The 72,089-nt window shown below is 41.3% G+C and overlaps 1 protein-coding gene and 1 pseudogene across 1 annotated transcript; both read left to right on the top strand.

Moving 5' to 3' along the window:
• Positions 1-34,277: 34,277 nt before the first annotated feature.
• On the top strand, positions 34,278-36,065 carry LOC122896483 (annotated as a pseudogene).
• A 1,657-nt stretch (positions 36,066-37,722) lies between these two features.
• On the top strand, positions 37,723-70,831 carry F9 (coagulation factor IX). The gene is made up of 8 exons (XM_044234645.1): positions 37,723-38,038; positions 43,623-43,786; positions 43,975-43,999; positions 48,775-48,888; positions 56,375-56,503; positions 58,772-58,968; positions 68,379-68,493; positions 69,146-70,831. The coding sequence occupies exons 1-8, from the start codon at positions 37,951-37,953 to the stop codon at positions 69,691-69,693; spliced, it is 1,380 nt and encodes a 459-aa protein (XP_044090580.1). The 5' UTR covers positions 37,723-37,950; the 3' UTR covers positions 69,694-70,831.
• The last annotated feature ends 1,258 nt before the right edge of the window (positions 70,832-72,089 follow it).

Genomic DNA, 72,089 nt, shown 5'->3' with positions numbered 1-72,089 from the left:
ACCCAAAATAAGCACACCAGACAACATTCCTACCTCCATGCAAGATATAATCAAGTTCAAGAAACAGACATTTGGGGTGCCTGGCTGGCTCAGTTGGTAAAGCATATGACTCTGGATCTTGAGGTTGTGAGTTTACACCCCAAGTAGGGCATAGAGCTTACTTTTAAAGAAAGTGTTCTTAAGTGACTGGCTGGCTCAGTCAGTGGAGCACGTGACTCTTGATCTCAGGGTCACAAGCTCAAGCCCCACATTGAGTGTGGAACCTACTTTAAAAAAAAGGAAACAGATGTTGTAAAATAATCTCACAACTTCTGCTTCCAGGTAGAATACAATAAATCACAGTAAATAAAGATGTTTGCTGTAATAACTAATTAAACACGGATATATTTAAAAATTCATATTTTGAATGCCTGGTTTTAGTGCTTTAAATCATATTTTAAAAGAGCTTTGGGTACAATTGGACTAGGTAATCCTAAAAACATATTTAAAGTATATACAACCATTTCAAGCCCTACACTGAATAAATAAGGGGAGTCCTTGAGACAGAAGAAAAGGATCCCAGAAGGAAATGTGTAAATGTAAGAAGGAATAAAGAACACAAGAATGAACTAATATGTGGGTAAATATAAATAAGTATTGACTTCACAAAGTAATAATAATAGTGCCTTGTAGAATTCACATTGAATATCATTAAGAATATTAACAACATGCTGAAAAGAAATTTTAAAAAAGGAGGGCAAAAAAAAGAATATTAACAACAGAATGACAACAATAACAGAAGTAAATAGAATTTATAGGTTGTAAGGCTCTAAGGTTATAAGGATTACACAAAATAACAATTTGTATTCCAATGAAATAATTCATAAATACATGTTAAATCTTTAGACTAACTAACCACTAAGAGAATAGCAAAAAAAAAAAAGATATAACAAATTATAAGGAAAAAAAGCAATATTTTTTAAAGATTTTTTAACAGAGAAATTATTATTTGTTTAACAGAGAAATTATCATTTATTTATTATTTATTATAATATTCTTATTTATTTTATTATTGTTTATTATAATATTATTATTTATTATATTATAATAATAATAATTATTATTATTATCTTATTTATTTAACAGAGAAATACACAGCGAGAGAAGGAACACAAGCAGGGGGAATGGGAGAGGGAGAAGCAGGCTTCCTGCTGGGCAGGGAGCCTGATGCGAGACTCAATCCCAGAACCCTGGGATTATGACCTGAGCCAAAGGCAGATGCTTAATGACTGAGCCACCCAGGTGCCCCAACACAATATATTTTTATATTAACCCAAAAGAAAGTAAGGGTGATATAAAGAATATAAAACGGATGGGTCAAGAAGGAAATGAATGATAATATGATATATATAAACTCAATCTTATCAGTAATTACAATAAATGTAAAGGGGCTAACTGTATCAATTAAAAGATTAAGTTTATAAAACTGTAACATGCTTACAAAAACTACTTTCTAACAAATATAAAGACACAGAAAGGTCTAAAGTAAAAGGATAAAAAAAATTTCATTCAAAAATTAGCTAAAAGAAGGTTGACATAACTACACTAATATCAGGCAAAGTAAATATAAGGCAATAAGCATTACTAGAGATAAAGTGCAACATTTTGTAGTGTCAAGTCAATAGCTCTTCAATATTGTTATGATGATAAAGATGTTGAAATCATCAGTAAGAAAATATCACTAGCCTAAAATTGTATACACATAATAATGCAGCTTCTAAGTATTATACAAAGTGAAAAAACTGAGGAAACAAGAGAAATAGACTACTCTACAATCATAAAAGAATACTAACCCATCTATTTTAATAGCTGATAGAATAGGCAGACAAAAACATCAGTATACATACAAAAGTTCTGAAAAGCACAATTTACAAACTTGATACAATATTCATTTATAGAGCTCTACATTCAAAAAAGTCAGAATTTACATTTCCTCAAGAGCACATGGAACAGTTACTAAAATCTATATGCTGAGCCCTTTTTAAAATTCAATTAGCCAGCTTTACAGTACATCATTAGTTTCAGATGTAGTGTTCAGTAATTTTTCAGTTGAGGATAACACCCAGTGCTCAACACATCATGTGCCCTCCTTAATGCTCATCACCCAATTACCCCACCCCCTTACCTGCCTTCCCTCCAGCAACCCTCAGTTTGTTTCCTATAGTTTAGAGTCTCTCATGGTCTGTCTCCCTCCCTGATGACTTCCCATTCAGTTTTCCCTCCCTTGCCTTGTGATCTTCTGCCCTATTTCTTATATACCACATATGAGTGAAACCATATGATGTCTTTCTCTGACCAACTTATTTCACTTAGCATAATACCCTCTAGTTCCATCCACATCGATATAAATGGTATGCTGAGCCTTGAAGAAAACCTCAACACATTTTAAAATACTGAAACCATTCAGAATGTTTTCTAATCAGAAGAGAGTGAAAACAGAAATTAATAACAGAAAAGGAACTTAAAAAAATCCTCAACTGAATAAAAATTACACAATACAAACAAAATATAACCATGATCCATGGGAAATTGTGGTTTAAATATCAGATCGAGTCTTTAAGCTTTTACCTTGCTCCTTTGAGTCTATTCTGTACATATGTGGCTCACAGGTCAGCCTAAGACTTCCACGATATTCATACACATGATTAGGTGAGCCCTCACTCCAGCTCTCTCCTCTCTGGGAATTATCCCTCACTCTGTAGTCGAGGGTGCCTGGGTTTACTTCCCTGGTTCTCCTAACCAGAAAATCAGCACCTTTACTGAGCTGAAGCTGCCTTTGCTGTCCTGTTTCAATAACAACTGATGCCTGCCCTTGGGGCAAGGCCACAAAAACAAAAAGCACAAACTCACATCCATGCCCATTGCTTCCCCAAGTTTAGGCTCTCTTCCGCAGTTTTCTTGGTCTACATTTTTTCATCAACTCCTCAGGTGGTTATTTTTGTATTTTGTCAAGTCAAGTCACCAGCAGGAGACTGGTCTATTGAGGTTATACCACCATATCAGAAGTTACAGGTCCCACACAGTGATTTGAATCTGCATTTACCTGATGACAGTGATACGGGATGACCATAGATTTTTTTTTTCACCAGAAAATATGAAGACTATAAGATAGTGCTGTAACATATTGAAAGTGATGAAAGGAAAACAGCCACCCAGAATTCTACATCCAATGAAAATATCCCTCAGGAATAAAGGCAAAATACATTTTCAGCAACAAGAAAATGAAGAAAACACATCATGGTGTTTTTTTGTATTTTTAAAAAGATATTATTTATTTGAGAGAAACAGAATGTGAGTGAGCACGAGCAGGGGGAAGGGCAGAAGGATAGGGACAAACAGACTCCCTGCTGAGCACAGAGCCTGCCTTGGGGTTCAATGTGGGGCTTGATGCATGGCTCCATCCCAGGACTCCAAGATCATGACCTGAGCCCAAGTCAGACACTCAAATAAGTGAGCCACCCAGGTGCCCAACTATGGTGGAGTTTTTTGTTTTTTATTTTTTGTTGGCTTTTTTTTTTAAGATTGAAGGGGAATAGTACAAGAGAGAAGTTTGAATCTCCAAGAAAAATTGAAAAGCATTAGAAATGGTTTACTTCTTAAATTCTTTATGATACATAAAATTGTTCAAAGAAAAAGAGTAACATTTTCTTGTCTGATTTTCAATGTAGGTAGATCTAATACACAGGGCAATTATAAAGGATGAGAGTGGGGATTAAAGGGAAATTATATCATTAAAAACTTTCTACATTTTACATTAGATGGTACAATATTAATTCTAAATATACTAGTAAAGTTTAGGAAAGTGTATTTTAATTGCTGGTGCAACCACAAAAAACTAACACAAACCATTACAGCTAAAAAGTCAACAGATTAAATGGAATACCAAAATATACTCAAATAATCAAAATGAGGGAGAAAACAGGACAGGATCAACAACAACAACAAAAACCCAGAAGAGACAAATAGGAAACAATAAAATGGTAAACCTAAATCCAACCATATGAATAATTTGATTAAACTAATGGTATATGTACTTCAATTAAATGAAACAGATTATCAGAGTAGATAAAAAAGCAAAATTGGGCCATATGCTGCCAACAAGAGACAAACTATGAAAACACTGAAAGGTCAAAAGTAAATGACTACAAAAAGATCTACCCTGTAAACTGTAAGCACTAGATGGCTGGAGCGACAGAGGTATGGTGACCACGTGTATACCGATTTCTTGGAACACTCCTAACTCAGTCTTGTTATCCGCAGCTTACTGCTTAATATCCCCTCCTTCCTCTTTAAAGAGAGTCCTAGCTGGGAGAATAAATTATATAGTCCCCACAGCCAGAATAATGATACAAATTCTATGATTCGAAATGTCCAGGGAATTCCAAGCAGGATAAAGGAAAAGAAGTCCCTGCCTAGATACATTATAATGAAACTGAGCAGAGAGAGAGTTGAGTGGGGGGAGAGAGGAGGTTCTATGTGTATGTGAGAGAGAATCAACCAATCTTAAAAGTAGTCCAGTACATCAAAAACTAATGACGTAAAAAACAAACAAACAAACAAACAAAAAACTAATGATGTACTGTATGGTGACTAACATAACATTGTAAAAAATAATTTAAAAAAAATTTTTTAAAGAGTAGCCCAGAGGGATGTCTGGCTGGCTTGGTAGAGCATGCAACTCTTGATCTTGGGGTTGTGAATTCAAGCCATATGTTGGGCATAGAGCCTACTTATAAAAAAAAAAGTAGCCACACACACACACACACAAAAGGATTATTCCCTTTAGAGGAATGGCCAATAAATAGCTGAGCTCTCACTACTAACGACAGAAGACAGTAGACCATTTCAAAGTGCCAAACAAGAGTAACTGTTAGCCTAGAATTCTATACCCTACAAAAACCCTTTTCAAGAATTCATGCAAAATAGAGGTAATTACAGGCAATGTAATAATAATAACATGATGATTAGTCTAAACTTTTACTTAAAAAGTATAAAGTATTTACTTAAGGCCAAAAGAAAATATACCAGATGGAATATCTGAGGTGTAAAAAGAAATGAAGAATAAAGAAAGGGGTAAAAATCTGGGCAAATATACATGAATATTGACAATAAAACAATAATAATAATGTCTATTGGAATTAAAAAGAGAAGTAAATGACAGACTTTAAATACCAGGCAATAAAATATTTCAGCTTAAGATAGGGAATATGTTCCAAAAATTCTTATAGTACTTAGGAGTAGGATAAAAGCTTTGATTCACTTTAAACTTTGAAAAGTTATTTATGTATGTCATAATGTATAGACAAACAGCTAAATGAATAGAAAGAGTATATAACTTTCTAACTGGTAAAGGGAAAGTAACAAAAAGATTAAAAATAATTAACTGAAAGACAAAGGAGAAAAGGTCCCAAGAACACTACACATTAAAATGAAAAATTTAATCCCAAGTGTATTCGTAAATACATTAAGTATAAGTGGGTTAACTGTTCCAGTTAATAGACAAAGATGATCAGATTGTATTTTTTAAAAGCCCATAGTGTGGTGGCAGCATTATTTTGATGAAACTAAGATTCAAAGAGATTGCTTAATTTGCCCAAGTTCACCTGGCCATTAAATAGCTAGGCTGAGATTTGAACTCAGGTTGTCTAACTCTAAAGCCCATGCCCTTTTCACTATACATACTGCTGCCTCAAACTTTGGCTGTCATCAAATTCATCATCCTTGCTTTTCTAGCCACCAAGTCACAAGCCTATACCTCTTGCTAAGGCAGGAAACTCCACTCTTTATCTTATAAGTGCCAGTCAGTTGGTGGGCAGACTTTTTGGTCACTAGATGGGCTGATACCCTGATGTATTTCTTCACACATGAGAAACAGTTTATAAAGTTCCATTCACTCACAAGGTTCTCTTTTACAGGATAAAGAGCAATTCACAAAACATTTTCACATCCAATCTTTCATTAATCTTCTTCCCAATATCATGACGGGTGTGTGTGTGTGTGTGTATATATATATAATATATTAATAGAAATTAACAGAGGTAATTATATATATATATATATATATATATATATATATATATTCACCATCAGTTTTTATAGATGAGGAAACTAGGCTCCGGTAAAGTGATGAAATTTTCCCAAGGTCCTACACAATAGCAGAGTTGCAACTTGAACCCATATCTGTTGTCCCAACTGTCAGCCCTGAGGTCATGAACACATCCGAACCTATGAGACCTGTCAGTAAACAGTATATAAGAGAAGCTGGTCCAGCTCACACAAAGGTCTTTGAAGAAAAAGACAGTTGCTAACTATAATTAGAAAAATCACTCTTTTCTTGTTATTTCCATGATACTAAAATGCCTCCATCATATCACACAGATGCTCAAGTGTCCATCCATGCACAATGATCTAAAAGCAGTACAAGTTCAGACAGGAGCCATACAGGACCTCTACAGTGAGCTGGCGGAGTGGAGAAGAAATCTGTGAACAGGCAAAGGTCTGCTCTCTGAATAAAGTGGCCAATAGTCCACTATATGTAGCCCAAGGCTCATGGGGAACTAGGACTCTCAAGAGCAGCTGGCTTCCATAGGCCAAGGCGAATGGCAGTGCCCATTAGCACTGCAGAACTGGAAACTGAGCAGCTGAGATTACACTTGATCTTAGCTAAAAGGCTGAGAAGCAATGAGCAGCTGAGACTATAAGGGCCAGTTCCAGGCTCCAGGGAAAGAATGAGTGAAGGAGAATATAGCCTGATGGAAGGTTTACAAGAGGGTGGAGAATTGGTGGGCAAAAAGGTGGAGAAAAATTAGACAACAGACCAGTCATATGGCCTGGTTGGGGGAGGAGGGTTTCACCTCAGGCATAGTGAAAATAAGCCTGGTAGCAGAAGTAGTTGTGGCCTCACCTGATCATAGGGATGGGACTTCTTCTTTTAAAAAAAAAAAAAAAAAGATTTTATTTATTTATTTGACAGACAAGATCACAAGTAGGCAGAGAGGCAGGCAGAGAGAGAGGAGGAAGCAGGCTCCCCACGGAGCAAAGAGCCCGATGCGGGGCTCAATCCCAGGACCCTGGGATCATGAACTGAGCCAAAGGCAGAGGCCTTAACCCACTGAGCCACCCAGGCGCCCCAGGAAGGGACTTCTTAACATCCTTTCTGTTTCAGGCCTTGTTGGGGCTGGGTCCATAGGTTAGAGTCTGGAGAAGGCAGAGGATGAAACCCAGAGCTGTCTCTAGGCAGAGAGAATACTCAGTAGTTTATTGACTAGAAGAAAATAATATGGTTTCCCTGCGGAACTTGATATGTGGAAATTGATCAATTCTATGATCTATTGTTATGCCTTGTAACATAAAATCATCTCTAAAAATCAGTGCAATGATTTCTAGGACATACCTCCATTGTTTCCTATGGCTGTTTCTCTTGGAGAAATGCAGAAGAGTGTTTTAGGGGACACCGACTGAGACATAATGCTGGGGGCTTTCTCTCCCTGAGCTTGGCAAGACCTAGAGAGAATTGAAAAGGATGACATGAAATTATAACAGCAAAGCCCCTGGAGATCATCATTCTTGGCATGAGATACTCTTGCCCAGCTCTGCAAAAGCGGGCTCTCTGGGCTTTTATCTCCAGACTATGCTGCCTTGTCTTGCTAACCAAGAGGTCATTTGACAGCAATAATTGTTTCCTAGATATACCGCAGCATGAGGGTTATTTATCTTGTGGATGGCTAAGCAGATCTGGGAGAAGTCTAACACCATCTCTTCCTAAAAACTCAGTTGTTCCAATACCATTTTCAGTAATTGCTTTTTCAACCTCCAAAATACACAGTACTTTGTTAATTTTAGTATTTTTTGTATATTTAATCACGATTCTCATTCCATACGCTTTGGTGAAGAAAAGTAAACTGTTTCTACCCAAAAACTCTTCTTTATGAACTGATTAGAACTGCTTCCCTTTCACAGGCCTCACTATTCAAGACTCTGAGTTATCTTGACCACGAAAGTGTGATGTGCAAATTTCTCAAGAACACCCTTTGATGTATCCATTTGAACCCTAAGCATACTCTGAGAACTGGGTCTACATTAAATTCTGAACCAGCCTCTGATCCCATTTTGCAGCCACAGAGATCAGAACTGATGACTGACAGGACTTTAATCAGAGCATTTAACACTCCCAGATTTCTTCTAACTGATTATGTCACATTATAGAAAAAACTGAACCAATCAGTTTCTATAGAAGTTATTATAGTCCTTGGAAATCTGTGATCACCACCAAACTTTCTTTAGTGGGATCTTTGAATAAATCCACATAAATCATGGCCTAGTAAGTGGAGGGTATTATTTCTACAGGACAGCATGTGGGTACAGAAATAACCTCGGTAATTTGGTCTTAACAATCACAGAGAGGCACCAAAAGCATAGATTTGGGAATTGGACAAACCTGGAGCCAAGTTCGGATTCTGCCATTTCTTAGGTATAACTTTAAGCAAGTTACCTCATCTCTCTCAGGCTCAGTCTCCCTTCTGTAGAAAGAGCAAAACTACCAAATTTACAATGTTGTCAGGATGAAAAGAGAATTAAGAATGTGAGAAAAGGCTCTGGTATATGGCTCACGTTCAGTGCTCATTGTTGATACATTAAATATATCTTAATGATTCAGACTCTGTAGTGAATTATTCACAGCCTGTATTCCAGCCAGTCTCAACTGCTTGGAAAGCAGAATAGTGGTGGTGGTATTTATAGCAGTTGCCCTTTATTGAGCTATTTGTGTAATTTATCTATGTTACTCTGCTAAGTACCTTAATATTGTCTTACTTAATCCTGACAACTCGAAGAGGTAGGTGTCAAATGGAGTAGCTAACCACAAGGGTTCTGAAATGAGAAAGTTCAGGATTTGATTTGTGGCTCCCCCAATTAACATATGTGTGACTGGGGATGAACTTAGACCCTAACTACAGATTGTCAATTTCACCCATCTGTAACAAAGAGATCATTCCTACATCACAGGGCTGTTGTTACATGTTAGGGTTACTGTATATAAAGATCCTGGTACCAAATGGGTATTCAATGTTAGGCTTCCTTCTTGACTTATAATTTAATAAGGAATGGGCAAAAGAGTGTTTATACTACCTTCTCACTTCTTAGATTTAAAAACTAAATCAAGATTTGTTGAAAGCAATATAGTAGACGGGGGAAAAAAAAGAATGAAAAATCAAGCCATCTTGGAATAAGTCAGGGGGAATGGAAAGAAATCTGAGTTTTAGCTTAGCTTTTTTAGATGGAAAAAAGTGCTATTTTTATTGGAACGTGGTATTATTTCTCAATTTTATTCACTTGACAACAACAACTGCTTCAACAGTTCTTCTCTGGGGTCATGGTTGCTGGAAGAAAGCATAGTGTGCCATTTGAATAGATGATTTTTAGAGGCTCCATTTTGGCCAGAAAGAGACAATGTAGATGTCAGGCAAGTAGAGTCAGACATTAACTTAATGGCTAACTCCATCTTAATGGTAACATGTCACAACTGTCAATTCCCAGAAATTCTTAACTGGCCTTTTCCCAGGAAGAAATAGGGCCCAGCCCTTTATGGTGGTTTAACAAGCTGCCCCTGCCACCACCTGCCACATTCCCAGGGTGCACAGATTCGTTTCCTCGTGCGTCCATTCTCGCTCACTCCATACGTTTTCTTCACGCTACTTTCTTTCATCCACTGGTCCATGACCTTTCCAACTTTAAATCACCCCCTCAGCTAGACAGATAATCTCATCCATCCAAACTTTAAGCTTCAGCTTCCCTCCTGGCCAAATGTTTCTATCCTCTCCCCTTCTGGCATAGGCTGGTAACTTGCAGGGTGGTGCACTTCTTCCATCAGTCTGGCTTCATAGAAAATTCTGCCTGTGCACTGCCCCTGTGCACAGCTTCTCAAACTCCGTTCTACCAGATCTTGTCTACAGCCCTGGACGGACAGGGATGATTAAGAAAGGGGGACCAGCAAACCAAGAATGATCCCTGCAAAAAGCAGGAACTTGAGGGCAAATAAGATTCTCAAGGAATAAACCCTCCTCTTAGGGCCTGTCCATCCCTCTGTTCTCACCCCTCCTCCTTGCACTCTGCCAGTTCTAGTTTCTTTTAAGATCAGTCCCCACTACCACCCTGACTTGACATCTCCTAACTTTTCAGCACCTAGCCATGTGAGTTGGTATTCCCTTAAGCCATGGCAAGTAACTGCCAAGAACGAATGATCTTTCTGACTCACTACTGAACATACCAGTAGCTTTTGTGGGTTCAAATCGTTCAGTACAATATCTACCTTTCCATTTAATAAAAATGTTTGACTTCTATGGGAACAGCTATAATGTTCATTTTGGGACTCCTTCAGCATTGAGACAAATTGTTTAAACTCCTTGTTAAGGATTTAAGTTAGCTTACTATATGAACAGTATGATATACTTTATTTCATGATAAAATAATAAGACAAAAGGTCAGGAAATCAGGGTCAGATTTTTTTAAAAGGTAGAAAACTAAAAAACAAGGCCAGGAGTAAAGGTTCATATACAAAATGCCTACTGAATGTCTGGAAGACTTGTTAACACAAAACTGGAAGAAAAGCAGTTACATGACTTATAGCACCTTCAGAAAATAAGTCAAACAAGAGAAGTACAAGTGTTCTTGGTACTGAGACCAGACACTGCATTGCACCATCTGTAGCAACACATTTCATAGGGCTCTTTCCTACAGGAAGCCTCGCTATAGGCTGATGACTTCAAGCCAAAGCGTGATCCTGCCAAAACATGACTACAGGGAGGCAGAGTGACTCGACTCAGGTAAGCGGATCTACAAAGGTCTCGCTTAGAGAAAGGCTGTAGACTTTCTATAGGATGGGTAGATGACATAATTTGTAGGCAGTTCTCCATAAATATGGTTCCTACAACTGAGATTTGGTTTTTGGCATCAGCAAGTCCTAGGAAATGTTCCCTGACAAATCACTGAAATAGAGCTCTTTCAGACTACCAGTTAAGCACAGAATCATGTGCCTTAGCAGTGAGTCTAGCTATAGTAAATCAAATACTCGTGTCAGTTATTTAGAAAAAATATATATATATGTATATTTATCATAAATTGTCTAGCACAGGAGAGCATAAATTCCTGGTATATAGTTTAAATCATAAAGTGTGATCCCCATAATGCCCTTCTCCTAGTATCCACCTTCTTGTATAATACCTTCTCTCAGAGTGTGGGTGGGACCTGTGACTTGTTTCTAAAAGATACAAATGGCCAAAATGATGGGATGTCACTCCTGTGATTAGGTTACACTGTATAGGCTTCATTGTGTTAGTGGCCTGGCTTTAGAGACTCCCTGCTGACTTGATGAAGTAGGTGGCCATATTGGGAAAACCCACACAGCAAGGGACTGTGGGTAGCCTCTAGGAGTGGTGGGTGGCCTCTAGGACGTGAGAGCAGCTGCCAGTCAACATAAAGCCAGGGGGCCATCTGTTTTCAAAACCCGAAAGGAATGAAATCTGACAATCACCTGAGTGAACATGGAAGCAGACTCTCCCCCGGTCAAGTCTCCATGTGACTGCATAGCCTGGTTGGGATCTTGACTATCACTATCTTCACTATCACTTCGTAAGACCCAGCTAAGGTACACCTAGACTTCTGACACAAAAATATTTGAAATCATAAATGTGTGTTGTTTTAAGCCATTAAGTTTGTGGTAATCTGTCATACAAAAATCAGTACCTAACGTAAGAAAATAGACTTATTCTAAAATGTATGTCAAAACAGCAGTTCATTTGTTAATTATGAGGCCGTTAGATGGTGAGGACCACCTGCCAAAAATAAAAACTTTAGTTTTAGAATAAAATACAGAAGATCTTTCTGGCTACAAATATATAACCGGGCTAGTTGATTAAAGTGTCTCATGATTTCTGCCAATATAACCATTTCATTTTCGATTGGCTGTGTGCTTGCTGGATGCAAAGCACAATTACTGGGTTCTAGGAGAGCAAGAACAGGAATAAAAGCCAAGATACCATGCCCTTAAAAAACTCACAAGATGCTCAGGGACACTAACAATAAAAAATGAAACAACTTAGAAACAAATGCCAAACAATACATCACTGTACTAATACAAATTAACAAAGATGTGGGGAATTTAATCAGAAAAATAACAGGCATTTAAAATTCATTTCCATTCAGCTTTAGGTGTTTGGGTGGCTTACATTTGATTGTGGATATGCCTGCTATTCTGAGAGTTTACCTCAAACAAACAAGAACACTACACTGTGCCCATTATCCCCCAATTCTTCCAATGCACTCTAGGAATGAAGCTGGCTCATTTTATTATATCAATGATGCAAATTGTGTCTTCCCTCACAATTGCTCCCGAGTGGAGGCAATAGGGGAAAAGCTGGTTTTATGGACTCTTCTACTTCCTAAGCACCATTATGTCTGAGTACGCAAGCTTTGGAAGTTCTATTCTTAAGAAAAATACATGCTCATTACAAAAAATTAAACTATAAATAAGTAAAAGGGGAAAATAAAAACATAACCCAGCTCAAGGAAAACACACTTTGAAAACTTTGGAGTAATCCACTTCCAGTGAAGATGGTTGACTAAGAGGATCCTAAGTTCACCTTGTCCCAAGAATACACCTAGACAAACCCACATCAGTGTACATAACCCAGAAAACAACCTAAAGACCAACAGAACAGGCTCTTTACAAGTAAATGTGGAGAAGCAGCCAAAATGAAAAGGGTAGAAAGGGCAGAAATGTGGTTGGAAGCTAAATGAACCCACGGGACAGTCCATGGGAGGGAGAGATATGGCAGGAGCAGAAAGGGGAACGAAACAGACCCTCACACCAGGCACCCCAGGTGTGGGGAACCCACACCAGGAAGATGAATCCCTATAACATCTGGCTTTGAAAACCAGAGGGGCATGATTTCACAAGTTCTTACAATCAGCAGGACTTAACACCTCGAACTTTGAAAATCAGTTGGCTCTGCTCTGGGAGAACCAGGAGGGTAAGAGGATACAGAGTCCCTACCCTTAAAAAAACAGCACAACAAACAGCCCCACTAAGATACAGTATAGAAGCAGCAGTTTGAAAAACACATGGGGTATATCAGAAGAAGATTTATTTACTAATCTCAGAGTATGAGCTGGAGGGGCAAGGATCTTTAGGAGACTTATCCAAGAACAAAGGAGCTGGCAGGTGCCATTTCCCTCCCCATCCCCTCAGCCTGGACACAGGGACACCTGCAGGAACCAGTGCAACACCAACACTCTCCATCTACCTCGTTAACAGCACACCCTGTCCCCATGCTCTCCTGTGGACCTGCCCTCTCCAATATGCTCTTGGCCAGAGGCCATCCAAAAGGGTGCCAAAAGCCTGCCAGTATGCAAGCAGCCCAAGAAGGGACCAGCGCCACTCCAAAGTGACTCCTGCTCCAGGGAAAGGGCAAAATAACTACACACACCATCCAGCTGCAGCCCCAGCAGTGGGCTGAGTGCAGAGATGAGGTCAGACTGCAAGCCCCACTCCCCAATGAAAGATCCGGAGGGGATAACACAGAGAAAACACCCTGCCACTCAGTGCTACTGCATCTCTGGGAAATTCCTAGTCAGACTCAACTCAAGCCCAAGGCAGCCCAGACTGGCCCACTAACAACAGAGGGACCAGACCCAGCCCACAACAGGCAGAGAGCCATTGTGGACAATGGGACCGAAGGAAAACATGGCTCAACCACAACAATAGGGCACATGCAACACACATAAGAAACACCCCCAAAATGCCAGGTTCTGGTGACAGGGGACATTGCACTGCAGGGCACTACAGGACCTCCTCTTCACAAGGCCACCACTTTCAAGAGTGGGAGATAGAGCTAATTTTCCTAACACAAAGAAACAGACATGCAGAAACAGACAAAAATGAGGAGACAGAAGAATATGTCCCAAATGAAAGAACAGGACAAAATCACAGCAAGAAGCTAAATGAAACAGAGATAAGTAGTATGTTTGAGAGAGAATTTAAAGTAATGGTCATAAAGATATTCACTGGTGTTAAGAAAAGAGTGAAGGACTCAGTGAGACCCTCAACAAGGAGACACAAAACAGAAAAAAAAAGAAAAGAACCAATCAGAGGATGAAGAATTCAATAACTGAAATTAAAAATACACTAGATGGGGACACCTGGGTGGCTCAGTTGGTTAATCATCTGACTTGATTTCAGCTCAGGTCATGATCTCAGGGTCATGAAACTGAGCCCTGTGTCAGACACCACACTCAGTGGGGAGTCTGCTTGAGTCTCTCTCTCCCTCTCCCTCTACCTATCCTCCTGCTCACTCTGTCTCTGTCTAAATAAATATTTTTTTAAAAAAAAACACTAGATGGAATAAATGGTAGATTAGAGGAAGCAGAAAAAGGGATCAGCAAACTGGAGGACAGAGTAATGAAAAGCAACCAAGCTAAACAGGTGAGAGAAAAAGATAAAAATGAAAATGGACTTGGGGAACTCAGTGACAACATCAAGCATAATAATACTTGCATTATAGGGATCCCAGGAGGAGAAAAGAGAGAAAAGGGGGCAGAAATTTTACCTGAAGAAATAATAGCTGAAAAACTTCTCAAGTCTGGGGAAGGAAACAGAAATCCAGATCCAGGAGGCACAGAGAGCCCCCAACAAAATCAACCAAAGAAGGTTTACACCAAGGCACATAATAATTAAAATGGCAAAAAGCAGTGACAAAGAGAGAATTTATTTTTTTAAATAAAGCTTTCTCTGATTTTTTTTAGGTTTTATTTATTTATTTGACAGACAGAGATTACAAGTAGGCAGAGAGAGAGAGAGGAAGGGAAGCAGGCTCCCTGCTGAGCAGAGAGCCCAATTCGGGGCTCGATCCCAGGACCCCACATGAGCACCCTCTCTTACACTCAAGTAAATAAATAAATCTTTAAAAAATTATCAAATACAGGGGCGCCTAGGTGGCTCAGTGGGTTAAAGCCTCTGCCTTCGGCTCAGGTCATGATCCCAGGGTCCTGGGATCAAGCCCTGCATTGGGCTCTCTGCTTGGCTGGGAGCCTGCTTCCCTTCCTCTCTCTCTGCCTGTCTCTCTGCCTACTTGTGATCTCTGCCTATTAAATAAATAAATAAATAATTTTTTAAAAAATTATCAAATACATAATTGGCAAATTTTTCTCCTATTCTACAGGTTGTACTTTCATCTCTAATAGTGCCTTCTGATGCATAAAGTTTTAAATTTTGATGAGATTCACTTTGTTAATTTGTGTGTGTGTGTGTGTGTGTGTGTGTGCACTTTAGGTGTTATATCTAAGAAACTGCTTAATCCAAGGTCGTGAAGATTTATGCCTAAGTTTTCTTCTAAGAGTTTTATAGTTTTCATTTTTACATTTAGTTATGTAATCCATCCACTTTTTAGTTAATTTTTATATATAATGTGAAGTAGGAATTCAACTTCATTCTTTTGCATGTGGATATCGAACTGTCCCAGCACCATTTGTTGTAAAGACTATTCTTTGCTCCACTGAATTGTCTTGATAACCCTGTCAAAAATCAATAACCATAAATTTGAGGATTTATGGACTCTCAGTTCTAATCCACTGTTCTGTATGATAGACTGAGTGTGCCCCAAAATATGTCCATATTCTAATCCCCAGAAACTATGAATATGTTACCTTACATAGAAAAAGGGACTTTGCAGAGGTAATTAAGATCTTGAAATGGGAAGATTTTTCAGGATCATCTAGTGGGCCTAATATAATTACAAGGATCCTTATAAGAGAAAGACAATAGGATCATAGTCAGTAGGGCACATGACGATGGAAACAAGAGGCTGAAGTTAACACAAGGAAGGGGCTATGAGCCAGGAAAGCAGGCAGGCTCTAGAAGCTGAAAATGTCAAGGAATTAAATTGTCTTCTCTGAGTTTCCAGAAATAACCAGCCCTGATAACTTTGACTTTTACCCAGTGAGACTGATTTTGAACTTCTGACCTCCAGAAGAATAAGTTAATAAACTTTTTACAGACACTAAGTTTGTGGCAATTTGTTACAGCAGTAATAGGAAGAAAATACAATCCGTTTTTCCTTATGCCAATGCTATGTTTTCTTGATTACTATAGCTTTGTAGTAAGTTTTTAAAACAGAAAGCATAAACCTTACAACTTTGCTCTTCTTATTTCTTTAATTATAAGCATAACAATATACAGTGAACTCTAAGAATTATTCTTCAGGCATAACTAAAACGTCATACCCATTGAATGGCAACTCTCCATTGTTTTGGCTATTCTGACAAACTCTACCATGTTAATAGCTCAATAGTCAATTGTTTATTGGTACCATAATTCTCATATTTGGTTTTTTTTCAGTATTCACGACCATAAAATAATTGCAAAATATTTCCTTTGAGGCAAATAATTTTTGTACATTTATAATTATCTCCTTAATTACTATGTCAAAAATGCATTTTTGAGGCTTTTGATAAGGCCTAAGTAACCTCTAGAATTCTATACTCCCACAAACAGTATATGTGAGTATGCTTTCCTCACATTCTCATCAATCCTGTTTTAGACTTAGATTTTAGATTAGAAGTTTAGATGTAAAAGATAAAGCTATAAAGTTAGTATAAAAATATAAAAGACTATTTTTATAACCTAGGGGCTAGGAAGTACTTTTCAAGACTTAAAAAAGAAACAGATTTGGGCACCTGGGTGGCTCAGGTGGTTAAGCAACTGCCTTCGGCTCAGGTCATGATCCTGGAGTCCCCAGATCGAGTCCCACATCAGGCTCCTGCTCAGTGGGGAGTCTGCTTCTCCCTCTGACCTCTCCCCTCTCATTCTCTCTCTCTCTCTCATATATATAAATAAAATCTTTAAAAAAACAGATTTATAAAACAAAACTGATATAATTAATAAACTCAAATTGAGCACTTCTATTCAACAATATAAGAAAATCACAAAGTTAGTTGATATATGACAGAATGGAAAACATTCTTTGCAATGTCTAAAACTGACAATGGAAAAATATGTAGAACATTCAAGAAAAGCCTTCAATTTTGCAAATCCAGTGCAAAAATGGGCAATGATTATAAGGAAGCAATTTGCCAAAGAGGAAATCCAAAGGTCTGAAAAGCATAAAGAGATATGTTCTAATTCATAGTAATAAGGCAAACATTAATTAAAACAGAAAAATAGCACTTTCTCTTTTAAACTATCGAAAATTATAAAGGATGATAATGCCAAGAATTGGCATGACTGGGCAGTATAGAAATCTATGTGCACTCCTGGTGGGACTGTAGACTGGCACAGCCAATCTGAAAAAACATCTGGCAGCATTTAGACAGATCAGGAATACGAATATCCTAAGAACCACACATTCTGCTCCTGAATACACATTTCAACTAAATTATCACATGATTCCAGAGGGGTACTCATAAGAAGGTACCCACTGGGGGTGCCTGGGTGGCTCAGTGGGTTAAGCCTCTGCCTTCAGCTCAGATCATGATCTCAGGGTCCTGGGAGCCCCACATGGGGCTCTCTGCTCAGCGGGGGAGCCTGCTTCTCCCTCTCTCTCTCTCTCTCTCTCTCTGCCTGATTCTCTGCCTACTTGTGATCTCTCTGTGTCAAATAAATAAAATCTTTAAAAAAAAAAAAAAGAAGGTACCCATTGCCCGTTGTGTGTGTGTGTGTTTTTTTTTTAAGATTTTATTTATTTGTCAGAGAGAGGGAGAGAGAGCGCGAGCACAGGCAGACAGAGAGGCAGGCAGAGGCAGAGGGAGAAGCAGGCTCCCTGCCGAGCAAGGAGCCCGATGTGGGACTCGATCCCAGGACGCTGGGATCATGACCTGAGCGAAGGCAGCTGCTTAACCAACTGAGCCACCGAGGCGTCCCCCTGTTGTGTGTTTTAAGGAATCTAGACGTCAATAACTGGGAGCGTTGTTAGGGAGAAATGTGGTCTATGCACAGCAGGCAGCAGTTAGAAGCATTAGACTAGGTAAGTGTGTGGCAATAAAAATGAATCTTAATATGAAGACACTGAATTCAAAAGTTTAAGAAACACAATGAGATATGTCATACACACCCATCCAAATAAATTCAAATATATGCAAACAGAATAGAGAGTTCAATAATAAACTCATATGTACAGAGTCCACTGATTTTGGACAAAGATAGCAAGGTAACATGAGGGGGGAAAGATCATCTTATCCATCAACAGTACTGGAAAAAATACATATTTGTAAAGAACAAAAAATTAACTTTAAATATTAACTTCACTTCATACACAAAATTTATTCAAGATGTATTATAGGGGCACCTGGCTGGTTCAGTCGGTAGAGCATGTGACTCTTAATCTCGGGGTTGTGAGCTCAAGCCCCACCTAGGGTGTGCAGATTACTTAAAAATAAAAACTTTAGGGAAAAAAAGATATGAACTTCATCAAAATAAAAAGCTTCTGCACAGCAAAGGAAACAGTCAACAAAACAAAGAGACAACCCATAGAATGCGAGAAGACATTTGCAAATGGCACTACAGATAGACAGCTGGTATCCAAGATCTATAAAGAACTTCTCAAACTCAACACCCCCCAAAAAAAATAATAATCAAGACAAAAAATGGGCAGAAGATACGAAGACACTTCTGTGTTCATATGTCATAGAAGACATATGAATGGCTAACAGACACATAAAAAATGCTCAACATCATTAGCCATCAGGAAAATTCAAATCAAAACCACATTGATATATCGCCTAACACCAGTTAGAATGGCAAAAATTGACAAGGCAAGAAACAACAAATGTTGGAGAGGTTGTGGAGAAAGGGGAACCCTCTTATACTATTGGTGGGAATGCAAGCTGGTGCAGCCACTTTGGAAAACAGTGTGGAGATTCCTCAAAAAGTTAAAAACAGAGATACCCTATGACCCACCAATTACACTACTGGGTATTTAGATCAAAGATACAGATGTTGTGAAAAGAAGGGCCATATGCACCCCAAAGTTCATAGCAGCAGTAATATCCCCAATAGCCAAACTGTGGAAGGAGCCAAGACGCCCTTCAACAGACGAATGGATAAAGAAGATGTGGTCCATATATACAATGGAATATTACTCAGCCATCGGAAAGGATGAATACCCAACATGTGCATCAACATGGATGGAACTGGAGGAGATTATGCTGAGTGAAGTAAACCAAACAGAGATAGACAATTATCATATGGTTTCACTTATATGTGGAACATAAGGAATAGCATGAAAGACATTAGGAGAAGGAAAGGGAAAAGGAAGGGGGGGACACAGAAGAGGAGATGAACCATGAAAGACTATGGACTCCAGTAATCAAACTGAGGGTTTTGGTGAGGGGTAGGGATGGGTGAGCCCAGTGATGGGTATTAAGGAGGGCATATATTTCATGGAGTACTGTGTATTATATGCAAACAATGATTCATGGAACCCTACATCAAAAACCAATGATGTACTGTATGGTGACTAAGACAATTAAAAAATTATCAAAAAAGAAGAAGAAAAAGATGTATCATAGACTTTAAAAATAAGCTAAAACTATAAAGCTTTTATAAACTCAAATTAATGTTCTTAAAATGAAACATTTACCCTCCCAGGGTACCAACATTTCAAATAGAACTTCAGGAGAAAGCAATGTTTATCACAAATGAAGCACCAATAGCGGAGTGTTAGATTTCTGTCATCATAAAACAAGCTGCCATAAACTTAGTGGCTTAAAATAATATATCTTTATTATATCACAGTTCAGTAAACAGAAGTGCAAGCCATCTCAAGTCTCACATGGCCAAAGTCAAGGTGTCAGCCAACTAGGCTCCTATCTGGAGACTCTAGGGAATAATCCACTCTCAGACTCATTAAGTTTGTAGACAGAATTAAATTTCATTTGGCTATAGGGCTGAAATCTCTGATTTCTTGCTGGCTCTCAGCCATAAATGGCTCTTGGCTCCTAGAGAACATTCTTTAGTCTTTCCACATGCCCTCCCCACCTAACCCCAAATCTTCAAAGCTACCAATGCTTCACTGAATCTGTCATGTACTTTGAATCTGACTTCTCCTTTTGCTGGCAAACGGAGAAAACTCTGCTTTTAAAGGACATACCTGATCGGGTCAGGCCCACCCAGATAATCTCCATTTCATAGCATCAACTGACTTGAAATTTTAATTACCAAAATACTACTACAAAGGATTTGAAAGCTAAATTGCCATTGGAATCACAGCCCAGAAAAATTAGCCAAAACATGTGTGCTAGGCCTAACATAAGAGATAAAAAGTCGGGGAAACAACTGAAAACCATTCATTACACAAAGAACTCGGAAAATCATAACTTGAATAAGAAAAGACAATCAAGTGACACCAACACTGAAACGAATCAAATGCTGAAATTTCTGCCATCATAAAAACATTTCAACAATTACAGATTAGCTAAAAAAATTTTTTGAAAAAGTAGAAAATCTCAGCAAAAGTTTACAGGTTATATAAAAAAAAGAAGAAAACAAATTATAAAGCTGGGAATAAAACAATAAACTTAAGAAAAAGAATACACCTCTCTAGATGGGTTCAAAAGCAGAGTGGAGATGACAGAGGATAGACTCAGCAAACTTAAAGAAAATGCAAGAGAACTCACCAGTGAACAGAATTACCTGATAAGAGAGAAAATACAGACTAGTGAGAAGAGACTCAGAAACCTGCATGACAATAAAATAGATGGAACATTCATGTCATCAGAATCCCAGATGCAGAGGACAAAGAAAGTGGCACCAAAGATATAATAGCTAAAAATATCAAAAATTTCAATTTTAGCAAAAGAAACTTACAGAATCAAAACGTCGAATGAACCCAAACAATATAAAACCAAAGGAATCCACGGCAAAATACATCATAACTAAACTTTCAAAAACTAAAGACAAAGGCAAAAATCTTGATAGCTGCCAGATATACTTGATACATTACTTATAGAAGAGAGCAATGTTTCTGAATGACAGTAGACTTCTCATCTGAAACCATGGAGGCCAGAAGAAAATGGCACATTCTTCAAGTCCTAGAAAAAAAAAGTCAACCACAAATTCTGTATCTATATCTACAGTGTTTATTCTAGGTAGTGAAACTATCGTTTAGGAAAGGAGAAATAAAGGAATTTTCAGACAAAGGAGAATGGAAAGACTTGGCTCTCAGGAGACCTATCCTTACACTACATACACTATATTATTTGTTTCAGGGACAGAGTTATGTGATTCATCAGCCTTACAAAATTCACAGCTCTCACCATAGCACATACCCTCCCCAATGTCCATCACCCAGCCACCCCATCATGTCCACCCCCCTTCTACTCCAGCAACCCTCAGTTTGTGTCCTGAGATTAAGAGTCTCTAATGGTTTGTCTCCATCTCTGGTTTCATCTTGTTTCATTTTTCCCTCCCTTCCCCCGTGATCCTCTACCTTGTTTTTCAAACTCTTCATATCAATGATCATATGAAAATTGTCTTTCTCTGATTGACTTGTTTTGCTTAGCATAATACCCTCTAGTCCCATCCTCATCATTGCAAATGGCAAAATTTCAATTTTTTGATAGCTGCGTAATAGTCCATTGTGTGTGTGTGTGTACCACATCTTCTTTATCCATTCATCTGTTGATGGTATCTGTGCTCTTTGCATAATATGACTATTGTGGGTATTGTTGCTATAAACATTGGGGTGCACATACACCTTCAAATCACTACATTTGTATCTTTGGGATAAATACCCAGTAGTGCAATTGCTAGGTCACAGGGTAGCAGTATTTTCAACTTTTTGAGGAACGTCCATCCTGTTTTCCAGAGTGGCTGAAGCAGCTTTCATTCCCACCAACAGTGGAAGAGGGTTCCCCTTTCTCCACATCCTCACCAACATCTGTTGTTTCCTAAATGTTTAATTTTAGCCATTCTTACTGGTGTGAGGTGGTATCTCACTGTGGTTCTGATTTGTATTTCCCTGATGCTGAGTGATATTGAACACTTTTTCATGTGTCTGTTGGCCATCTGGATGTCTTCTTTGCAGAGATATCTGTTCATGTCTTCTGCCCATTTCTGGATTGGATTCTTTGCTCTTTGGGTGTTGAGTTTGATAAGTTCTTTATACAGTTTGGATACTAGCCCTTTAACTATGTCATATGCAAATATTTTCTTCCATTCTGTCCGTTCTCTTTTGGTTTTGTGAACTGTTTCCTTTGCTGTGCAAAAGCTTTTGATCTTGAAGTCTCAATAGTTCATTTTTACCCTTGCCTTTGGTGATGTTTCTAGGAAGAGGTTCCTGTGGCTGAGGTCAGAGAGGATGCTGCCTGTGTTCTCCTCAAGGATTTTGATGGATTCCTGTCTCACATTGAGGTCTTTCATCCATTTTGAGTCTATTTTTGTGTGTGGTGTAAGGAAATGGTCCAGTTTCACTCTTCTGCATGTGACTGCCCAATTTTCCCAACACCATTTGTTGAAGAGACTGTCTTTTTTCCATTGGACATTCTTTCCTGCTTTGTCGAAGGTTAGTTGACTATAGAGATGAGGGTTCATTTCTGGGCTCTCTATTCTGTTTCACTAATCTATGTGTCTATTTTGTGCCAGTACCATACTGTCTTGATGCTTACAGCTTCGTAATACAGCTTGAAGTCTAGAATTGTGATGTCGCCAACTTTGGTTTTCTTTTTCAACATTCTTATTGCCATTCAGGGTCTTTTCTGATTCCATACAAATTTTAGGATTACTTTTTCAATTTCTTTGAAAAAAGTTGATGGTATTTTGATAGGGATTGCATTAAATGTGTAGACTGCTCTAGGTAGCATAGATATTTTCACAATATTTGTTCTTCTAGTCCATGAGGATGGAACGTTTTTCCATTTCTTTGTGTCTTCCTCAATTTCTTTCATGGGTACTTTATAGTTTTCTGAGTATAGAGTCTTTGCCTCTTTGGTTAGATTTATTCCTAGGTATCTTATGGTTTGGGGCACAATTATAAATGGGATTGACTCCTTACTTTCTCCTTCTTCTCTCTCACTGTTGGTGTATAGAAATGCAACTGATTTTTGTGCGTTGATTTTATATCCTGACACTTCACTCAATTCCTGTATGTGTTCTAGCAGTTTTGGGGTGGAATTGTCTGGGTTTTTCACATAAAGTATCATATCATCTGCAAAGAGTGAGAGTTTGACTTCTTCTTTGCCAATTCAGATGCCTTTTATTTCTTTTTGTTGTATGATTGCTGAAGCTAGGACTTCTAGTATTATAGTGAACAGCAATGGTGATAGTGGACAGCCCTACAGTGGTCCTGACCTTAGGGTAAAAGCTCTCAATTTTTCTTCATTGAGAATAATATTTACAGTGGGTTTTTCATAGATGGTTTTTATGATATCGAGTTATGTACCTTCTATCCCTACACTGAAGAGTTTTGATCAAGAAAGGATTTTCTCTATGAGAGTATCATATGATTCTTGTTCTTTCATTAATGTATTGTATTGCACTGATTGATTTGGGGATGTTGAACCAACCTCACAGCCCAGGAATAAATCCAACTTGGTCATGGTGAATAATCCTTTTAATATACTATTCAATCCTATTGGCTAGTATCTTGTTATGAATTTTTGAATCCATGTTCATCAGGGATATTGGTCTATAATTTTCCTTTTTGATGGGGTCTTTGTCTCACTCTGGAACAAGGTAATGCTGACCTCATAAAATGAGTTGGGAAGTTTTCTTTCCATTTCCATTTTTTTTAAAACATTTTCAGGAGAATAGGTATTAATTCTTCTTTAAATTGTTTGGTAAAATTTCCCTGAGAAGCCTTCTGGCCCCAGGCTCTTATCTGTTGGGAGATTTTTGATTACTGGGTCTGTTCAGGTTTTCTATTTCTTCCTGGTTTAGTTTTGGTAGTTAATACATCTCTAAGAATGCATCCATTTTTTCCAGATTTTCTAATTTGCTGGCATATAGTTGCTCATAATATGTTCTTATAATTGTTTGTATTTTGGGGGCACCTGGGTGGCTCAGCAGGCTAAGCTGCTGCCTTCGGCTCAGGTCATGATCCCACGGTCCTGGGATCAAGTCCCACATCGGGCTCCTTACTCAGAAGGGAGCCTGCTTCTTTGCCTCTCCCTGCCACTCTGCCTGCTTGTGTGTGCTCACACTCTCTCTCTCTCTCTCTCTCTCTCTCTCTCTGACAAATAAATAAATAAAATCTTTTTAAAAAATTAAAAAATAATTGTTTGTATTTCTTTGGTGTTGGTTGTGATCTCTCCTCTTTTATTCATGATTTTTAAAATGTGGGCTCTCTTTTCTTTTTGATAAGTCTGGCCAGGGGGTTATCAATCTTATTAATTCTTTCAAAGAACCAGCTCCTAGTTTTGTTTATTTGTTCTACTGTTCTTCTGGTTTCTATTTCACTGATTTCTGCTCTGATCTTTACTGTATCTCTTCTCCTGGAGGGTTTAGGCTTTATTTGCTATTCTTTCTCCAGTTCCTTTAGGTATAGGGTTAGGTTGTATATTTGAGACCATTCTTGCATCTTGAGAAAGGCTTGTACTGCTATATATTTTCCTCTCAGGACTGCCTTTGCCGCATCCCAAAGATTTTGAACAGTTGTGTTTTCATTTTCATTTGTTTCCATGAAATTTTTCAATTCTTCTTTAATCTCCTGGTTGATCCATTCATTCTTTAGAAGGGTGATGTTTAGTCTCCATGTATTTGAGTTCTTTCCAACTTTCCTCTTGTGACTGAGTTCTACGTTCAAAGCACTGTGGTCTGAAAATAGGCAAGGGATGATACCAATCTTTTGGTGCTAGTTGAGACCTAATTTGTTACCCAGAATGTGATCTATTCCAGAGAATGTTCCATGTGCACTAGAGAAGAATGTGTATTCTGCTGCTTTGGGATGGAATGTTCTGAATATAACTGTGATGTCCATCTGGTCCAGTGTGTCATTTAAAACCTTTGTTTCCTCGTTGATCTTTTGCTTAGATGATCTGTCCATTTCAGCAAGGGGGGCATTAAAGCCCCCGACTATTATTGTATTATTGTCGACGTGTTTCTTTGATTTTGTTATTAATTGGCTTATATAATTGGCTGCTCCCATGTTAGGGGCATAGATATTTAAAATTGTTAGATCCTCCTGTTGGACAGACCCTTTAACTATGATGTAATGCCTTTCCTCATCTCTTATTATGGTCTTTAGATTAAAATCTATTTTGTCTGATAGAAGGATTGCCACCCCAGCTTTCTTTTGATGTCCATTAGCATGGTAAATTGTTTTCCACCCCCTCACTTTAAATCTGGAGGTGTCTCTTGGTCTAAAATGAGTCTCTTGCAGACAGCATATCAATAGGTCTTGTTTTTAATCCATTCTGATACCCTGTGTCTTTTGATTGGGGCATTTAGCCCATTTACATTCAAGGTAACTATTGAAAGATATGAATTCAGGGTCATTGTACTGCCGGTAAGGTGACTATCACTGTATATTGTCTCTGTTCCTTTCTGGTCTATGTTATTTTTAGGCTCTCTCTTTGCTTAGAGGACCCCTTTCAATAGTTCCTATAGGGCTCATTGGTTTGCAAATTCTTTTAGTTTTTGTTTATCTTGGAAGCTTTTTATCTCTCCTTCTATCTTTAATGACAGCCTAGCTGGATATAGTATTCTTGGCTGCATATTTTTCTCATTTAGTGCTCTAAATACATCATGCCAGTCCTTTCTGGCCTGCCAGGTCTCTGTGGATAGGTCTTCTGCCAATCTAATAGTTCTACCATCATAGGTTACAGACTTCTTGTCCCGAGCTGCTTCCAGGATCTTCTCTTTGTCTCTGAGACTTGTAATACGTTTTACTATTAGATGATGGGGTACTAACCAATTTTTGTTTTTGAGGGCGGTTCTCTGTGCCTCCTGGACTCTGATGCCTGTTTCCTTCCCCAAATTAGGGAAGTTCTCCACTATAATTTGCTCCAATACACCTTCTTCCCCTCTCTTTCTTCTTCTGGGATCCCAATTATTCCAGTATTGTTTTGTCTTATGATATCACTTATCTCTTGAATTCTCCCCTCATGATCCAGAGGTTGTTTTTCTCTCTTTTTCTCAGCTTCTTTATTCTCCCTTATTTGGTCTTCTATAACACTAATTCTCTCTTCTGCCTCATTTATCCTAGCAGAAAGAGCCTCCATTTTTTATTGTGCCTCATTAGTAGCCTATTTTATTTTGACTTGGTTAGATTTGTTATTTTATTTCTCCAAAAAGGGATTCTCTAGTATCTTCTATGCTTTTTTAAAGCCCAGCTATTATCTTTATAATTGTCATTCTGAACTCTAGTTCTGACACTTTACTAATGTCCATATTGATAAGGTCCCTGGCAGTCATTACTGCTTCTCCTTCTTTTTCTTTAGGTGCATTTTTCCATTTTGTCCAGAGAAGAGTGGTGAATGAGAGAACAAAATGCTAAAAACAAAATGCTAAATGCTAAAACAAAATGCTGAAATCCCAGAAAAATATACACTAAACAAATCAGAAGAGACCCAAAACTGGGGAGAAAAGAAAGGGAGGAAAATATGATCAGGCAGGTGAATAGAACAGAGCCACACACTGGATTGTGGGTGTCTTTTGGTCTGTTAGAAGAAACTACTTCCCAACATTTTAGAGAAAGAAAAACATATATATATATATATATATATATATATATATATATATATGTTTATATATATATATAAATAAGGGTAAATATGAGCAAGGAATGGAATATGGCTGTAAAGATGAAAATTTTAAAAAGATTTTTAAAAAGGAATTGATAAGAAATTGAAAAAAAATGAAAAAAAAATTTTTTTTAAAAAGGAGAGAATGTGATCAGGTAGGAGACTAGAACAAAGCCATACACTAGATTTAGGGTATATTTTGGTCTGTTAGAAGAAACTGTATCCCAAAATTTTCAAGAAAGAAAAACATATATATACAAAAAATAAGGTTAAATACAATTAAGGGTTAGAATATGACTGTAACAGTGAAAATTAATAAATATTTTTAAAAAGAATTGATAAGATGGCTAAAATAGGAAAGAAGAAAAATTCCAAAAAATAAAGAAATTTTTTAAAAATTAACTTTGGAAGACTAAAGAATCATGGGGGGAAAGCCATGAATTCTCCCCACTGTATTCTGCTAGCTCTGGAGTTCTACAGGTATTGATCTGTGAACTTGGTCTTGCCTGGATTTCTTGCTGATCTTCTGGGGTAGGGGCCTGTCGCAATGATTCTCAAATGTCTTTGCCCAAGACGGAATTACACCACCCTTGCCAGGGGCCAGGCTAAGTAATCTGCTTGGGTTCACTCTGAGTAGCTTTTGTTCCCTGAATGCTTTCTGTAAAGCCCTGGAGGACGGGAACAAAGATGGCGGCCTCCCAGTCTCTGGCCTGGAGGAGCTGAGAGCTCGGGGCCCCACTCCACAGTGCACCCTCAGAGAAAAGCAGTCAATCCCTCCCATCTCCCTGGTCTCTGGCTACACTCTGAGCTCACTCAGCCTGTGCCCAAGCATCTCTGTCTCTGGCACAAGGTCCCATTTGGTATCTCCAAACCCAGATTCCTGCAGTGTGCTCCTGCGCCACTCCTCCTGGGGGAGGAAGGAGGAGGACCCCCCCAAATATGCTGCTTGTGGGGTTCCTGCTCAAAGAGCAGTGGTCCAACCGTGCCTCCAATCAGAGATTAAGGTAACCCCAAGCTGAGAGCCCACTCCTCGGCTCCGTCTCTGTAGCCGGCTTCCCTACTCTAATCCTGAGAGCTCTTCCAGACTCAGACATGCCCAGCCTTTCTGTGACCCTGCAGATCCTGAGACCACACTATCCCCATGAGGGCTCTACCTGTTCCTTAGCCTCTGGAGCAACATCCCTCAGCAGAGCAAACTTCTAAAAATCCCAATTTTGTCCCCTGCTGCTCTCTCCCTTGCTGGGACCCAGCCCACGAAGGCTCCCTCCCTCCGTGGTCTATCTGCCCAAATATTGCCTTGGATTCACTTCTCCACATATCCTACCTTCCAGAAAGTGTTGCTTTCCCATTCATAGAATTGTTGCTATTCTTCTCTTTGATCTCCTGTTGCATATGTAGGTGTTCAGAATGGTTTGATATCTAGCCAAACTCATGGGACCAGACAAACTTTAGGTCTCCTACTCCTCCACCACCTTGCTCCTCCTACTTAAAGGAAGTTTTTATTTTTTTTAAAGATTTAATTTTTATTTCTTTGACAGACAGAGATGACAAGTAGGCAGAGAGGCAAGCAGAGAGAGGAGAAAGCAGGCTCCCCACTGAGCAGAGAGCCCAATGTGGGGCTCGATCCCAGGACCCTGAGATCATGACCTGAGCTGAAGTCAGAGACTTTAACCCACTGAGCCTCCAGGTGCCCCTTAAAGGAAGTTTTTAAAAGAGATGCAAATGATAAAAGAAAGAACTGGATAGGAAGAAATAAATGGATGAAGCAATGGAAAAAAAATATATTTTTTTCATGAGTTTCATAAATCATATTTGATAATTAAAACCAAAAAAACACCATCTGATTATCAAGACAATGACATTTAAAAGTGAGGAAGGTTAAGGAACCAAAATCAAGGTAACGCTCCATACTTCACTTTAAGTATTAAAACACTGATGCCAATAGACTGTGATAAGTCACATACATACATCGTAAAAACCCAGACCAAGAGCTACAAAAATGACACAAGGTACACTTAAAAATTATAAATAAATCAAGACAGAATTCTAAAAATTTTTCAAGTAACCCACAAAAAGGCATGTAAAGAAAATTAAGGAATGTCAACAGGGGCAGGGAGAATGCAAATAACAAAATGACAGACTTAAGCACTAACATATCAATAATAATATTTAGTACAAATGGTCTAAGTATACCAAAAGACAGAAATTGGCAGAGTGGTTAAAAAAAACCATAACCCAACTAGATGCTATTTATAAGACACTTCAAATTCAACAACATGAGTAAGATGAAAGTAAAAGGATAGGGGAAACATACTTCGTGCAATTGTTAATAGTAAAAACAAGAGAGTGGCTACAATAATATCAAAGTAATCACCAGGGGCACCTAGCTGGCTCAGTTGGTACAGTATGTGACTCTTGATCTCAGGGTTATGAGCTCAAGCCTCACAATGGGGGCAGAATTTACTTTAAAAAAATCAGGGGTGCCTGGGTAGCTCAGTGGGTTAAGCCTCTGCCTTTGGCTCAGGTCATGATCCCGGGGTCCTGGGATTGAGCCCCACATCAGGCTCTCTGCTCAGCAGGGAGCCTGCTTCCCTTACTCTCTCTCTGCCTGCCTCTCTGCCTACTTATGATCTCTCTCTGTCAAATAAATAAATAAAAATCTTTTAAAAAATAAAATAAATAAATAAACATCAGAGCAAAGAACAAAACTGATAATGAAGAGAGACATAGAATGCTAAAAAGATTAATCTACCAGGAAATCTTAAAGATTCCAACTGTGTTGGGGCACCTGGGTGGCTCAGTGGGTTAAAGCCTCTGCCTTCAGCTCAGGTCATGATCCCAGGGTCCTGAGATCAAGCCCCACGTCAGGCTCTCTACTCAGCAGGGAGCCTGCTTCTTCCTCTCTCTTTCTGCCTGCCTCTCTGCCTACTTGTGATCTCTCTCTGTCAAATAAATAAATAAAATCTTTAAAAAAAAAAGATTCCAACTGTGGAGCACCTGGGTGGCTCAGTGGGTTAAAGCCTCTGCCTTTAGCTCAGGTCATGATCTCAGGGTCCTGGGATCAAGCCCCGCGTCGGGCTTTCTGCTCAGCAGGGAGCCTGATTTCCCCTCTCTGCCTGCCTCTCTGCCTACTTATGATCTCTGTCTGTCAAATAAATAGGTGAAATCTTTAAAAAAAAAAGGTGCTAACTGTGTACACCAAAAAGCAGAACCTCAAATCACATGCTAAAACTGATCAAGCTGGAAAGATTAATAGATAAATCTCAAATTATAGTTGAGGACTTCAACACCCCTCTCTCAGCAACTGACAGAATTGCTAGACAAAAAATTAGCAACACACATCATGTGAACAACACAATCAACACTCCACCCAATAGCAGAATACCATCTTTTTTTAAGAGCCATGGAATATTTATAAATATAGACCATATTCTGGGTCATAAGACAGATATAAAAAATTGAAATTATACAGTGTATTATCTGACAATAATGGAATCAAACTAGAAGTCAATAATAGAAAGACAAAAGGAAAATATCTAATCATATGAAAATCAAACAAGCACCTTTTAAATAAGACATGTGTCAAAGAGGAAGTCTCGAGGGAAATCCAAAAATACATCAAACTGAATAAAATTATAACACATCAATTTTGGGGGAATGCAGCTGAAGCAGTGCCAAGAAAGAAATGTATAGCAATAATGATTACATTAGAATGAAAAAAGATTTCAAATAAACAATCCACATTCTTAACTCAAGAAAACACAAGGAAAAAAAAGCAAGCGGGAGGAAGAAAATACTAAATATAAGAGCAGAAACCAATGAAATTAATAACAAAACAATAGGGAAAAATAATTACATAAAAACGTGTTTCTTTTGGAAAAAATCAACAAAATTGATAAACCTCTGGCAACACTGACAAGAAAAAAAGAGAAGAAACAAACCACCAATATCAGGAATAAAATAGAGACTATTACTATAGAACCTGCAACCATCAAAATGTAATAAGGGAATACAAAACTACAAACAACTTTATGCTCATAAATTCAACAACTTAGAAGAAATAGACAAATTCCTTGAAGACAACAAACCAGCAAAGCTCAAACAAGATGAATAAGTTGAATAGCACTACAACCATGAAAGAAGCTGAATTTAAAATTTAAAAATTCCCCAAAAAGAAATCTCCAGAACTATACTGTTTCACTGAGGAATTCTACCAAACATACAAAGAATTAACTTCGACTTTACATAAACTGTTCCAGAACACAAAAATGAGGGAGAATTTCCCAACTCATTTTAGGAGACCATTATTACCATCTATAAAACCAGACAAAGTACAAAAAAGAAAAAAAGATCAATATCACTAATGAAATTACATGCAAAAATCCTCAACAATAGGCAACTAAATCTGACAATATACAAATATATATACCATGACCAAGTGGGATTTTCTAGGTATGCAAGGCTGTTTCAGCATTTGAGAGTCAACCACTATATTCCACATTATCAAGAAGCTAAAAAGGGAAAATGCTATGACCCTATCAATTGACAGAGAAAAAGCATGACAAAATCCAGTATCCATCCATGATTTTTAAAAAAATTCTTGGCTCAGGAAAGAGGAATATTACCCTCAACTCAATAAAGAACATCTACGAAGCGCCTACATCTAACATCGTATGTATTGTAGAAAGACTGAATACTTTCCCCACTAAGATCAGGAACAAGTCAAGGAATTTTTATTAAGTTTTTCATTTTAATTCCAGTAGAGTTAACACAGAGTGTTATATTAGATTCAGGTGTACAATATAGCGATTCAAGAATTCTATACATTACTCAGTGCTCATCATGATAAGTGTACTTTATAATCCCCATCACCTAGTCCACCCATCCCCCATCCTCATCCCCTCTGGTATCCATCAGTTTGTTTTCTGTATTTAAGAATCTGTTTCTTGGTTTAAGACAAGGATTTTTTTGTTTCACCACTGTGATTCAACATAGTACTGAGAGTTCTAACAATTACAGTTAGATATATATACATATGTGTATATATATACATATTATATATATATATAAAGGCATATAGATTGAAAATGAAGAAATAAACTATACCTATTTGCAAATAATATGAAATTACAGATTTCATCATAGAAAACCTCAAGCAATCTACAAAAAGAAAAATAAACTTCTAGAACTAGGAGTGATTTCATCAAGGTCAGAAGATACAAAATCAATGTGCAAAAATCAACTGCATTCCAATGTGTATGGGGAAACAAATTAAAAACACAGTAGTATTTAAAGTTACTCCAAAGAAAATGAAATATGTAGATATACATCCACTAAAACATGTACAGTTGACCCCTGACAACAGGGGGCTTAGGGATGCCAAACCCCACATAGTTGAAAATCCCTGTATACCTTTTCAGACCCCCAAAACTTAACAACCAATAGCTTACTGTTGACTGAAGCATTACCAACAACATAAACAGTTGATTAACATGTATTTTATAGGTTATATTTATTTTATACTGTATTCTTATAATAAAATAAGCTAAAGAAAATATTAATAAGAAAATCATAAGAAAAATACATTTACAGGACTGTAAGGAATCCATGTATGTAATAACAAAGTAGCAGAAAGAGAAAGTAACAGCAACATTTACAACTGGACCAAAAAGAATAAAATACTTAGGAGTAAACTTAACCAAAGAAGTGAAAGACCTATACTCTGAAACGATAAAGCAGTGATGAAAGAAACTGAAGATGACACAAATAAGTGGAAGGATGTTCCATCACGGATTGGAAGAATACTGTTGATTGTTAAAATGTCCACATTACCAAAACCAGTCTACAGTCAGTGCAATCACTATCAAAATATCAAGAACATTTTTCACAAGCCTAGAACAAACAATACCAAAATTTGTATGGAACTAAAAAAGACCTTAAATAGCCAAAGCAATCTTGTGAAAGACAAACAAGGCTGGAAGTATTACAATCCCAGATTTCAAGACATACTACAAAGCCACAGTAATCAAAACAGTATGGCACTGGAAAAAAAAATAGACACAAAGATCAGTGGAAAAGAATAAAGAGCCCAAAAATAAACCCACAATTATATGGTCAATTAATCTATGACAGAAGAGGCAAGAATATACAATGGGGAAAGGACAGTCTCTTCACTACATGGTGCTGGGAGAACTGGACAGCAACATGTAAAAGAATGAAACTGGACCACTTTCCCACACCATATACAAAAATAAACTCAAAATGGATTAAAGCCTAAATGTGAGATCTGAAACAGTAAGAATCCCACAAGAGAACAGAGAGTAATTTCTCTGCCACTGGCCATAGCAACATCTTTCTAGATGTGCCTCCTGAGGCAAGGAGAACAAAAGCAAAAAGTAATTTTGGGGACTACTTCAAAATAAAAGCTTCTGTACAGCAAAGGAAACCATCAAGAAAACAAAAAGACAACCTATCCATTGGGAGAGGATATTTGCAAATGATATATCTGACAAGGGGTTAATATCTATAATATATAATGAACTTCTACAACTCAACACCAAAAAACCAATCTGATTTAAAAATGGGCAGGATACTTGAACAGACATTTTCCTAAGATGATGACATCCAGATGGCCAAGAGATGTGAAAAGATGCTCAACATCACTCATCATCAGGAAAATGCAAATCAAAGCCACAATGAGATACTTTATACCTCACAGAATGGCTGAAATCAAAAAGACAAGAAATAAGTGTTGTCAAGGATGTGAAGAAAAAGGAACTGTTGATGGGAATGTAAATTAATACAGTCACTGTGAAAAAAAGTATGGAGTCCTCAAAAAATTAAAAACAAATACTACATGAACCAATAGTTCCTCTATTAGGTATTTACCCAAAGAAGATGAAAACACTGGGACACCTGGGTGGCTCAGCTGGTTAAGTGGCTGCCTTCGGCTCAGGTCATGAACCCAGCAGGCTGGGATCAAGTCCCACATCGGGCTCCTTGCTCAGCAGGGAGCCTGCTTCTCCCTCTGCCTCTGCCTACCACTCTGTCTGTTTGTGCTCACCCTCGCTCCTCTCTCTTGCTCTCTGACAAATAAATAAATAAAATCTTTAAAAAAAAAAAAAGAAGATGAAAACACTAATTTGAAAAGATATATGTACCCCTATGTTTACTGAAGCATTATTTACAATACTGAAGTGTCCTTCAGTAAACAAATGGGTAAGGAAGATGTGATACACACACACACACACACACACACACACACACACACATATATGATGGAATATTATGCAACCATAAAAAATGATGAGGTAGTGTCATTTGAAACAACATGGATGGACCTAGAGGGTATCATGCTAAGTAAAATAAGTCAGACTGAGAAAGACAAATACCATAGGATTTTCACTCATTAGAAGAATCTAAAAAAAAAGGATAAACAGAAAGCAAAACTGACCTATAAATACAGAGAACAAACTGATGGTTGCCAGAGAGAAAGACGGTTGGGCTTGGGCAAAATGGGCAAAGGAGAGTGGGAGATACAGGCTATCAGTTACAGAATAAGTAAGTCATGGGAATAAAAGTCACAGCATAAGGAATACAGTCAATGATACTGTGATAGTGATGTATCAGGACAAATGGCAGCTTCACTTGCAATGAATATAGCGTAATGTATAAGTTTATCAAATCACTATGCTGTATACAGGGAACTAATGTAACACTATGTGTCAACTATACTCAAAAGAAAGAAAGAAAGAAAAAAAGAAAGAAAGAAAGAAAGAAAGAAAGAAAGAAAGAAAGAAAGAAAAGGAAAGGATCCCCAGGGGCGCATGGGTGGGTCAGTCAGTTAAGCTTCTGACTACATCTCAGGTCATGATCTCAGGATCCTGGGATCAAGCCCTGGGTTAGCTCCCTGCTCAGCAGGAGTCTGGTTGTCTCTCTCCCTCCCATTCTGCTCCTTCCCCACTCAAGCTCATGCTCTGTCTCAAATAAAATCTTTTTAAAAATCTGCATGTAAGTGGACCTGTGCAGTTCAAACCTGTCTTGTTCAAGGGTCAACTATATAAAATCTATATGCTAAAAATCAAAAAATGCTGGGGCGCCTGGGTGGCTCAGTGGGTTAAGCTGCTGCCTTCAGCTCAGGTCATGGTCTCAGGGTCCTGGGATCGAGTCCCTCATCGGGCTCTCTGCTCAGCAGGGAGCCTGCTTCCCTCTCTTTCTCTGCCTGCCTCTCCGACTACTTGTGATTTCTCTCTGTCAAATAAATAAATAAAATCTTTTTAAAAAAAAATAAATAAAATTAAAAAAAATCAAAATCAAAAAATGCTGATGAAAAAAATCAAAGACCTAAAGAAATGGAAATACATGTCCAGACCACACCCATCAACTGGAAAACTCAACACAATGAAGATGTCAGTTCCTCCAAATTTACATACAGGTTTAATGAAATCCCTCTCAAAACTCCAGCAAAGGTTTTTGTACTACAGATAAGATTATTTTTAAGCTTATATAAAATGTTACAGGACCAAGAATAATTAAAGCAATCTTGCCACAGAATATCGAGTCTCCACCGAGAGTCACTGAAGTTTCCTACTTCAACAGTGCTTGGACAGAACCCAGCACTTGTCCCCCACCCTGGTGGCTGCTCAGAGTCAACCCTCTGCCAGCTCCTCACAGTGCCCACAGACCGTCCCAAGGCCCCCATTGCCACTGCGGCGCCATGCAGCCACTGCCACTTGACACTGCCTCTCCTCGGTGGCTGCCATGACGACTACATCCCTCTCACAGTTGCACCAGAACTACCACCAGGACTCAGAGGCCGCCCTCAATCATCAGACCCACGTGGAGTCTATACCTATGTCTCCCCATCTGTGTCTAACTACTTTGACCACAAAGATGTGACTTCGAAGAACTTTGCCAAATATTTCCTTCACCGATCGTAGGAGGAGATGGTGAGCTGAGAAACTGAGGAAGCTGCAGGACCAACATGGTAGCCAAATCTTCCTTCAGGATATCAAGGAACTGGACCATGATTACTGGGAAAATGGACCGAATGCAATGCGGTGTGCATTACACTTGGGAAAGAGCGTCAGTCAGTCACCACTGGAACTGGACAAACTGGTCACTGAAAAAAATGATGCCATTTGTGGGCCTTCACTGAGAGTCATTACCTGAGTCTGGTGAAATCCATCAAAGAACTGGGTGACCATGTAACCAACCTGAGCAAGATGGGGGCTCCCTAACCTGGCATGGCAGAGTATCTTTCTGACAAGCACACCCTGGGAAACAGTGATAATGAGAGCTAAGCCTTAGGCTGTCTTCCCATAGCCTCAAGGGTGACCTCCCTGGTCACCAAGGCAATGCATGCATGTTGGGTTACATTTGTACTATTTCTGTAAGTTATACCAAAACATCTATTTAACTTCTTTCATTTGTAATATTCCTTCAAAATAAATTTATGTGATAACCCCCCCAAATAATCTTGCCACAAAATATTTAAGTGGGAGAAATCACTGTACCTGATATAAAAGCTTACAGCAATCAAGGCAGTGTGGGGTTGGCAGAGGGTAAACACATGCAGCAATGGAACAGAAGAGGAAACCTGGAAATATACCCAAACCAATATACTCAACTGATTTGTGGGGGGAAAAAAACTGCACAAGCAATTCAACAGAGCAAGGATTATCTTTTTAATAAATTGTGCTAGAGGAATCAGACATCTACAGGTCAAAAAGAAAATCAATCTAAATCTCATACCTTATAAAAATTAACTCAAAATGGCACACCAGAATAAATCTAAAGTGTGAAACTATAAAATATTTTTTAGATGGGAAAAAGCTTCTGGATTAGCGTTAGTAGAAGAGTTCTAAATATGAACATTAAGGCATGATCTATTAAAAAATGATAAACTGAGGGGCACTTTGGGTGGCTCAGTTGATTAAGTGCCTGACTCTTGATTTAGGCTCAGGTCATGATCTTGGGGCCATGAGTTCAAGCCCCATGACAGGCTCAGCACTCAGTGTGTTGTCTGCTTGAGATTCTCTCTGTCGCCCTTTGCTCCACCCCCAGTTCACATGCATGCTAAATAAACAAATAAAAGTTTTTATAAAAGGATAAATTGAACTGCATCCAAATCTAAAACTTTTGCCATGTGACTCAGTTACGAGGATGAAAATACAAGCTACGGTCTTGGAGACAGTATTTGCAAACCCTGTACCTGAGAAAGGATTCATAGCCATAATATTTTTTTAAAAAGCTCTAAAATCGGATGGTAAAATATGAGTCTTATTGGAAAATAGACAACATGAACATACATTTCACTCAAGAGGATATACAGAGAGTCAGTCAACTATAAGGTATTCAACATCATTAGCTGTTGGGGAAATACAAATTAAAACACAACGAGTTATGACAGCACACATACATACATACATACATACATATGTACCGAGACAGGGTCCTCACATTTCACTCTATGGGTAAGTGGCACCAGAAAGTTTATAAGCTCCTTCTGAGGAGAAACATGAAGGATCCACCAGGTGATTAAATGTAGGTAAGCACGGGGAATGTTTTAAGGTAGAACCAAATGACTTTGTTCTGTCTCTTTACTTTTTTGTTAAAAGATTTATTTATTTATTTATTTATTTATTTATTTCAGAAAGAATGCTAGTGGAGGGAGGGGTACAGGGAGAGGGAGAGAGAATCTCAAGCAGACTCTGTGCTGAGCGTGGAGCCCAACATGGGGCTCCACCCCACAACCCTGAGATCGCGACCTGAGTCAAAACCAAGAGTTGGAGACTTAATCGACTGAACCACCCAGGAACCCTTGGCTCTTTACTGTTAAACTATACGACTTTAGTGCTCCCTGACAAAGTTAAAAATGGATCCCACTGAAGAATTCTGCTGCCACAGCAGTTGCCATTATACGCCTCCCCCCCGAGCCTGTTCTGATGATGTGTCACTTCCTGCTTCAGCCTCTAATCAGCCAGTGACTGAAGCCCATGGAATGAGAGGTGAAGTTTTAAAGACGAACACTGCCTATACTCTTCACTTCACCCAAGAGGCCACTGGAAATAGCCCAAAGACCCACTGAGGGAGATGCACATTGTTTCCCAGAAGTAAATACAGCTCAGCTTGTACTTTGGAACAATCGGTCAACCTTGCTACTTGCACAATTCGTCAGCAAAGGTTATGCAGTGCCTGAACAGGATCATGGCAGAATCACCGGGCCTCATCACCATCTGCCTTTTAGGATGTCTACTCAGTGCTGAATGTACAGGTTTGTTTCCTTTTTAAAGATACATTGAGCATGCTTGTCTTTTAGATACAGAAATGTCTGGCACTATCTTCTCCACTAAGTAACGATTACAGGATTTGACAGCAACGTTTAAGATTCTAGTTGTCAGCATGTGGGTTGGCAAATACTGGCTTTCTGGTAGCTGTGTCTTCTTAACTGTTAAAACTAAATAGATCTACAATGCTTAGGGTACTTTTTTTTAATGGACACTGTTAGGCTTGTGATTTGACAACATAGTTCTGCTTAGGAAACAGTCGCCTCCTTGGGTAAAGAAAAGTAAGAGTGGGAAAAATGTTTCAACCAGGAAACAGCAGACTATGAAGAAGACATTAACTCTGTCATTTTGGGTTTGTTTGTTTGTTTGTTTGTTTAACTCACCACTTTGAAATCAAAATGGGATCCATCACACTAAAGCCACAAATGATGGCCTTATTTACACACAAAGTTTGATTTTAAGGTATCTGACGTGTTTCAAAATTTTACAACTATGTAATGAGGCAAGCCTCTAATTTTAAATATCCCTAAAATCATATACCTATGATTTTAAGTTTTATTTACAACAAACTTTTCATTACTAAGTTGTTACTTATCCCTAAAGTTTTTCATGAATTAGGAAAAATTATTTTGTTTCGGATTCTAAACATAGCAGAGTTAATACATGGGGAAATCCAATACTCACTTGAGCAAAACAAACCCAAGAATCGACGTAAGAAGTAGGAACTTAGTTAATGCAAAGTGTATCATTTGGTTTTTTCACAACTTCAGTGACTTTATGCATTTCCCAAAGGCAGGCACACAGGGAGGAAATTACCCCATTTAGGCAAACAGTGTGTTCTCACAGGAAGCATTTATCACCCTTACTTGTCAACCTACTATAATCAAATCTAGTGGCTGACAGCACCAGGATCAGGGGTGCCAACCCTAAGGGTCCCCGGAAAACAGACTGGCCCCGTGTTTCCCATTCCAGACATGATGTCAGACTGAAATGCAGAAATGATGATCTGAGAACGCAAAGGTTAAATCAAACTAGCCAAGTGGGTAGAGTGGAGAAATAAAGAAATTCAGCTGGAAATTTCACAAAATAGGACATAAAGCTAAGTCTTTACACATATCTCATCCATGTGAGACCTAGGAGGACAAAAGATGCAAGCCCTTCCTTCAGGATAAGTGGTGAGATAATGGACGTTTCAAGAGGGCTGCTGCTCCCTTGAAGACCTCAGATGTTGGGAAAAAGGAAAGATATGGTGGGGGTAGGGGGAGAGAGTCAAGGATTTCAGTGCTGGGGAAATAATGGCTAGAAGAGATAAACCCGAAGAGAGGCTAAATCTATGACCCTCAGACAATACTGAGGAGAAAGGCAGTGTCATTGTGGAGTCATTGTGGTCAGAGATAACGGGCCATTGTGGAGAGGGCCCGGGGAATTTCCGTCAGGAGGGCAGCTCCGCTCCTCAACCGTCACTGGCTTCTAAAAGCAGTTTCTATGAATGCCTTTCAGAGATGCTGCATTTTCATGACTGCGGCTCTCAGGTATTATTTGCATCCATTTAGGATTTTAAAATCAAAACTGTCTGTGAAACCATTCAGTTTTATAAGGTGTATGGGCTGAGCTGTCTTTTGTTCCGAATGAAGGCATGAAATGAATGAATGAAAGATAACTTCGGTCCATACACTTTACAGAACTTGACAAAACTGAGCAACTACTATGGGGCCAGGTGCTGGGGTGAGGTATCCGGGTACAGGAATAAGCCAGACTCCTTCTCTGACCTAAAGCACCACAAAGTCAGGGGAGAGATTTCAAGGTACAGTGACAAAATGTGTGCCAGGTGCTAAAAGACCACAGAGGAAGGAATATGTTAACTGGGAAAACACTTGACAGACAGTATCTTGGGTTGGGTCCTAAAAGATGAGTAGGTCCCCCTCCCTAACTGTCTGATCTAGGGCATTACACACAGAGAGAATCACATGTGTACTAAGATCCAGATCCAGGGGCTCCTGGATAACATCTACCATTGGCTCAGGTCATGATCCTGGGTCCTGGGATTGAGCCCTGCCTTGGGCTTCCTTCTCCATGCGGAGCGTGTTTCTCCTTCTCCCACTCCCCCTGCTTGTGTTCCCTCTCTCGCTCTCTGTCAAATAAATAAATAAAATCTTTTTGAAAAAATCCAGACCCACAAAGAATGTGAGGTCTTTCAGGAACGCAGTAGGTTTTGAATATTAAATATGACAAGTGAGGTAGGATAGCAAGACAGGGTCAGGTCATCAGATAATGAAGTTCCGCAGTGAAGGAGCTTGGACAGCAGAACCCAATTACTGGGTCATCAGAAGCGTAAACGTGAATAGCACCGATGGCTGATTGAGAATGCTCAGTTTGGCAACATTCTTTTTTTTTTCTTATTAGGTTTTTTATTTCAATTCCAGTATGGGTAGCATACTGTGTTATATTAGTTTTGGGGGGTACAACATAGTGAGCGACTCAACGATGGGATACATTACTCAGTGCTCATCCTGGTACGAGTACACTTTAGTCCCTGTCATCCCCCTCCACTGACACCATCTGGGTGTGGAAGGGGAACAGGTTCAGAGAAGCGTGGAGGGTGCGAACTGGGCATCTGACGTGATTACAGGACACAGCATCGTACCTCTGAGCACGGGCTGTGCAGTCTGACCACCAACGTCGAAATCCTGGCTCTGCCACTTCAGTGTGTTACCTGGGCCACGGGACTTCACCTCTCCGAAGCTCCATTCCTCTGGCTTACAATGAGATGACAGTCCCTATCTCGTGGGACTGCTGTGAGGACGGAATGAAATAATGACCCCAAAGCACTGAGCACAGGGTCCAGCCCTTCGGAGGCATTAGAGAAACATCAGCTCTGATTCGTCACAGGACAGTGCGCAGTGGGGGAGCTGAAAACAGGGTCTGGAATTCAGAAGAGAGATCTGGCCAGAGGTGGACATTTGGAACCCACTGTTGTAGGAAGGGCAGCTCCCATGGTGTGCGTGAGGGTCCCGGAAGTGAGCACGGAGAACATGGCGGCTGGCACAGGCCCGGCTGTAGCGAGTCCTCAGAAACCAGCGTCGAGAGAGTCAGGGCCGGCCTAGGGGGAGACAAGCAGGTCCCTAGAGTGTAACTGTATTTGCTTGCACTCACTGAGACGCAGGGTCTCCTCACGTTTTGTTCCCTTGATGCCTTGTCTACCTCACCCTGGTCAAGACTATGGCGCGACCGGGCTGAGGCAGGAAGCTGAGGGAACTCTGAACACTGAAGGGGCAGGCAAAGGGGAAGGCACTGGTTCAAGTGATGAATAAATAATAAGAGGGCAGGGAGGAGCCAGTAGAGTGACTTCATGGAAAGAGTACCACGGAGGGGCAGGGGGAGATCAAGCAGTGGAAATGTTTCAGAGCCGTGACCAAGTACGCAAACTCCCAATGATCTTTAGGAAGTCATCGCTGATCCTGACTGACAATAGTCATTTCATTATGTAAAGAAGGGAAAGAGTAAAGAAGGGAAAGAGCCGCAGGAAAAGCACCAAAATGGAGTATGAAGGCACCAGTATGAAGGCGTTAGAGGGAATTGAGAAACAGGCAGTCAGGCCAGCATGAGAGGGGCAGGGAGAGAGAGAGAGAAGCAGCGTACACCATTACCATGTACATGTATTATCTCACCGACCCTGTTGAGAACACTTATTATATGCCACTGTTAGGCCCATTTTGCGTTTGACCAAGTTAAGCTCCAGAGATTTTGTCACTTGCCTGACATCTCACAGCCAACAGGTGGCAAATGTGTTATTCAAACCCAGGTGTGTCTGATCTGACTACAAACCCTTGTTTCTCCACTCCGTCACACTGTAACTGGGGTTACAGGTGTAGGTGCCATCGTCGGGCTGCCCAGGGCCAAGCAGAGAGGAGGGCCTGGCAGGGCGGCCTCACTGTGTGACGGTATCCCTGCGCAGCTTGGTGGTTTTCTCCCACAGTGCTCAGCGGCAGATGGCCGCACTGACCCAGCGGTTGGCACTGTGGGTACTGCAGCACGGAGGATGGTGTGAAAGGAATGGAGAAAGCTGTCAAGAATTGGAGAGAAAAAGTCTAAAAAGTCTAAACTAAATTCCAAAAAAAAAAAAGAAAGAGTGAAGTCCAAGGGGACTCGCAGAGCAAGGGTGAAGCGAGGTTGTCAAGGGACTCAAAGCCCCTCCATAAAGGGAACAGCTGCAATGGAAAGAAGGGAATACAGTCCCCCTCCCCCTCCTTCTTCCTTTCTCTTCCTCTTCCCCTTTTCCTTTCCCCTTCCCCTCCTTCTTCTTCTCCTTCCTCTTCTTCTTCCTCCTTTTCCTCTTCTTCCTCTTCCTCTCCTTCTTTTTTTTTGAATTCATGAGAAAGCAGTCCCAAAATGCCTGGAAACTTCATCTTCTAAGCACCTGGTCCTGTTGAGATCATACCAGATAGTCCCCTGATGAAAGGAACAACTCCAGCAACTTCCTGAGTTCCTGTTATTAATTATAGAGATAGATACGTTTTCAATAGCTACCTAGATAGATAGATATCTATAGATATGTACATATCTCGATAAACATCTATAGATAGATATCTATATCTATATATCTATATATCTATCGATATCTATCTACAGATATCTATCTATAGATAGATGTATATCTGTATAGATATTGATAGATATAGATATACGTCTAGATATCGTATAGATATACATCTATATATACATATCTATAGATATATAATTATCTATAGATATATACATATCTATAGATATAGATATAGATAGATATAGACAGATAGATATCTGTCTATATCTATCTATATCTATATCTATCTATCTCTAGAGAGAGAGAGAGAGAGAGTGTGTGTGTGTGTGTGTGTGTCTGTGTGTGTCTTAGATTTGAATGTGGGGAGAGAGGGAAGGAAGGAGAGAATCAGGAGCGTCCCTGAAGGCTAGGCAGACACAGTTCGAGTCAGTCACATCCTAAATCCCAGAGAAAGACTTTGGTCACCGGCATTCCCTTAACACATGCCAACCGAAGGTGTTGTGAGTCTGAAGATAAACAAATTAATGCAGTGGTTTTTCTCTAACATCTAGGGACAGACACTGAGGTTGTGTTTGCAGCTGGACCGCCATTATTAGGCTTCTGTTCTTCCAAGAGAAATTTGTTGGGAAGTTATTTGGGCAACCGCGTCCTGAGAACACAGCTCAGCTGGGGTCATGGGTCACCCTGCAAGGATCTGCAATTAGCTATTTGCAAATGATGACAAAATGTAAAGTTAACTGCTTATTTGAGAACTTTCTTTCTCATCCAAAGTAAATTCAAATAGGACTGAGAATCTGACCTTTCATTACTGGAACTCTCTTGACTAAAAGCCAAATTGGATTTTAATTCCTAAATCTCTGTGTGTATACAGTACCAGGAGGACATCACAGATTTTGGCTCCGTGCCCCAAAGATAAATTGGTTTGGGGATTACTTGGATTAAAAACAAAGCCTTTCTTGAGAGATGTATTTAGCTTTCATGATGTTTTCTTTTTCCCAAACCTAAAGAATCGTTCTTTGGAATTTCAGTTTTTCTTGACCACGAAAATGCCACCAAAATTCTGAATCGGCCAAAGAGGTATAATTCAGGTAAACTGGAAGAGTTCGTGCAAGGGAACCTTGAGAGAGAATGTATAGAAGAAAAGTGTAGTTTTGAAGAAGCTCGAGAAGTTTTTGAAAACACTGAAAAAACCGTGAGTATTTCCACATAATATTCTTCAGACGCAGAGGCAAGTACAGAGAACTAAAGAAAAAAAGAAACTTCTCTTTGGAATTTTAAAATATCTAACCACATATATGTATGAAAAATGTTATAAAGGGAAGGAATCGAATCCAAAATATTTTGAGTACTACCACTAACTTGTCCTCTTTTTCTTTATAGACTGAATTTTGGAAGCAATATGTTGGTAAGCAATTAATTTTTTTCCTCTAGCTGGTATAGGAAACATTTGGGAATTATGTATTGTTTCTCTGCATAAACAGACAATAGATTAAACTCTGTGAAAAACGGTCTGACTCCTTTACCCAAGACTGAATGGTGATATGGGACAGGTTAATGGCGGCGCCCGCAGCTATCAGCTGGCAGATAGGCTTCCTCCTCCCGGGGGCTTCAAGAAGACATTGTCGCACCCTCCGCAGCTGGAAGGAGGGAACTGAGATGAGTGCACCTGGAGACTGAGTTTGAGAATTTTCAGTCTTTAGTAGAGAACGTGAAAATGCTGACTGACTTAAATGTTTACTGCTTCAAAGTCCTCCCCCTTATGATGGCCTACGAGGCCCTCCACGGTTGTTTTGGCCCTTCTTTTCCACTGGCCCTCAGACTCTCTCCTCCTGTTCTCCTCCTCACATGCAGGGTTGGGGCAGGGAGGGAGGCTGCGGGGGGAGGACAGGGGGCAGCCATCTTGGCCTCTCTGCTGCTCCCGGCACACTCCAGGCCTGCTTCCGCTTTGGTCTCTGACCTGACTGTTCCTTGAACTTGGAATGCTCCTCTTCCAAGTTCGCCTATGCTCGCTCCCTCCCCTCCTTCAGCTCTTCACCCAAATGTCACCATCTCAATGAAGCCTAGCTTGCTTACCTTATAGTACTTCAACCCACCTCCCCATAACTGCATCACCGAGGTACCACAACCTCCTCCTATTTTTCACAGCACTTTTCACCAGTGGAGGTAACATGTAATAAACCTTACTTCCACAATTTATTATCTATTTTCCCCACTTCATTAGAATTCAAGCTTCACACTGGCAGGGGTGTTCAAGTGTTTTACTGATGTAAACAGTACCTCGAACACTACCTGATCCAGAAGCACTGAGTAAATATTTGTTGAATGAATTGATCAAAAGGAGGAAAAGTAAAAACTTCCATGACAGCTGAGCTTGGAAACTAATGTAAAATCCAGCAGCAGGATATTGAGGAGCAGCCGTTCCAGACGTTGGCTTATGCGAGACCATCCACATGGACAGAACCTAGATGGCAAATTCACTGAGTTCCAGCAATTGGAGATCCAGTGCTAGGTTCCACTCACTATTCTGGAACTTGTTCATGCTCCAGTAACTCAATTTCTCCACTTCTGTTTTTAACTCCTGAGGAAGGATGAAGTTCACTCCATTACATTTACTTTCTGGGCCTTTCCTTACTTTTAGTAATGCAGGCTACCAGGCCAATGCTCTCCTCAGGTAGTCCCCTGCAGTTAGTCCAAATGAGTCTCTTTAGTCCTTATTTCCATTACATTTAAAACCTTAAATCTTGTGATTTTTAAATATTTTCTTTTTAAGTAATCTCTACCCCCAACACGGGGCTTGAACCCACAGCCCCAAGATCGGAAGTCACACATGCCACCGACTTGAGCCAGTCAGGTGCCCCTTGTGATAGATTTTTTTAAAAGATTTTATTTATTTATTTGCCAGAGAGAGAGAGAGCACAAACAGAGGAAATGAAAGGCAGAGGGAGAGAAAGAAGCAGGCTCTTGTTGAGCAGAGAGCCCAATGTGGGACTCGATCCCAGGACCCTGAGACCATGACCTGAGCTGAAGGCAGAGGCTTAACCCTCTGTGCCCCCCCACCTTGTGATAGATTTTTAAAGCAAATCAATTTCTACTTCCCCACCTGCCTCCACAAACTACGGGCTGTATTTAAATTCCCATGACCTGTTCATTGCCCACCCCACTCCCCAGCAGGGGTTGGTCAGAACCCCCTAAGCACTCTATTTTGAAGCTGAGCCCCTGCCTTCTGGGTCAAAGTCCATGTTGTTTACCGCATCCAGGGTAAAGAGATCTCAGAAACCTCAGGGGCATGATTCGGTCACTACTGCTTCATCCTCCAAAAACCAGAACAAAGAAGCAAAAAGAAAATAGCTCCCCGCCTCTTTTCAGTTGCAGTCAAGTTTCCTAACCACGCCAAAAGAGCTGGTGGTGTTTCACATACTGCCAGGTGCATGCCCCTCACACTATCCTCTTATCAACGGCCTTGTCCTCTACTATCCACGGCCTGGTTGAAGAAAGAAAGATCGTCCAGGCACAGGAGCCAGCGGCCGCCAAGCTCTTGGCGGTTCACAGCGCGCCTGCCCTGTTTCACCCGCACACCAGCCCAGCGAGCGGAGCATCATCAACCTCAGTTTACAAGGGCCACGCAGCCTTAGGGAGGCTCAAAGACATGCCAAAGGTCACCCAGTTGGGGAGTCACGGAGCCCAGAAGGGAACCCAAGTTCTCGAAAGAGCGAGCCCTTGCTCTCACCATCACCCCTCCCAGCCTTCAGATCCGGGGGCTGTTACTCATTAAACAACAACCGGAAGCTCTCACTTGACAAGGCCTTGTCCCGTGTTGTCTTTGACCCCTACTGTCGGTGGCTTCGCCTGAGCCCAAAGTACACACACACAAGCACCCAAAGGAGGACTAAATGCGGGATAAAATGACACTCGTTTTAAAGCTGTGTCTCAGCAAATGAGTTGCTGTGTAGCTGGCTGCAAGCCCAGACCCTTTCAGTGAAACATCCTAAATAATTCAGATCCGCTGGTCTATAATATAAAGTGCAAATGTAGCTCGTTTTTTAGACCAGTTTGAACATCAATAATAATAAACCAGAGATAACGTATTTTGTTTTCATAGAATTGGAACAAATTGAACTATCTGGGCAAAAGCACAGTGGGTCAAGGGGTTCGAGGGGACAGGGTCTAGTCTTTATGGCAAGCAGATTTTCCAGGGAGGGACTATTTCTGAGAAAGGGATAGGAGCCCTCAGTCAAGAGGAGCTAGACGCGTCCTGCTGACCGAGGGTGACAGGTGAGCCGCACCTCCCCCTCCTACGAGCAACCTCCCCGCTAGAAGGGGGAAGGGGAAGGGGAAGGTTTGCTCCAAAGTAGGACCGAGAATTAGAAATTTCTCTTTCATTTCCCCTTTTCTCTTTCTTTCATTGCTGGGCCATCTTGACCTCTTACTCTTGCTGTCCTAGCTCTTATTTCGTCTTCAGGGCTGTTTCTTTTAGCTCCGAGTGTGTACCCGGCGCCCTTCTGGTTCGATTCATCCCTTTCTCCAACAGCTTCCTTAGAAGTATGGATGGAAAAAAAAAAAAAGAAGAAGAAGAAGTATAGATGGAGCAGGAGCTTTCAGAAACCAGACTCAAAGCTTCCCTTCTCATCCTGACCCTTCCCCTCTTGCCTGTTCCTTCCTCATGGTTTCCTACCACAGGTGTCTTCTAAGGCTCTCAAGAACTCTGTGAGTATAGAAACTTCAGGAAAGGCAGAGAGGAAATACAGCCAATTTACACATAAATAAAGCAGAACTTCAGAACCTTTTCCTTTTCAATTGTTTGTGGGAAAAGTGGTTTCTCACCTGAAACTAATATAACAGTGTTTTGTCAACTGACAGGAATTAAAATTAAAACTTTTTTAAAAATTTTTAAATAAAATAAATTTTAAAAACTACAACTTTAAAAACATTTTTATTAACATGTAATGTATTATTTGGCAAATAAAATATAAAAATAAAATTTTAAAAATTACTTTAGAAACAATTTTTATTAACATATAATGTATTATTTTGCAAATAAAATATAAAAATAAAATTTTTTAAAACAAAATTTTAAAAAACAATTGTTAAAAAACAATTTTTATTAACATATGTTAATAACATATGTATTAACATATGTTTATACATTATATATGTATTATTTTGCAGATTAAATATAAATATAAAAAATAAATATAAAAGTAAAATTTTAAAAAAAAAATGTTAAAAATTACAACTTTAAAAACAATTTTTTATTAACATATAATGTATTATTTCGCCCCAGGGGCACAGGTGTGTGAACCGTCAGGCTTACACATTTCACAGCACTCACCATAGCACATCCCTCCCCAATGTCCACCACCCAGCCAAAAAATTTTTTTAACAAAAAGAAAAGCTGCTTCTCACTTTACCTAGACCATCTGGGACCTAAGTCAGAGAGAGCAGAGTCTCTCTTTTAGCAGGGAGAGACGCTTCTGGCGGCTCTTCCATTGTCTCGAACCATGACTGCATACTATAAAAAAAGTTAATGATACCAGAAGGAAGTAGAGGCATTTGCTCCGAGCTGAGGCTGCCAGTTCTCTGAGGGGAAGTACCATGCGCTCCCCAGCTCGCATGTTCTGCAAGACCTACCGTAGTGGGCCCTGCGTGACACAGAGTTACCAACCGATGAAGTGCTGGGATTTGGTTTAGAACCAACTTGTCATCGTTCTGGAAGAAAGGAATACAAACCCTTTTCCCCCAGGCACATATAGTCCATGTCTAACCTCGGACTTTCCTCTCCCTCTTCCTCTTCCCTTGGTTGCATAAACTGCCTTCCTCAGAGCAACTTCCTAGGACAGTAGTAGCCTAAGAACCTTTGTTTGGGTTGTTCTTGGAAATTCAGGAAGATGGGGGCAACCCCTAAACAGCAGCGTCAGCAGCTCTGACCCGAAAATCAGGCTCTGCTCCCCAGGAGTCTGTGCACAGAGGCATTCAAAGCACCTGATTTGCTAATTCAACTTTCTTTTTTTTTTTTTCCCCAATTTATTTATTTTCAGAAAAACAGTATTCATTATTTTTTCACCACACCCAGTGCTCCATGCAAGCTGTGCCCTCTATAATACCCACCACCTGGTACCCCAACCTCCCACCCCCCCCCCGCCACTTCAAACGCTAATTCAACTTTCTTAACCTATCTCAAAGATGGAGATCAATGTGAGTCCAATCCATGTTTAAATGGCGGCGTATGCAAAGATGACATCAATTCCTATGAGTGCTGGTGTCAAGTTGGATTTGAAGGAAAGAACTGTGAAGTAGGTAAGTAACCACTTTCTGATTACTCGTGGTTCCACATTTTCCTGTGGAACCAGATGAAACTGTAAAGTGCAATATTTATGTATCATAATTTTCTCTTAAAAACATTCTTATTGTGGTAAAGGACACTTAACAGGAGATCTATACTCTTTTTTTAAGATTTTATTTACTTGAGAGACAGAGGGAGACACGAGCAAGGGGAGAGGCAGAGGGGAAGGGAGAAGGTGACTCCCTGCTGAGCAGGGAGGGAGTCCCACAAAGGGCTGGATCCCAAGACACCCTGGGTTTGGGATCAGGACCTGAGCCAAAGGCAGACACTTAGCTTACTGAGCCACCCAGGTGCCCCAGGAGATCTGTACTTGTAACAAATTTTGAAGCTTACGGTACAGCACCTCTCTAGAAGGCCTACATCTTGCATAACTTGAAGTTTATACCGGCTAAACAGCGGCTTCCCCATTTCTCTTTCCCGCGGCCCCTGGCAAGCACAACCGTGTTCTCTGTTTCTATGTGTCTGCCTATTTTTGACACCACAAATAAGTAGAATCATGCAGTGTTTGTCCTTCTGTGACAGGCTTGTTTCCTTTAGTGTAATGTACTCCAAGTTCATCCGTGCTGTTGCACAGGACAGGGTTTCTTTTTTTCAAAAGGCTGAATATTGAACCATGTAAAGCATATACTTTCCAAGCTTATGAACATTCATTTGATCTGTAGTCCTAGTTTCTTGGATGAGTTTAAGAAACCACAGTAAGAGCAATAGTAATTAATATATGGCAGCTAATATTAAGGGATAATGACGCTCCCCTCATGTATTAATCCTCAGTATAACCGTAGGCCCTCAGTGCCATTATTGTCTCCATTCTGTGCAGATGAAGAAATTATATAGCTCAGATAGCTCAAAATCACAGAGGCTATCTTTGGTTGAGCCTGAACCTGAACTTTAGTTGGTCTGACCAAAACCCACACTTCTATCTACAAAATGCAAAGAAAACCAAACCCATAAAATTGTTTGAACTCAGGACTAAATCGTTGTCAACATAAGCAGTGGAAATCAGTGAAATGTAGAACTGAGAAATGGCGAGGCCAATTCTCCATCAAACAGGCACTTCTCTGCACACAGTAACCACTTCCCATGTTAAATTTGTTGACAAAAATCGGAGCTCACTCCTGCATTTCACTATGTGGATTACACTGAAAAGGTTACACGGCGAATTTAGGAGCACGATGCCTCTTTCCTCCTCATAGCCTAGAATATTCTCCCCCCTTGGGATTTTGGCAATTGCAGCAGTAAATCCCCAAGTCCTTTTCCTACTTGCTTATTATTTCTGGATGCAAGATTACTGGTATTATGGTTGTGAAAGGCACACCATGCTAATGACAGAGTCTCCCTCTCTCTCCTGAAACTCCAGATGAATGGAGATGCTATTCTAGGGAAAGAATTTAACAGCACAGGCTACCTGACTAAGGGCGAAGAGTAGGAAACTGGCAGGACTCTATATGTTAAGACTTTCCAACAATGCACCCGACACAGATGAAAGAGGCGTAAAACAAAATGAAACTCAGCAGCGGCAGCTGTCCTACAGGGAAAGGAAAAAAGTCACCTGTAATGTTGTTCAGAAATCTTTTGGGGACTAAAGAGGACCCCATTGATCATCTCCCTTTGAGAGCTAAAAGACAAAAAGAGAATAGAAGATAACAAAAGGAAAAGGTGGCAGCGTAATAACATTTAAAAAGAAAGAAAAGAATGGATCCAGGTGGGTGAACCGGTACCCCCCCCACCCGCTCGGACCCCCACACCCTCAGATTTCCCAGCATGGGGGCAAACCAGCGCATCTGTTGCCTTTCCTGTGGGTGTGGTAACTCGTGCAAGATCTCTGCAGTGCTACTTCCATCTGGAAGGCTCCAATTTCAAATTCAGATTTCTGTAGATAAATCTGATCCTGCTATTAAGGAAACCGAGGGGATCTTTGGAGTCCTTACTCATTATCAGCTTAAATAACATAGCCATTGGAGCTGAGGGAATGAATTACCTCAATTAGTCTCAGTTCAAAACCAAGGGCACAGTGTAGTAGAGCGTAAATGAAAATAGTGTTTAGCGAGGCGCCTGGCGGCCTCAGTGGGTAGAGTGTTGTGAGTTCAAGCCCCACGGTGAATGCAGAACTTACTATTAAAAAAATAAACAAAATGAAATAAAATTAGGAGCAATTGTTTAAAAATCGTGTTGAGCCTTAAATATTTCTAAATGTCTTTAGTTTAAATGAAGACACTCTAATGGAGGAGAATTGCCCTAAGGAATGTAATATAAGCAGAGAATTTCTATATCAGGGTTTGCTTCCCGTGCGAGGCTGCGGGGCACACAGCGGAAGTAAATCTACAGCGGCCTCAGGTTCCACACACTTGGGTCTGGGAAGGGCTCTGCTGATGCCCTTGCTTTGACCACCGTATCTGGCCTCTAGGGAGCCTTGCTCTCCCCCAGCCTCCCTGATCCAGGTTGAGAAAAATCCTCTTGGTGCAGTTGGTTCAGAGACAGAGCGGGAATTCTCCCAAAAAATCTTTTATCTCAGACAAGGGGAAAGCAGAAGCGTGTACAAAATCCCATGTAAGCTGTTGCTTCAAACTGATCAGCAGACTGACCTCAAAGGCTGCTAGATGACACAGTTTACAGAGCGTCGATGCCTCAAATTTCTTGCCTCACCCTTGTCTTGGGGAAAAAAAGTGGGGGCCACGGAGATTTCCATTGTTAAGAACTTGTTATTTGCCTTTCCCCTTGTTCGTCAGCCTCCTCTCTGGGAGAAGGAGATACAAACACTCAAGGCCTGTTCTCTAGTTAAAAGAATAACAATGGATTGGCCACTGCGTCCCGGTGGTTAGAATAATGACCACTGTGGGTCCCCATTTACACATCAGGTCTGAGACCTTGCCAGACAGATCAAGGTCTGTAAGAACTTGGGTCATTCCTGTCCCGTCTAAAGAGCACAAGAGGCATTTTCCACAGGAAAAATCACAAGCCCATAAACACTTTTTACACTTTGCTGACATATTGTTGTAGACATCACACTTACTTACTGAGTATTGCTGTGGGCTGGAGAAAAGAAAGTATCTTGAGTTTAGCTAATTACCAGCATATTCTATGGTAAGCTGGTCAAATAGAACATCTTTTGTCTGAGCTTTGGTGTTCACATGACGGAATATATAAGGGAAGATGAGGGCAGAGTCAAAGAAAGCAGAACAGGATAGCTTTGGTAGTAGGCCTGAGAAGAATTAGAAAGAGGTGTTTGGGCTAACATGAAGGGAAAAAAGAGCAGATGCTTTGAGAGGCTCGACAGATATTCCAGGCACAGAGACCGGCCTTGAGACCAGGGAGAACCCACACCCAACACAATGCCAGACATTTAAATGCTCAATAAAACACTGAAGAATGAGTCCCATAGTGACTGTTCCTTAGATCCTAGGTTACAAACCTCCCCCGTGAAACTCCGTGTGCTACTATTCTACTTCCAGAATCTTGAGTCCTTTCTCTGAGAGCAAAAGACTGCTAATTGGACAGCAATATTTTGCACTGCACACACAACCCAAACCAGGAAGAAAAATGACGAATGAGGAAAATGACAGACAGGTCTCGTAACTTAGCCAAGGATAAAAATCAGAATTGGGCAAACCACCCTGAGTTTATTCATTCCCACGGCACGTGCCCTGAACCCCGGCGGGCTGCACCTACCACCTACCTCTGGTAACTGACCACAATCTCATATCGACTGAACACCTTCTACAGGTGGTATCTGATCCGGCTGAACACTTTAGTATTGCTTTGTAACAACAAAGTGGTAGCCAATAACATGAAAAGAGCCAGGGATGTAATCACCATGAGTAAGGAGAAAGGTCTTTCAAAAATAAATACGAAGGACCAAGTGCCAACTTTTTGGATCACGCCCTTAGTAGATTATTGGCAGCACAGGTTAAAGCTTAGGGAGGTTCCTTTGCCTACCTGGCAACAGTTGATTTGCCTCCCCTTAATTCCTGAAGTAATAGTAAGGAACATGAGCAAATTATTACATTAACCAATGCTAGCCCATATAAAATAGCATTTGAAAATTGAGATCTGACACTCAAAAATCCATAATATACTCCAAAACCATGTAGTCACTCTGTTAGCCTGGATTCCCCCGGGGAGGGAAAAAAGAGTCTGTGACTCGAACTTATTTACGAGGTTGTGCAATCCTAGGGAGCAAGAGTAAGGGACAGGGGTGTGAGGCAGTGAGGAGATGAGAACTGATCATAGAAGTCATCTCTCCTTGTGTGCAGCTGATCGCTCCATCTCCTGAGACTGTTTCCCAAGGAGTCACAGGAACTGGCCTCAGGACATTCCCTCTGGGAGGGGAGAGAGTGAGAGAATTTGTGTCTCCCAGTAGTCAGAAGTTTAGCCCAGGGGCCGTTAACTCCCCCCACCACCACATCTCCAAGCTGTACTCGTGGGGGCTTATGCACCAGGGACGCGACATCCCGTGCTTCGGCATCAACAGGGAAGCACCAAGGTCAGAGAGGAGAGGCACACAGTGCAGATAGGAGCTGAGGCAACCCAAGGCTGCACCTGTTTGAGTCAGAAGTCAGATGCAGTTCACTGTTGGTGGGAATGCAAGTTGGTGCAGCCTCCTTGGTGGGAATGCAAGTTGGTGCAGCCTCCTTGGAGAACAGTGTGGAGATTCCTCAAGAAATTAAAAATAGAGCTTCCCTATGACCCTGCCATTGCACTCCTGGGTATTTACCCCAAAGATAGAGATGGCGTGAAAAGAAGGGCCATCTGTACCCCAATGTTTATAGCAGCAATGGCCACGGTCACCAAACTGTGGAAAGAACCAAGATGCCCTTCAATGGACGACTGGATAAGGAAGATATGGACGATATACCCTATGGAGTATTATGCCTCCATCAGAAAGGACGAATACCCAACTTTTGTAGCAACATGGACGGGACTGGAAGAGATTATGCTGAGTGAAATAAGTCAAGCAGAGAGAGTCAATTATCATATGGTTTCACTTATTTGTGGAGCATAACAAATAACATGGAGGACATGGGGAGTTAGAGAGGAGAAGGGAGTTGAGGGAAATTGGAAGGGGAGGTGAACCATGAGAGACTATGGACTCTGAAAAACAATCTGAGGGTTTTGAAGGGGCGGGGAGTGGGAGGTCGGGGTACCAGGTGGTGGGTATTATAGAGGGCATGGATTGCATGGAGTACTGGGTGTGGTGAAAAAAAACAATGAATTCTGTTATGCTGAAAATAAATAAAAAATAAATTTAAAAAATTAAAAAAAAAAAAAAGAAGTCAGATGCAGAGCAGATGGCCACATCGCCAGCAAAGACACTGTGTGGCTGGGAGGAACTGAGGAACTAAGGAACACAGCAGGCGTCTAATATAGAGTCATGCTTTTTCTCGAAGGTTTTTCAAACCTTCCATGTCCTCACTACACTGACAAGTGAGCGTTTCTCTTCAAAGTGGTACTGCTGTTGAACAGCTAGGTGAGGGGGACGGCATCTCCTATCCATGGTGTCCCTGTGCTGCTCTAGAGACAGAAACAGGCCCAAGGGCAGACAGAGCCCTGTTTCTCTTAACTCAGCAGGTCTCTGCTGGCCAGCCCTGAACCATGCTACCTCCTGTTATCGAGACCGCACATGAGAAACAAAGGGAAAACACAGTCATTAAAAAATACAAAATAAGATGGCAGGAATAAACCAAATAGATCAGAAGTCAGAGTTAATGTGAACCGGGGTTAATGGCAATTTTCAGTCTGGAGGTAAAAATCTAACTGTATGCTGTTGACAAAAGAGGTACCTAGAATAAAATTACACCAGGAGTCTAAAATAAAGGGATGTAAAAAGATCTTCAGGTAAATGGTAACAAAAAGAAACTGGTGAAGCGATCTTAACATCAGGCAAAATAGAATCCAAGACAAAAAGGATCACAAGAGACAAAGAACACCACTTTGTGTTAATAAGGGAGATCATACCAGAAAGTAAAGAAAATGTGGGCAAATGGAATGTTCATCAGTGCCCAAACATAATGTGTTTGGCATTTAGCCCCCTTAAGGGACCTGATTTCATTCTCTAATGTTGATATAAACCTACCGCAGCCAGCTTCAAGTGTGCTTTGATAAATTGGCTTATATTAAAGCCATGAACTTCAGTGGGGTGCCTGGGTGGCTCAAGCAGTTAACTCTTGATTTCCACTCAGGTCATGATCTCAGGGTCACGAGATCAAGCCCAGTACTGGCTCCACACTCAGGAGGAAGTCTACCCGAGATTTTTTCTCTCCTCCTCTAAAATAAATCTAAAAAAAAATTGTGGGGGTGCCTGGGTGGCTCAGTCAGTTCAGCATCTATCTGCCTTCAGCTCAGGTCATGATCCCGGGGTCCTGGGATTGAGCCCTGCATCGGGCTCCCTGCTCAGCAGGAAGCCTGCTTCTCCCTCTCCCTCTGCCCCCCTTCTTCTCTGCTCTTTCTCTCTCTCTCTCTCTCTCTCTAATCAATCTATAAAACATTAAAAAACCTACAAACTTCTATTCAGCAAAATACACTATTTTAGGACAAAAAAGGCAAGTCAGAGTGGGAGAAGAAACCAGCAAAAAATATGTCCAAGAACTGGAACCCTCAGGCACTGATGGTGGGAATTTAAATTTGTACAAGTATTTCAGAAAACTGCTTGGCAGTATCTACTAAACCTGAACATACGACCCAGTAATTGCACTCACAAGTATATACCCAGGACTCACGCGTATATTATCAAAAGATCTGTATTAAGAATGTTCATTTATAGCATTACACCTAAGAGCCAAAAACTAGAAACTCAACTCAAATATTCATCAACAGTAAAATGGATAAAAACAGAAATATTTACACCATGGAATACTACCCAGCATGCAAATGAACCACTGCTGTACAAAAACCATGGATAAAACTCACAAAGCATTCAATGAAAGACACCGAGGAGTGCATATGGCAAGCTTCTATTTATATAAGGTTCATGAACAGGCAAAATTTACTCTTAGAATCTGTTAACGGATGGTAACTTTGGAAAGGAGGACCAGTATGGGGCTGGAAGGGGGCATGGGGAGAACTTCTGGGATGGGGATAATGGCCCATCCATTGATTAGTTTAAACAGGCGCACACACTTGGCGAAAATTCACCCTGAAGTTTTGAGGGACATCCCTGAATACATATTATCCTTTCACAAACAGCTTCTTAAAATTGCAGTTCAAGATTTAGTGAAAGTAGAACACCCAAACCTTCAGTTTAAGCCAAATCAAATATATTGCTGCCATTTTTATGCCTTATTAAGAATTTTATCTTTCCTTCCACTCTTAGCTCGAGGCTCCCAAGCTTCTCTCCATGAATGCCCCGTGCTTATGTGTGACCTATATGTGAGTCAGCGGCTTCTGGCACTCTTGAGAAATGCACGTGGAAATGATGCTACTTCTGTTTATTTTGCTCTCTTTCAGATGTAACGTGCAACATTAAGAACGGCAGATGCAACCAGTTTTGTAAACTGGGCCCCGATAACAAGGTGGTTTGCTCCTGTACCACGGGGTACAAACTTGCGGAAGACAGGAGGTCCTGTGAACCAGCAGGTCAAAATCTAAATCAGTTGTTTTTTGTTTGTTTGTTTTTTAAGCCTGGGGAGATCCATCCTCCAAATCTATATTTGAAACTGGAGGGCATTCTAGCTAGCCTACCGACTTTTATAACCCCTATTCGTGTCTACTTCCTTTTGAGATCACTGAAAAGATCAGTAGCTTGAACTGGATAACTTTCCAAATGGCATCGCCATTTTAAATAGAAACTCTGTAACTGTCCTCAGTCTGAAATCTTTTCTGGGTCCATTTTGTTTTCTGGCTTTTAGATCACGAAGCAATCAATTTGCATGATTTCTGTTTATCTGTAATTCATCAAGTCAAATTACGGTAGTAATCCCAGGCCATAAAAGATACATAAAGGATTGACTGATAGGCTTCTAATACAAGGGATGGTGAATGTTAAGCCTCATTCTGCTGGGGTGTGGCTGGCTTACTCTGAGAAGGTTATTTCCAATCCTTGGGTCTCAGCCTGAGTTTACACGGGGCTGAGTTTACACACTTGGCATCCAAATAGTTCCGACAGCCATCTATTTCAGGTTGTGCCAGGCTGACCAACACAGTCTGTACAGCCGTGGACAAAACAGTGTTTCCCAGTCATGTCAACCAGGCCACCATGTTGACAGCTGACTGGGGCATTCCGAACATCTCCACTCCACACGCATATTGCTTGTCTCGGAAATGAAAGCAATAGAAACTTTGATAAAACACACATACACACACACACACACACACACACACACACAGAACAGTAGGTTCCGCAAGATCAATTACATTTGATAAATGAGGGGCCTTTTTGAAGCAAACTAGATATAATTTCTTTTGCATTTGCAAAGCCTGGTATTAAATTGGTACATTAAATCATGCATCATTCCTCTGTAACTGGGTTCGATACCTATCTCACCAAAGCACCTGGCAGAGGAAATTAAAGAAAGGACCAGAAGCCACGAGTGTACATGCCACTGCAGCTAAAAGAGTCTAATGCTTCAGGGACCTACCCACCCTGTCCTTCTGCCTGCTTCTTCACGTGAATCGTTTCACAGCCAGCCCAGCTCCGGAGAAGAAGATCTATATGTTTTAACCTTCAAAATCTAACTTCCAGTGTAGACAGATGGCACAGTAGCTAAGCTCTTATAAGCCCTTCTATGTTAGAAAAAAAAAAAAGGATTGCGAACCATCTCGAACTATTAAGTGTTATATTTGAATATAGCCTTATTCTTAGCATAGTAAGTAGGCCAAACCTAAAATAAGCTTTCCTGCCTTTCAATAGTAATGGTCCCTTTCCTCTGGCATTGTTGATGATATATATTTATACATAAGTATTTTGAACTAATTTCCTGTTTTCCCAGCCACATGCTGTCTTCATGATACTTTGCTGCAGCTGGTTGTTATAGAAATGTCTGTTATAAGGAATGTGGCTAGAAGCAAAGTGAGAAATGAAAATGAAACGTAAGGTGACTTTGCTTGACTACAAATTTCCGTTCAGGTTCGCCCAAACATAGCAGGAGATGATTTCTTGCTTTTAGGAAATGAACTGACCCAAGGTAAAAAGGTGGCCAGTTCCCAGGAGGATGTGGCTGTGATAATCACATTAATAATTTCCTTGGTTAACGGTTTGTGGGTTTTTTTAAGTTTAAGTCACACCCAACGTGGGACTCAAACTCACGACCCAAACACCAAGAGCTGCGTGCTCTTCCAACTGAACCAGCCAGGCGCCCCCCCCCTTCATTTATTCAGTTGATACTTAACCGAATTAAATAGTTAAATCATGATTTCTTCCCAGCGTATCCCTAAATCCACCTTAGAGACTAGATGGTATTCTAGTCTACGAAAAAAAAGCCTGGTTCCCAATAAAGCAACAGAAACCCCATTTACCTAACTGTAAAGTTAAAGTTATGGGGCACCAATCATCAGAATCCCATTTAAGGACAGTACTTGGGAGTAAGACTTTTTAGTAAAGAAAAAAAATCATTAGACTTTATAAAACTTACAAAATTTGATTCTGGAACACCTATTCTATTTCCGTAAAGATGATGGATTCCTGAGCCAAATGTTCTTTTCATGAAGGGTTTGAAAACTTTCCATGAAAATAATGCAATTAACCTTTGAGTTTGAGACTATATTCATTGATTAGATTTTTAAAATATTGATGGGCCTGCTTCTCAGAAGTGACAAGGACAGGCCTCATTCTCGATTTCTGTAAAACATGCTCTGCTTGCCAATGAAGAATATTAGAATGCTAAATTTCCTTTCCCATGTTTCTAGTGCCGTTTCCATGTGGAAGAGTTTCTGTCCCACACATTTCGACGACACGCACCCGTGCTGAAACTTTTTTTTCCAATATGGACTATGAAAATTTCACTGAAGCGGAAAAAACTTCCGAGAACCTTACCCAACCGCTCAACGACCTCACTCGAGTTGTTGGTGGGAAAGATGCCAAACCAGGTCAATTCCCTTGGCAGGTACTCTCTATTAATGGTGTGTCAAAACTGGAGCCCAGAGGGCAAGGGACAAGCCAGGCGGGGGCTGAGACGTGGGCACTAGACAGGCCTGTTGGGGTGGGGGAAGCATTTAGGTAAGTTTCAATACTAAGCACTACGAAGAAGCCGTCAGTGGTGGGGAGCTAGTGAGAGAGAAGTCCAAGGACAGCAACCATACAAGGTCAAGGAGAGCCTAACACCAAGGAAAGCAGAGCAGGATTCCAGGCATGCAACTGGGAGGCCCCGAAGTGAGGTCACAGACACTGGGGTTCAGGGCACTACCTCAGCTCATGGGAGACCTGGTGAGAGAAAGTCTCTAGGTCCAGAGAAATTGGATTATTTTGAAAGGATTTTTTTTTTACTTATTTATTTGAGAAAGAGGGAGAGAGAGAGATTATGAGCATGGGGGAAGGGTAGAGGGAGAAGTAGGTGCCCCGCTGAGCAGGGAGCCCGATGTGGGACTGGATCCCAGGACCCTGGGATCATGACCTGAGCTGAAGGTAAATGCTTAACCCACTGAGCCACCCAGGCGCCCTTGAAGGGATGTTTAAACAGAGTTACGTAGGAAGGAGTAGAGCAAGAACTGGGTCACTGGAACTAGGGTCTGAAATAGGGGCTTCATCCAAGGCTCAAAGTGGGCTAGCCATCAGAATCACGTGAAAACTTGTTTGCAATGCAGATTTTCGTGCCGTAGCCCAATGACCTACTGAGGCACCATCTCTGGGGTGGGGGGGGTGCAGCAACTCGTGTGCTAGTTACCAAGCCCTTTGGGTGATTTTGATGCATATACTACAAATTGGAACCAAAGGAACCAAACACCAAACAGTAAACTCATGGTACCCACATTTCTAGTTGTACATCTTCTCCAGGTGTGATCTGCAAACAACCCACATGCGAATCACCTGTGCACATTTCTGAGGCAACAACCAAGAGCTAGATTTGTAGCAAAACTTATCCTTAACCTACAGCTGAAGTCTGAGCATTTCTATCTGAGAGAAGAAGTGGGCCCCAGAGCCCAGGAGCCAGGCTGGTCCTTATATAAAGTGGTTCTGTCCAATCACGTAACTGCTAACCACACGTAGATACTTAAATCTAAACAACTGCCATTAAGTAAAATTAAAAACTCATCTCAGGCACACCTGCCACATTTCAAGTGCACAACAGCCACATATGGCCCGGGGCCATGGTACTGGACAGCATAGGCACAGAACACTGCCATCATTGCAGGAAGTTCTATTGGATGGTGCTTGTAATGGGTTAGTCTAACTCAAAACTCCCTAGTAGCCATGGTCCTATGATTTTGTGGCAATTCAAGATGCTTGAATTATCTCCAAAATATTATCTCTACGGAGGTCTGAATTTTTGCCATCAGGGACCAGTAGCATCAAGGACTTTTCAGTCATCAAACCAGTAATAATTTAAGCCAGGATTTGGTAAATGTCCCAGGTTTAACACCACTGGAATTCTCTGAAACTATGTATCTATTCAGGATTCTTCAGAATGCTTGACTTTTTCCAACATAATGGGTCTTAAGATATTGAACATTTGCCTAGGAGGTACGGATTCGCACAGACATTGTAAAGAATGGTGAAGGGTGGTAGGCCATCACAAACAAGACTACTATTTTCTGTTCTTTTACCTTGGCCTTGCCTTTTTTAAAGATTTCACTTATTTGAAAGGGAGAGAGACAGACAGACAGACACAAGTGGGAGGGCAAGGCAGAGGAAGAGGGAGAAGCAGACTCCCTGCTGAGCAGGAAGCCCGATGTGGGACTTGATCCCAGAACCCTGGGATCAAGACCCGAGCTGAAGGCAGACACTTAACAACTGAGCCACCCATGTGCCCCACCTTGGATTTGCTTTTAAGAATATTTGTCAGATGGCACCTGTGTGGCTCAGTCTATTAAGCGTCTGTCTTCGGCTCAGGTCATGATCCCAAGGTCCTGGGATCAAGTCCCACATCAGGCTCTCTGCTCAGCAGAGAGTCTGCTTTTCCCTCTGACCCTCTCATGCGCTCTCTCTCTCTCTCTCTCTCTCTCTCTAATAAATAAATAAAATCTTTTTTAAAAAAGAATATTTGCTGGACTTGATCTTACAGCCACCAAAATACACTGTGTGTTCCTTGATACCCCCTCTATCCTGTATCCAGGCATCCCACCAGCACTGCCCCCCTCACCCACCATGACTTCTTCCTTCACTCATCCACATCTCTGTTCTCCTTCATGACTCTCTGTAAAAATGATCTTCCCCATTGACCTTTCCTTGAACAATCACTACTGGATTCAGCCACTCTATGCTTTCATTCTATTTAACATCCATGTATCTAATTCTATCTAATTTTACTATTTGTGTTCTTGCACATTCTTATTCATTATGTATCCAACTTCCAGGGATAGGTGGTTGGAACAAAAGATCCTACTTTATAATAATTATCTTCCTTGGGATTGTGGGACATAAAGCAGTCCCTAGAGCAGGAAGGATCCGCAAAGCCAGGGGTGTTTTATTACCTAAAAGATGACTTCTCTTTAAAAAAAGAAACAAAAGAAACAAACAAAGAAAAACCCAGGATTGAAAAAATATCCCAGGATGCTCCCACAGTGGGCTTAGCTTTGTCCCCTTGTCAACCCAGAAATGAAATTGGCAAACACACTCAAATAATAGCTAAAGGGGGGGGGGGGAATAAAGTCTCAATTTAGTCATATAATCTCTCCATTTTCCACCCACCCCCTTTAAGCTAGATGCTTACCAATGTTTTAAGAAATCAAGTCTTTCCGAATAGAAATTTTAGTAACTCTAGCAAGCTGTGGTTTTTTTTTTTCTTTTAAGTAAAAGAAACTGTTAGATGACGGTTGCAGGTGTACTGGTAAGGAAGAAGATATAAAAGATACATGTTTCAAATCTTTTCATGTCATCTTCATTGCACACTTACATAGTACACCGATTAACCCTTTCCCATCATGCCTAGCTAAGACCATTTGGAATGTTCAAGACCACTCATGCACATCGTTCTGCAGTTTCCTTCTCACCCCAGGGCTGTCTCTCCACACCCACCTCCACCCACTGTCTCACCAAAGGTTACTAGTTTTCAAAAACAGGAGATAAACTAAGTGTACAAAAGTCACTTTCAAAGACGCAACAGGAGATAAACCAGAGTCTGTCCTTTGTGGATGGGCCAGCGGCGCATCCCCCACTCCTGTGCAAGGTGGAAATGCTTGATTTGATTGCCGCCTAGACGGCAACACACTTGCTGTAGCCAAGGCGTCAGGAGAAAGCCAAGCATCAGCTGGGGTTTCCAAGACCCAAATAGGTCTACAGCTCGGGAACACGAAACAGCTCAGTAGTACCACCCAGAAAGGATTCCCAAGGCCCCTGCTTCCTGAAAAGGGTAGGGGGCAGGGGATAAAGCGACTCCGTGGGTGAAAAAAATCGCACAGAGAACACAGAGAGGTCGCTTTCATCTGGAGTAATGAACAGCGTCAAGCTGGAGAGGCTTAGTGCGCTAAGGAAAAGGTTTTAGGTAGCTGTGCAAGAGCTAAGGGGCCACGGGGAAGGGAGAGGGCGGCTTTTGCTCTGAGGGTTTATGGGTGAAAGTCAGAGGCGGACAAGCAGATTCTGGGCCCGGAAAAGAAAAGCCTCTCCAACCCCAGAGTCGGTGACGGGGGCTGCGCGGCTTTGGGGGGAAAACTCGGGTTTTGCTCACGTGAAGAGCTGCCGACGACCCCCGGCCTGGTAAACCCGTGGGGGGTGTCGAGGGCCCTGGTTCACCTGGTGGGACAGTAGGGCAGGCTAGCGGACCTCTGCCACTGCAGCCAGGTTTGGGACCCTAAGAAGTGAGCCTCACCTGGCCCCCAGCTCAAGTGTGGCCGTGGCCGTGGCCGCGTTCAGTCCTTACCTTGACCGAGGGCTTTCCCTCCTGCTTCCGGGCTGGAGGCGAAGCCGCACTGGGTCTGCCCCCTGCCCTGGGGCGTTCCTATAATCCCCTCCGGGTTCCAGCCCGGTCAGCCCCACCCCAGACCCCTATAGGTCAAAGGCACCTTGGATTTGCCTGACCTCTAACCTCCCTGCGGGGCGGGGGGGGGGTGGGAAATGAGGGGGGCGTGAGGCCAGTTTCCTTCATTTTCCCACCAGCGGAGGGTTCAGAGCCTCTAGGGAGCTCAGGGAGAGGGGACAGGGACTCTGCTGGGACACTTCAGGAGCCGGGAGAGGAAGCTGGAGAGTGAAGCACAGGACACAGGGAGAGAAAGGATAGTTTCTAGAGTCACTATTATCCTTAGAGCAGAAAACAAAAACTACATAGGGAAGCCATGAAAATCTTTGAACATTAGAGAAAAGGGAAATCAAAACACGTGTACTACGAGACCACCTTCATCAATAGTTTCAAAAGAGAAATTTGAGAAAGCAACACCATGTTTTGGCTTTCTAAAGCTTTAATTTGGTTTTGGTCCCTTGCCTTTGACCCTGTCGGCCAATAATTCTGGGCATGGGCAAACTTGCCCCAAGAGCTCCTCCTGCACATTCTGTTCTGGGCTTGGATCTGTCTGGCCTTGAATGTGAAGTACCTGGTCTTTCTATTTTCTGTTTCATCATGGACCTCGACTCTGTATTAGCCATAGTTATTTAATAATAACTAATAACTAATCAACATTTAATAACCTGGAGATCATTTTACTGGATTAAAAAAAATAGAATACAATAGAAGCCAAGTGGTGAATTAGGCTTCCCTTAAACTTTGTATTAGGTTGTATCACATACAATTGCCAATATGCAACTGTTTCAACCAGCAAAATGTCTTGAGACACTGTCTGTCTATTCCGTATTCTGTTCTTGACCTAAAGAATCTTCTTTTTTTTTTGACCTAAAGAATCTTTAAAACCTCTCAACATTTTCCCCAGTCTCAGCTTTCCTCAGTTGAGGCCTGAAGCCATCCTTAAATGTACTCAAGGCCTTGACCTGGAGGGCTATCTACACATACCCAACACTTTCCATCAGATTAAGACACACCCGTATGGAAGACAGCACACAGTTACCCTATGTATGAATTAGAACTTTTTCTTTTTCTCCCTTTACATTGGAAAAGTGGACTGGGAGAAAGATTTTATATGAGGGGTCTAAGACTATAGACACGTCTTGACCTGGAAAAAGTAACCCCCAAATGATAAAGTTTCAATTAAGAGAAACAAAAACATGACATACGTAATCTCACCTGGCCCCACAAAACTATTTTGGACAGAACATTTAGATTATTCTTCTCTAAGATGGATTGATGAAAGCTATTTCAAGGATGAGTGTAGTTAACCATTAAACACCGAAAATGAAAAAAGAAAATGAGCATCCCCTCTGTGCCCAGAAAAATGAAGTCGGACCAATGGCTGGGTGAGTCACACCGTGGGCATAACGAGCTGAACATTGTGCAGAAATGGTTTTGCTTTTTATATGACAGAACGAGTGTGCAAACAGGAAAAAAGATGTCATTGGAAAGCTGGAGGTGGCTACTAGAGAGAAGAGTTTACTGAAAATCACAGGGGAAGGCCAGATTCAAGTTCAAGGTTAGGAAGAGAATAGCAGGGGGACAGCTAGTGCTCGGCGGTGGCTTCATTATCAATGAAGAGCGTCAGAAGACCTATGTGAGTGAGTGTGTGCTTTGTAGAGGGACGTGGGTGAGTTTGGTGGGCATCTGTGTATGTGTCTGAAAGAGAGAAAACAGGCTCCTATTAGCATAGGACAAACATGAAAAGGGTTGACAGATCAGAACTTGGATGCCTTGCTCAGAACATATGCTTTCCCGTTTTTCCCTTCATTTTCCAAAGTGATGTCTTACAAGAACTTGTCCTTGGCCAAGCAGACAGCTCATCCCCAAATAGCTCATATTTAGATAGCTGTGATCCTACGGTAGCCAAGCAAACATTCCAAAATCTAGTCATTTGTAATATCTTTAAATGCAAATATATTTTAGGGCTTTTCTTGGCAAAGACGTTTGCTATAATTTCTAATACCAATCAGAGATTGGCAAAAAAACAAAACAAAAAACAAAAAACACCACCAACAACAACAGTCTCCAGGCTCAAAAAAAACCACAATCCTATTTCTCAGCCATCCACCAGAAAGGAATAGAAGCTCTAGGCAGCAAGTCTTTGCCAGGAGTCAGACAAGCTACATCATAGTCTCTGTGCCCAGGGGCCGTGGATATCATTCAGTCTGGCCTAACCAACCCATTAGGCTGAGAGATGTCGACTTACCTCTGTGGAACTTCTCACCACCTCCCTGGGGTGGATTCTCGACCTCCCGCTCCCTTGTCACCTGGTTCGTTGGCCAGGCCTGCCTCCTCCTCCCCATACATGCCCAATGGCCACTGCCACCCTCAGCTCATGGTATGTCGGCATACCCCCCTCAGCCATCATCGTCACCCTCCTCCTGCACCAGCACGGGGAGGGTTGAGGTTGGGTGTACACACCCTGTGCCGTTTGGGGACGGGGCATGGCTACATAGCATCTTAGGTGTGTGTCACAGCTCATTTGGAGGGTGGATGGTGGGGGCAAGCCTCTTGCCCACCTCCATTGCAGGTGCTGAGCACGTCCCGCCAAGGAAGCTGTAATCCCTTGGGACTCACACCTCCACTGTTGCTTGGTGCCCTGGGCCAGCGAGAAGGGCCGATTGACTTACCTTCCTGTGCTGCGACATGGGACTGGTAGGAGGGGGACCTGGCAGCCAAGGGTATTTGTGCTTGCATGCCAAATCACAGGGGGCAGCTCCTGGGCACCCGTTAATGTCTGTACTCTCCCAGCAAATAGCCCCGAGGCCTGAAAAAGCATGACATGAAGTAGTAACATTAAAAACACCATGGAGGCACCTGGGTGGCTCAATCAGTTAAGCAGCTGACTCTTGATCTCAGCTCAGGTCTTGATCTCAGGGTTGTGGGTTCAAGTCCCATGTCAGGCTCCACACTGGATGTAGAGCCTACTTAAAAAAATAAAATAAAATAAAATAACCCCTTGGGGTGCCTGGGTGGCTCAGTCGGTTAAGCATCTGCCTTCGGCTCAGGTGCTGATCTCGGGGTCCTGGGATGGAGCCCCATGTCAGGCTCCCCGCTTAGCGGGGAGTCTGCTTGTCCCTCCCCCTCCCCTCGACCCCTCCCCCTACTCATGCTTTTTCTCCCTCTCTCTCTCTCCCCTCTCTCTCAAATACATAAAATAGAATCTTTTTTAAAAAATAAATAATTAAAAAAATAAAAACCCCATGACAGATTGCAAGAGCCCACAGAGGAAAGAAAAAAAATTGTATTTAAGCATTTTCAATGGCACTTTTTTTCCTGGCTTTTGAACAAGGGGTCCCACATTTTCACTTTTGACTGAGCCCCACAAATAATGTGGCCAGCTCTGTGTAGATGGAGCACTTTTGAAACATAAAGGCCATGAAGCCTTGGAAATTCGGAAACAGAATTTCTCAAACTTAATTATGCATAAGGATTTTCTGGAGATCTTCACTTCCTCCAGTCACACCCACCAAATATTCTGATTATTTGCCGGGAGGGTGGGGGGGGGCTCCACATCTGGATTTTACAAGCATCCTGATGACTCTACTGCCATTGGCCCACCAACCGCACTTGGAGACACGCTGTGCTCTTAGGAGCATAGACTCTGAAGGCCGGCAGACGAGGCTTTGCATCATAGCTTCACCACTGACCTTAAAGGAGTTAATGTACGTATCTAAACCTTGGTTTGCTCATCTGTAAATGGGCATATTAGTATCACTCCACAAAGTGTTGTAGTAAATGTACGTAAGACTTAGCACAGTGATTAGTCCATAGTAAGTGATCAATAAATGTTCAAAAAAATTAAGAATGACTGTTAAGTCTGGATGATGGCAGCTACACAGGTGTTTATTATGATATTATGTGGGTTTTCCTATAATTTTACATAAAGTATTTATTTATTTACATATACTTGTACAAAAAACAACAGCAGCCAGAAAAATGAGAAAGTAAAGTGTGGAAAAGGGGTCAGGGCCACCTGGGTGGCTCAGTCTTTAGCGTCTGCCTTGGGTCGGGGTCATGATCCCAGGGTCCTGGGATCGAGCCCCGCATAGGGCTCCCTGCTTGGCAGGAGGCCTGCTTCTCCTTCTCCCACTCTCCCTGCTTGTGTTCCCTCTCTCACTCTCTCTCTCTCACTCTCTCTCTGTCAAATAAATAAGTAAAATCTTAGAAAAGGAAAGAAAAGCAAAGGGGGTCAGAGGCTTGCCGTGAGTCCGCCCCAGAGTCCTCCAGGTAGGAGGCTGGACGCTTGGCTGTCTAGGACTTAGTAGGTGTTCAGTAAATTGAATTCAAGGCAAAAAGAATCTTCACTAGAATATGCACCAAGGACCTTCCCAGACTCACACTTGAGGCCATTGATCACTTTTTTTCTTTAGTTGAGAAACGGATTTATAGTGTGAGACAAGATGTGCTTTAGAAAAAGAGCATGAGTTCATAAGAGCTAGTCGGCTCCCGCGTAAGGTTTAACAAATGTTCAGTGCGCCCTCTAGTGTCCATACCTCTCAGCTCTCTTCCTGAAGTGGTGGCTCAAGGCCCTTGGGCACACTGCAAGTGAAAAATTCTGAGTTGATCTAGATATTGAGGCGGTAAAAATATCCACTGTCCACTCTGGTTATATAATCGATGTACGGATGAAAGAATGGACTGGCCTCTTGTCTAATAATGCCCGGGCTCAAACCAGCCCCCCGAACGCCTCCATCCTGGCCCAAGCACAGCAGCTAAGGAGATCTTTCAGGACAGAGGCAGCTTACTGGCCGGCCAGGGGGGAGTGGAATAGCGCTAGGGGAAAAGAGAAGGAGTGCATGTGTCCTGCTGCTCCTTACCGCCCGGAAGGCTGTAAACACAGTTCTATGGAGGCCAGTGGTCTCAATTCATAGTCTACAAAGGGCTTTAAAAGACCCGAGGGAAAGATCAGTACTATCTTAAATCACCCTGTAGCAAGATATCCTCACGCAGTGACAGAAAACTCAATGGTAACAATGGATCCGGAGGAGTCAATTAAATTTCCGAATTTAGCTGCCGTATTCCCGTGAAGCAATCTGTGCCATCAGAGAATCCGACTCACCCGGAAAAGGCATCCCAGGGCCCCAAATCACCAAAAGAAGCCATCCCTTCCTAACTTGCCTCCTCTAGAGCTCCCTCTGGCTCTCCCTGCACATCCTCTTCAAGTCAGTTACAGAAATGGCTTTGTTGAGTGCGCTCCAGAAACACTAACTCATCTGCAAAGCTGACACTTTCCAGAAACACTCCAGCTCTGCCAGCACCTGGAATCAAACTTTGTGCCCACTCCTGTCAACAGCACCCGTATTTCTTTTGTTCTGGATTGAGCACCTTAGGTAGTCAGTTTCACGATTTTGTTTCCACAGGTCCTTTTGAATGGGAAGATCGAAGCGTTCTGTGGAGGGTCCATCATCAGTGAAAAATGGGTGGTAACTGCAGCCCACTGCATTGAGCCTGGTGATAAAATTACCGTGGTTGCAGGTAAATAAACAAAAAAGGGTAGGAATCTGCAGGATCACTAGACCTTCTATATGACGGGTGCGTCATATTTTCCTAAGGTCTACAAAGTTCTTTGCGAAATAATTTGGGTTAGTGCTAGGGGAGCCATATTTCCAGACCCGAACTTCTTCCATCCCTCAAGCCCCCCAAAGTTCTTTCAGCGTGCCCAGTTTCGACCCCATCTCACAGGGGTACAATTACATATGATGTGTGCATTTCCCCACCAGACTGAGCCTTCCCCCAAAGCCATGTTGTATCATTCACCTTTGTACCTCTGGGGCCTGGCACAGCCTTTGAATGACCTAATGAATATATCATCTGTGCTCAGAAAAGGGGTCGAAATACTTGGAGTTAGGAGTGTAGGGTAATTCATGCCAAATAGATTAATTATCCCCTTGAACAATGTAAGATTTATACCAGCATGGGAGAACACGCCAGCTCCATGTTGGTCCCCATTGGGTTTTTGGTCTGAAATGTCTGCATGCGCCCTCGTTACATTTTACCAAAATCCTAGCAATATAAGAATAAGATCGTTGATGGCTGCCAGTTAATTCAGGGATGCCGAAAATCGTGGCCAAGCTGTTTCCTTACGTGTAAGTCTACCTGTGACCGAAGAGAAATTTTCTTTCCGAAGGTGAACATAACACCATGGTGAACGAACATACAGAGCAAAAGAGAAACGTGATTCGCACTATTCTTCACCACAGCTACAATGCGACTATAAATAAATACAACCATGACATCGCCCTTCTGGAACTGGATGAACCCTTAACGCTCAACAGCTATGTGACCCCTATTTGCGTTGCTGACAGGGAATACACGAACATCTTCCTCAAGTTTGGATCCGGCTACGTGAGTGGCTGGGGGAGAGTCTTCAACAGAGGGAGATCGGCTTCAGTTCTCCAGTACCTTAAAGTTCCACTTGTTGACCGAGCCACATGCCTTCGCTCCACAAAGTTCACCATCTATAATAACATGTTCTGTGCTGGTTTCCATGAGGGTGGTAAAGATTCCTGCCAGGGAGATAGCGGGGGGCCCCACGTCACCGAAGTGGAAGGTGTCAATTTCTTAACTGGAATCATTAGCTGGGGTGAAGAGTGTGCAATGAAAGGAAAATATGGCATATATACAAAAGTGTCCCGGTATGTTAACTGGATCAAAGAAAAGACAAAGTCCACTTAAAGAAAAATCTATTTCCAAGGTTGCCATATTCGGGGTTGAAAATGGACAAGGTCCTTTACTAATCGCTTTCCTATCTCTTTAGATTTGACCACATACATCCTATGAATACTGCTTTTTTTCTCTTTCTGGGGAGAAATCTGTCTAGAATTCCTATTTTGCTAGAGTAAGTAGATTAGAAAATGGAATCACTAAAGAAACGTACTGTGATAGGAAATTGTGACCATTCCCACAGGTCTAGCCCTTGACAAAACTGGGAAGTGAAGTTCTTCATCCTGCCCGTGAGGCATGAAGTTTCTCCACCAGAGCAACTCTCTGACTTCCCCTCCTTAGCAGCATTCCATGTTCCAGATCTTTCTTACGTCTCCCACCAAAATCATCAAAATGTTTTAGATCTGTATCTGGGCTCTTTGGTCTAGTTCACAAAGTCGGCACCGCACTCATAAAGGAAGAACGCAGGAGGAGCTGACAGGTTGAAACTCACCAGAAAACACCACTTCCTTTTCTGTACCCTTATTCCCACTTCCTCTATCTCTTCCATCTCCTAATCCCAAAATCAGTTTCTCTCTCTCCCTTTCTCTCCCTTTTCCTCTCTCTGCCCTTTTCCCTACAAGGGATTAAAGGAGGGAAGGGACACATCCCACTGTTTTAGTGCCGTCCACAGTTACACGTGTCTGTCAAACCCAGACTTGCTTTCACTTTGGTTTTTGACTTGCTTTTCGGAGCATCCGGTTGAAGTGAGGCACCCGAAGATCTTGGAGGAAAAGTTCCTCTGAGAGAGTCATGTTGTTAAAAACACACATCATGGAAGGAATGACCCATCAAAAGAGTTCCCCAAGAGCTTGTCATTGAGAAGGGTGACATCAACTCAGTGTGCCTCCAGTACTATCCAGGGTTGAGGAAGAAGTTGTCCTGGACCAGAGAACATGAGAGTCCTGTCTCCTAACCTAGCATATCCCCACTGTAGAGAAGGGTGCACTGGTGGCTCACTCCCCCTTTTCTGGCTCTCCAGGCGACTGATTATAATTAGACCTTCCATATTGAATTTTCTATAGGGTTGCTGACCAACCTACACAGGTACTTTGATGTGTTAGAATGGCTTCCATTATGAGTTAATAAACTGATGTTCTGGTTCATAGCACAGCTTTTTGTGAATTCGGTTGATGTGAATCGGTCACCCTGTATTTCATGATTTGTGAGACTCCTGAAGAAATCACGTTTGGGAATGCTTTGACCCCACTGAGCTGCGGCCATCACCTCCCCCCCCACCCCCAGCCAGGTCTCACTCTTGCTGATTTCTTTCAAGATCTACTAGTGAATCCCTTTTTACTTTAGTCTTTCAAACATAAGTTCCAATTAACGTATTTTCAGATTTCTCAGGAAGCGTTTCCTGTCACATCATTCACAGAGAAGTAGCACAAACACCACATTCAGCAGAACGCTGGCCATAAGTTGTCCAAGGGCAGTACGACACATCAGAGTCTGAAGCTCTACTACCACTGGCTTTCATCCGAGGCGATGTGTTCTGTGCCCTGGAGAGGGCAGTGGTCTGGATCCTCCTAGGACAGAACAGAGTTTAAACAGCTGTGACTATGGCCTTGAATAAATCACTCCACATCTGGGGCTCTGATTTCTCCATTTGTACAATGAAGTTTGACAGGATGCTCTCAAAGGCCCTTGTTGACCTTGATAGTCTGTGAGTTCCTGCTTTCATTCCTTCATTCAACAAATATTCAAGGACTGAATACTGCGTGCCGAACACCAACATGTTCACTAAACTTGAATCTGCATTTATGTATTTTGTGAGTGAACTAAAATACCGTATATAATTTGCTTTGTCCACACCTGCTACATGACCAAACCAGGAGATGCTCGACAAATGTTAGCTGAATCTGAACCCGTGTTCATCCCAGAGCAGGAATTAGCCTTGTGTTGAGTATCCTGAAAGGAGGCCATAATAAATAACAAAAATGAGCGGGATGGAGGTCTCCAGAATAAACAAAAGAAATCGGCTCTGCTATTGTTAGCTACAATCGTCAGTTAGGTTTGAGGAGGGTACTGATTCGCGCTGGAAATCAGTGACTTCACATTTGAATGACGGAGGGTCTGTAACCCCAGCACTCCGCAGCTGGTCAAAGGAAGCCATTCTGGCCTGGTTGCCATGGAGACCACCCCTGACAAAGGGAGCGATGGGGGGCGGCTTTACACCTCCTGTGATTGTCTTCCTGGTGGCAGAGAAAGAAGATCCCGGGCCCAGAAAGCTCCGAGCCCCAGTTATCCTCTTTCCCTTGAACTCGAATGTGACAGGCTTCATCACGAGCCACCTGAGGGCCCGCGACTTCGGAATCAGGGCCTCGCTAGACTCTACCTGGAGCATGTGCCGTGGCGGTGAAAGTCCT

This window comes from Neovison vison, chromosome X (assembly GCF_020171115.1).
Source record: "Neovison vison isolate M4711 chromosome X, ASM_NN_V1, whole genome shotgun sequence".
In the NCBI taxonomy this organism is placed as follows: domain Eukaryota; kingdom Metazoa; phylum Chordata; class Mammalia; order Carnivora; family Mustelidae; genus Neogale; species Neogale vison.
This window is presented reverse-complemented; position numbering and strand designations above follow the sequence as displayed.

What these genes read in the sequence shown, in the direction of transcription:
- F9 (XM_044234645.1), top strand. Translation starts at nt 37,951, where the DNA reads ATGCAGTGCCTGAACAGGATCATGGCAGAATCACCGGGCCTCATCACC. An exon ending in TTGAAAACACTGAAAAAACC is followed by an intron (nt 43,787 to 43,974) that starts GTGAGTATTTCC and finishes TTTTCTTTATAG; the next exon opens with ACTGAATTTTGGAAGCAATA. An exon ending in CAGGTCAATTCCCTTGGCAG is followed by an intron (nt 58,969 to 68,378) that starts GTACTCTCTATT and finishes TTGTTTCCACAG; the next exon opens with GTCCTTTTGAATGGGAAGAT.